The sequence below is a fragment of the Astatotilapia calliptera genome, chromosome 19, assembly GCF_964374335.1.
Source record: "Astatotilapia calliptera chromosome 19, fAstCal68.1, whole genome shotgun sequence".
Lineage (NCBI taxonomy): Eukaryota > Metazoa > Chordata > Actinopteri > Cichliformes > Cichlidae > Astatotilapia > Astatotilapia calliptera.
This window is the reverse complement of record NC_137440.1, coordinates 27,325,049-27,396,921: the sequence shown is the minus strand read 5'-3', so window position 1 is coordinate 27,396,921 and position 71,873 is coordinate 27,325,049. Positions and strand designations below refer to the sequence as shown.

The 71,873-nt window shown below is 40.1% G+C and overlaps 4 protein-coding genes across 8 annotated transcripts; 1 reads left to right on the top strand and 3 right to left on the bottom strand.

The window, feature by feature from the left end:
- Window positions 1-16,986: 16,986 nt before the first annotated feature.
- htr1b (5-hydroxytryptamine (serotonin) receptor 1B) lies at window positions 16,987-19,806 on the bottom strand. Its single transcript, XM_026152241.2, has one exon. It carries the CDS (start codon window positions 19,309-19,311, stop codon window positions 18,178-18,180), a length of 1,134 nt encoding a protein of 377 aa, XP_026008026.1. The 5' UTR covers window positions 19,312-19,806; the 3' UTR covers window positions 16,987-18,177.
- Window positions 19,807-30,225: 10,419 nt separating this feature from the next.
- On the top strand, window positions 30,226-38,606 carry LOC113012743 (snake venom 5'-nucleotidase-like). The gene is made up of 9 exons (XM_026153059.2): window positions 30,226-30,639; window positions 30,823-31,042; window positions 31,324-31,512; window positions 31,682-31,879; window positions 33,511-33,665; window positions 33,857-33,965; window positions 34,067-34,216; window positions 34,905-35,105; window positions 37,146-38,606. The coding sequence occupies exons 1-9, from the start codon at window positions 30,262-30,264 to the stop codon at window positions 37,301-37,303; spliced, it is 1,758 nt and encodes a 585-aa protein (XP_026008844.2). The 5' UTR covers window positions 30,226-30,261; the 3' UTR covers window positions 37,304-38,606.
- A 120-nt stretch (window positions 38,607-38,726) lies between these two features.
- Window positions 38,727-56,995, bottom strand: LOC113012742 (sorting nexin-14). 5 transcript variants are annotated; one of them, XM_026153053.2, is made up of 31 exons: window positions 56,668-56,995; window positions 56,305-56,475; window positions 56,079-56,199; window positions 55,806-55,879; window positions 55,358-55,436; window positions 55,216-55,259; window positions 55,043-55,130; window positions 54,876-54,960; window positions 54,641-54,797; window positions 54,426-54,501; window positions 54,163-54,207; window positions 53,230-53,310; window positions 52,890-53,004; window positions 52,544-52,699; window positions 52,300-52,424; window positions 51,631-51,689; window positions 51,178-51,204; window positions 50,265-50,411; window positions 49,465-49,597; window positions 48,336-48,522; window positions 48,119-48,202; window positions 47,739-47,839; window positions 46,009-46,120; window positions 45,755-45,795; window positions 45,484-45,603; window positions 43,332-43,455; window positions 41,535-41,699; window positions 40,723-40,818; window positions 40,503-40,594; window positions 40,121-40,177; window positions 38,727-38,987 (listed from the first exon to the last, which is right to left on the bottom strand). In XM_026153053.2, exons 2-31 carry the CDS (start codon window positions 56,439-56,441, stop codon window positions 38,946-38,948), a joined length of 2,970 nt encoding a protein of 989 aa, XP_026008838.1. In that variant the 5' UTR covers window positions 56,442-56,475; window positions 56,668-56,995; the 3' UTR covers window positions 38,727-38,945. The 5 variants fall into 5 exon arrangements, with proteins under 5 accessions (XP_026008838.1, XP_026008839.1, XP_026008842.1 ...); XM_026153054.2 differs by having other exon boundaries at window positions 38,727-38,984; XM_026153057.2 differs by lacking the exon at window positions 50,265-50,411.
- A 2,606-nt stretch (window positions 56,996-59,601) lies between these two features.
- On the bottom strand, window positions 59,602-66,823 carry LOC113012744 (heterogeneous nuclear ribonucleoprotein Q). Its single transcript, XM_026153060.2, is given in 13 exon segments — window positions 59,602-60,173; window positions 60,635-60,919; window positions 60,921-60,957; window positions 61,066-61,187; window positions 61,290-61,439; window positions 61,579-61,784; window positions 62,167-62,302; window positions 62,554-62,730; window positions 63,012-63,125; window positions 63,285-63,392; window positions 63,659-63,777; window positions 64,730-64,886; window positions 66,663-66,823. Coding segments are annotated over 12 exon segments (1,653 nt in total). The 5' UTR covers window positions 64,875-64,886; window positions 66,663-66,823; the 3' UTR covers window positions 59,602-60,119.
- Between the last annotated feature and the right edge of the window lie 5,050 nt (window positions 66,824-71,873).

The following is a 71,873-nucleotide window of genomic DNA, read 5'->3' as shown; positions in this document are numbered from 1 at the left end:
CACTCTAGTAGACCGGCAGCGGTGAACGTGCCATCGTAGCTAGTGCCATCATCAGCTCTGTGAATCGCTACTGGAGTTCATAAGCGAGGACGTTCTTTAATAATCTTTTATGAAGATAGGTTTGTAAGTGTAGTTTCTACTGAACTTGTGAATTTCTTTCGAGGCTGTTAACACATGTAGACACATATTAAGAACTGTGAATGGTAAAGGTCAGGTTGTGTTCATGGATAACCACCACAGTATTCAGTAGCTGCACAGGTTGTTACATATTTGAGACACTTTTTACTATATTGCATTTTACAGTAGAATTATGGGAATTAAAGTAATGTTTGTCTACAAAGTTGTACTCTGCTCTCTAAGGTCGAGATTAAGCAGAGGAAACTTTAATGGACACTTTAATATGAAAGTGTTTTTTGACACATTAATCGTGTACTTAATTCCTCATGTGGAGGCAATCCTGCCTTCTCTGAGAATTGTGGGGGCTTTGCCAGCCTTGAGGGAACTTATTAATTACACAAACTAAATTATACACCAATTAGTTAAATAAGTAAGACAAATTAATACTCAGACAACTGATCTAGCAGTCAAATTTACTATAGAGTGCATGTTTTATTTATTTAATTATAGATAGATAGATAGATAGATAGATAGATAGATAGATAGATAGATAGATAGATAGATAGATAGATAGATAGATAGATAGATAGATAGATAGATAGATAGATAGATAGATAGATAGATAGATAATTATGTCAAGTATAAAAATGAGAATAGAAAAAGACGAATATAAATAAACTTGTATCTATTAATATAATAAATATTTTGTGGTTTTGGGGCTTTGATACATGTCTGCAGTAATATCTACTAAAAGAAGCAATCTGTACCCTACAGTTTTCTTCCCTTCCTGTTATTGTGCACCATCGTGGCCAAAATTGCTGAACCGCCAACAGAGGGCGTTATGCTAAGCAATCCAGTCAGGATTCAAAACCTGAACTATTTAAAGCCAATGAAAAGAAAAAGTGTTCAGGCTCTGCAGATACAAAAATAATTCATTCAGAAATAAACCTCTTATTGTCCAAGCTACTTTTACCAAAAAATGCATGACCCACTTTATAAGCACTTAAAGTAGGAAATATTTTAGAAAACAATGTGGAAAAATCACAGACATATACTCCCAAAGAAAGAAAGAAAGAAAGAAAGAAAGAAAGAAAGAAAGAAAGAAAGAAAGAAAGAAAGAAAGAAAGAAAGAAAGAAAGAAAGAAAGAAAGAAAGAAAGAAAGAAGTATTATTTGAAGATTGGACAAACATGCTGAAAGAAGATACTAAAATGATTAGGAACCTGCAGCAATGCATTTAAGCATTTCTTTCTACAGTATACAGGTATACAGACAGTTTGCAAGATACCCCTTTGCATGCATGCACGTATGCAATATATGCAATTGCAAGATAACAGAATATGAGGCGAGAGGTTGTAAACATGTGGCTGGGACATGGAAAGTCCCTTAACCCTGTAAAGCCTAAATTATTAATGAAATAATTGCTAAAACATTAACATTTCTAGCAACCTTCTGACCTCCTGACAAAATACAGATAAAATCAGAGATTAATTTGCATACAGGATTTTTAATTTGTATAATATTTACTACATTTTTTTAAATAAATGTATTGTGCAATTTATTTGGGTTTTTGAAGGGAAAGGTATCACAATGATGATGTAGAAGTCACAAAGACTCAAAAAACCCCTCATGTATCAAATATGGCACACTTAGTGTTACAGGGTTAAAGCTGCAAGGTTGCCAGGACTACCAAATATGCTTCTGTTCTGACGGCCTCATGGGCTCAAAGGAATTTACTTATTCAGTCTGATCATGTTAGCAACAGTTCCTAGGAGGGCCAAAATGCATTGCACCATTAGGCAGTCAAAACTCCAAATACTTAATCCAGACAGACACAGGTCACACACAGAGAGGCAAAAGGGGAAAGGAAAAGAAATCCAGCACGATTCAGGTAAAAAAAAAAGAAAAAAGAATTGGACAAGAAAAAAATAATACACAGTGAATAACTGGAAAAACAAAGAATACATGAGGAGAATACTGGAGAGTGATCCTGGGAAACCTTCCTCCTGCTTTATTTAAGATTTAAGATAGTAGCAGTATAGTAAAATTCCCTCCATCCATCACTTATGCCAGCTGCTCTGAAATAAGAAGGAATTCATGATCCTAAATGATATTTATGGTTCACATTTAAAACATCAAAACAGCTAATGCCATGAAATGGAAAACACACATTTAGTTTATGTTCTTCTTAGCATCATGACGTGCTGCGCTGTATGCTTACTGCTCAATAACACTAAAAACAAAATCGAAATGGGGGCCATTCGATTCCTATACAACCGTTGCAAGAGCTTGGTTCGCATTGCCGGCAATATGTCGGACTCGTTCCCGGTGGGTGATGGGCTCCGCCAGGGCTGCCCTTTGTCACTGATTCTGTTCATAATTTTTATGGACAAGATTTCTAGGCACAGCCAAGTGGCGGAGGGCTTTCACTTTGGTGGCCTCAGAATCTCATCTCTGCTTTTCGCGGATGATGTGGTTCTGTTGGCTTCATCAGGTGAGGGCCTCCAGCTCGCACTGGAACAGTTCGCAGCCGAGTGTGAAGCAGCGGGAATGAGGATCAGCACCTCCAAATCTGAGGCCATGGTTCTCAGCCGGAAAAGGGTGAAGTGCCCACTCCGGGTCGGGGATGAGTTCCTGCCCCAAGTGGAGGAGTTCAAGTATCTCGGGGTCTTGTTTGCGAGTGATGGGAGAAGGGAGCCAGAGATCGACAGACGGATTGGTGCGGCAGCTGCAGTGATGCGGACGCTGCACCGGTCCGTCGTGGTGAAGAGGGAGCTGAGTGTAAAAGCGAAGCTCTCAATTTACCGGTCGATCTACGTCCCTACCCTCACCTATGGCCACGAGCTGTGGGTAGTGACCGAAAGAACGAGATCGCGGATACAAGCAGCAGAAATGAGCTTCCTCCGAAGGGTGGCTGGCCTCTCCCTTAGAGATAGGCGTGAGAAATCCGGCCATCCGGGAGGGGCTCAGAGTAGAGCTGCTGCTCCTCCACATCGAAAGGAGCCAGCTGAGGTGGTTCGGGCATCTGACAAGGATGCCTCCTGGGCACCTCCTGGGTGAGGTGTTCCGGGCATGTCCCACCGGGAGGAGGCCCCGGGGCAGACCCAGGACACGCTGGAGAGATTATATCTCTCGGCTGGCCTGGGAACGCCTTGGTATTCCCCCGGATAAGCTGGAGGAGGTGGCTGGGGAGAGGGAGGTCTGGGCTTCTCTGCTGCTGCTGCCCCCGCGACCCGGCCCCGGATAAAGCGGATGAAGATGGATGGATGGATGGATGGATGGATGGATGGATGGATGGATGGATGGATGGATGGATGGATGGATGGATGGACAAAATTGAAATGATGGAGAATAAAAAGTTTGGATGAGGAAAACTAATGAATAAATCAAATGAGTTTCATTGTACGAGCTGGGTCAGATGCAGTTTTTATTGAATAGATTTTACATTGGGTTGGGTTTGTCTCACCTAATGCTAATCCAATCACAATGCAACTCAAATCCAATCAATCAGAATATGATAATGATGCAGAAGGATAATTTATTCGAGAAGACAATGATTTCAAACACTGATTACTTCCATCACTGGAGACAATGACAAAATCAGCTCATACACCAGGGAGCACTCTCTCAAATTAGCAATCATTAAGTTATCTGTGATATGTGACAAAATGAACATCATCAATGACCCTTTCAATATCCCGTGTAATTGGAGCTTTAAAAGGCTTGTGGCTTCTTGGGGGAGTTTGTTGACAGGTGGAAGTCTAGAAATTAATTCTTCATGTCTTTTTTCTCATAAGAGGTGCCAGTTTAGATTCCCGTGAGCTTTTCCTCATGCTCTCTTAGTTGGAGAGAAGTGGAAAGCCTACACCCCCGTGTTCTGAGAAGCAGGATGGAACTGTGGCTCCTGGTATCCGGTCTACTGTGTTCCCAGTGAGCAGAAAATATTGAGAAGGGGAAAAAAGATTTACATGGAAGAGTTCAAAAGAACAATAAAGGCCAAAGAGAAAATAAAAAAGGAGGAGGTCAGGTCAAGTAACAGCCCATCAGGGTAAATCTCTGTCCCACAGCAGGATGACACGGGCATCAGAATATAAACGTGCAATATAAAGCTGCATCAGCCACAGGCCAAAACATATATCTGTAGCGCTGTTATGACAGGATTGATTACAGCAGAGTTAAGCATGAAAAGTGACGAAAACATGAATCAAATACAGCGACCGATGCGACTGATGAATTTCACGGCCATCGAAGCAGACATGTGCAGAAGTACGCAGCAAACCCGAGACTGCCGCACAGGTGATGCGCACTCTTGTTCCCGTGCGCATCTGCTCATTTATGTATGTTTTCGCGTCTCCTCCGAGATTAAGTGGATCAGACATTTTTAATCTTGTCAGGGGAGCTTTACTAGAGAGCTCTTGCTTTGTCTGGAGATCCTCTGCATCTTTCTCAGTGCCTTTGAAATCTTAGTAGCGAAACACGATCTCTTTAACATAAGTAAGAATACACACTTAAAATAGGGCTGACCAAAATGTTAACTGCTAACTGAGCATGAACAGTTTATCATAGCATGTGAGGGGTTTTTATTTCAACGTGCTGTAACAAAAAAAGACCTTTTTAAAATAACCCTTTGATGACATTGATCTTTAGATCACAGCCATGTGTCTTTTTGGTTGTCAAAGCTGTGACTTTACTGGTTAATCTATGTAACAACCTGAGATTTGAATAATAACCTGAATTATTCAGTAAGGAAGCGAAGAGGGAGTACTAGATATAACCTCAGGCTCTTCAAAGAAATACAGCATTACTTTCATTTGATTTGATTTTTCCATTGGCCCACATCGTTCTCCTCTTTGAGACATTTCAAATCGATTATCTACTCACCCATCACAGTCATGAGATGTGTTAAGCAGAAGCAGCGGGGTTCCAATCAGAATTTCTAATGGCAATGTTGCCACTTCCTGCCCCTCTGGACACAAACCACTTGAAATTAGGGTGAAATCTTTTTTTCCCTCCACGGTGGAAGGCCATCGTCAAATCAGGAAGGACCTGCAGCTTCAAAATGTGTAGTTAAGATGAATTTGTGGACCTCAGAGGTTTTTTGTGGACCTCTGAGATAAGGCTGACCTGGAAAAAAGCAACTATGAATGGAAACACACTGCACCCACATCCTACACTGGAGCATGATTTACAGCTATAACATTTCAAGGTGTAGTACTTTATGTTACACATGTTTCAAGTGGGTGTGGGTCAGTCTCCACAGTTTTGACTTCATTTAAACCTGATAGACAAAATTCATCAGTTAGCAGAAATAAAAAAAACTGGAACCTACTAAAACTCTACAAAAAATGTAGCTCCTGAATAAAAACAAGATCATTCCTTCTATTTTATCTTTTTGCTTCGAATATCTCAAATTGGAGAACATGATTAATTTGTTGAGATAATATGATAACCACAACACTTTAGAAGTAATCGGTAAAATAATTGAGAAGTGATGCATTTCTAAGTCTACCACTCCAACGATGATTAAAAAGTACTTTTGACTGCCACCTTATACATAAGAAGTCACAACACTGGTATGTTAGATTTTCTCACACAATCCTCAAGGGATTTGTGTCTTCCTCCTCGAAATGAGCTGTTGGCTCATTTCGAGGAGGAAATGAATTAATGCTTATGATAGGACACACCATAGATCTGGTCATTTTACATCAGAGGCCTTGGGATGATGGAGTAGAACACCACGTTGACCCGTGCTGCTGTGAGCTTGGACATGCGGATGCTTCGGCTGAATACTCTTATTTGGTCTGAAGCTGGTGGAAAGCTGGGTCAGGCAGAAGCATCGGTTGTACATATAAGGTTGATTAATAAATGTGAACATGCCAGTGAGCAGAATGGAGTTTCAAGGAAGAAACACAGCTGGAAGTCATCCAGAGGTGCACAAGCAGATGATTCAGAGAAGAAATCTGCCAAGTTGAGATTAAGCGTGTTTTTTGCTTTTTATGGGCAGAGCTGAGAAACCCGATTTGGCTCAGTAAGTATATTTTAATCCTTAGGATGATCGCAAAAGATTGGTTTGAAATGGTCAGCTTCTTTTTATCTCCTGAGTATTAAAAAGAAAAATAAAGTCCTAGTTCTTCTTATATACAAGGATGTGTGTCATAGCTACGCAACAGAACTGCTGTCCCGTTCTGCCCTGTCAGTGAAATGAAGAAAGAAACCAAAAGGTCAGTGTGGTCAGACGTTTGCATACACTCATCATGGGCATCGAGGCCATGGTATTTTTGAGATTTTAAGGATTTATTTGAACTGTCCACAACAGTGGAACGATTGTGCAGCATCCATAATGTTTCGTCTTTATTGGATAGTTTGATGCTGAAGATCTGGTATTTGGTCCTTTGCTCACCCACTGAGCTAAAGTGGTGCAAATTCAAATTTATTTCAGATTTTGTCTAATACACACAGGGTCAAAATAATAGAGAGGCTAAAATATATGCATGTAATCACTTAAATATTTTATGGTGCTGAAGGTTCCATAATGTTGTTTAACCAACTAATATTAACTTTATGATTATGACTGACTATAACTGGTAGTTTACAGATTTTTTTTTTTTTTTTTTTGGTAAATGATAAGTGGACATGTTTTTTTTACTTTTCTATCTGAGCACTCAAAGCGATTTACACAACTTGCTGTATTCACCCAAGGACTTTTTCTATGCTCTTTCTATGTAATTGCTTCCTATCTAGCATTAACACACATTCACGCTCCAATGGATACATCGGAGAACAATTTCAGGTTGGTATCTAGCCCAAGGATATTTTTGGCATGCAGACTGGAGGGATCGAACCTTGAACCTGGAGATATAAGCAGAAAAATTGTAGATTTTAAGTTGAGAAAATATCTTGGAGCCTTTCTAAACAACTGAAGATTCCAAGATCACCAGTTCAAAAAATTGTATGTAAGTTATTCAGATGTGTCACACTTAGCCGAGGTCTAGAAGAAGACCCAACCTGTGACCCTCAGATGAGAGGTAATTGTTTAGGATGTTCAAAATCAACCCAGGAACCACCAAGACTCAATCCTACCAGAAAATGGAAACTGCTGGAATGCCATAGTGGAGCCAATTTGAAATCGCCATGGACAGGGACACAAAAAAAAAAAAAAAAAAAGAAATTGCCATGGACTGTATGTTTGGAGCTGTAAAGATGAGCTTTTCAGAGCTAAGAATGCTATAGCAACCGCATGCATGGTGTTAGCAGCATCATGCTCTTTGGCCGGTTTGCTGCCAGTGGATCAGGTACCCTGCAGAAAGTGGATGGAATAATGGAGAAGCAGAACTACCTCAAAATCCTTCAACTAAACTGCAAGACAGTTGAAACTTGGATACGAGTGTTCCAAGAGGACACGGATCGAACATTAAAACTGGTTTTGTTAAAGAAGGCTGACATCGAACTTCCAAAACAGCCTTCCCAACACCCCAACCTCAACCTTATTGAAAATTTATGGATTATGATTCAAAGCCAGGCCTATGCCGGGAAAGTAACCATTTTAAATGAACGCAGCGTGGCGCAGCGTGTTTTGGGGTTTAAAAGCCACTGAGACCTGGTGTTTAGAAAAAAAGTGGAAGCAGAGCAACTACGGACGAAAGTTTTGGCCTGTCTCAGCAATGCAAAGCCCCCAGCATCCAACATCACCATGGAGGAGAGGAAGGCACTCACATCACTTAGTGATGACAACAACATTATCATCCTTCCGGCAGACAAGGGTAGGTGCACAGTATTGCTAAACCAGAAAGACTATCATGAGAAAATTTTGTCACTACTCAGTGATGAAAATACTTGTGAGCCCCTGAAACGAGACCCAGGAAGTGGCTACAGGAAGAGGGTGATAGACTGTCTGAAGCAGTTAGAACAAGACGAGGCTATTGACCGGACCTCATACCACAGGCTATACCCAGGGGAGTCTACACCAAGTCTGTATGGTTTACCAGAAATACATAAACAGGATGCACCTTTAAGACCGATTGTCTGCATGATCAACTCTGTCTCCTATAACATCTCCAAGTTTCTGGCTTTGATCCTCAACCCGCTGGTGGGCAGCTCTGAACACCACATCCAGAACACCCTGGATTTTGTTGAGAAGGTGAGAGATGTTACATCTCTCTTCACTTGCATCCCAGTCACAGAAGCGTTGGAGGTAGTCCGTAAGAGATACAGGATGACACTAACCTCAGCATCAGGACCACTCTCAGCATTGACCAAGTGTGTTTGCTTTTGGAACTGTGTCTTCATTCCACCTGCTTCACACACAAGGGTCAGTTCTACAGGCAGAAACACGGGTGTGCCGTGGGCTCCCCAGTTTCACCCATCGTGGCCAATTTGTACATGGAAGAAGTGGAAAAGAGGGCTTTGCTATCCTACCCTGGGACACCACCAAGCCATTGGTTCAGATATGTGGATGACACCTGGGTGAAAATCAAATCTCAGGACGTACCACAGTTCACGGATCACATTAACTCGGTGGACCGACACATCAAATTCACCAGGGAGGATATGAAAAGTGGCAGGTTAGCCTTCTTAGACTGTGAGATTTCCATCAGGAATGGGGGACATCTAAAAGCTGACGTGTACCGTAAACCTACACATACGGATCAGTATCTAAGGTTTGACTCTCATCATCCACTGGAGCACAAACTGGGTGTCATCAGGACGCTACAACACAGAGCGAACACCATCCCCACAGACACAGCGGCCAGGGAAGCAGAAGAACAGCACATCAAGAAGGCCCTGAGTAAATGTGGTTATCCCAGCTGGACTTTTGTCAAAGTGGGAAAAACACCTAAAGAAAGCTCCAGCCGATCCAGGAGAGAAGGACAACCGCTGCCCGAGCGAAAACCTGCAGTGATCCCGTACGTGTCAGGAGTATCGGAGCAGTTGAGACACATTTTTTCTAAACACCGGGTCTCTGTGGCTTTTAAACCCCAAAACACGCTGCGCCAAAAACTGGTCCACCCCAAGGATCGGGTCCCCCGACACAAACAGAGTAACATAGTGTACGCTGTTAAGTGCCAGGCGGATTGCCAGGATTTATACATCGGGGAAACCAAACAACCTCTGGCGAAGCGAATAGCACAACACAGAAGAGCTACCTCGTCAGGCCAGGACTCTGCAGTCTATTTACACCTACAGGCCAGTGGACACTCTTTCAATGATGAGGATGTACACATCCTGGACAGGGAGGCCATTTACGTGAAAAGGGAAAGACCATCTCTGAATCGAGGAGGGGGCCTAAGGGTACATCTTTCACCATCTTACAATGCTGTGATTGCAGCCATTCCCCAACTCTCTGTGTGTTAGAGATCAGTGGGTTTTGGTCAGTGGTTGTTGATCAGTGGTCATGAGAATTTGCATAATTATGATTAAGGAACTGACATTGTGCAAATGTACTGTTTATAAGACTGGGGAAACCTGCAGTCAGCTAAGACTGAAGAAGTCACTTGGATGAGTGACGAAACGTTTCTCCCACAAAACGCTACGTCCAGATGAACAGAATCAGCTTTTTGGCCATTTTAAATGAATTCTACCAATTTTGCTATGAAGAGTGATCAGATATCCAGCCAAAATAAGGCTAGTTCATGGCTACCAAAAGCATCTGGTCAAGGTGCAACTTGCTAAGGGACATTGAACCAAATATTAATTGGGGTGTATGTATATATTTGAACTGGTATACATTAAAGAAACTAGTTTCATACTTGTGCATTCAATTCTTGTTTTTTAAAATTAAAAATGTGTGCTGTTCAGTCATTCAACCCCAGAAAGAGAAAAGTTCAAATAAATCATTAAAAGCCCCAAATTACCATGACATATACGCACATGATGAGTGTATGCAAACTAAAGATTAATATAGCTACTTTAAAATAAATGGTCCTTAATTCAGTCTTTTAAATACCAAACCATAGTTTAACACAGGCAGGAGGCTTAACTTAAATGTTTTTGTAAAGAGGATGCTCTTATTCAAGTGTCACAACCTTGGGGGTGTTTGCAGACGAGCAGAAAAAGAGCTGAATTAGGTTATGTCAGGCAAATTTCATGCTAATAGCTCCGGTGACATTTTGCGTTATTATTGCTTATGAAAATGGAAAATTACAAATATGCTACTCAAGTTTCCATCTCAGTGCACCTTCTCATGCTTAATATCAAAAGGTTAATAGACAATATGTAAATGACTCCAGAAGAAAAGGGGAACCCCTCATTTATATTCTTCAAAGTTCTCAGTGAAACTGAAATCCATATGTGGGTGATGGGTGTATTCATCACGGTGTTGGAGAATATGTGACTTGTGTAGCCAAACAAGTATAAGACAAAAACTTACTTGCGTTGTTAATAGTCTTATACAAGCCTCTCCTTGCAAACGAATGCAAATAAAATGGGGATTTTGCACTATGTGATAAAAGAGAGATAAAAAATGACCTTTTTAAGTTGAACTGCCATCTTTGTTGTTGTGGCAGTCTCTGCTCTCTGCCTCTTAACGAGGACTGAATAGAGTGTGGTGAGCTTGACCTCTGAGCAGGGCCATTTCAAGTTCAGCACAAATATCAGCTGAGAACAAGACATCTAACTCCCGCTAGTTCTTTAGGTCTTACACGACAGTTTACTTTCCCCTCTTACTTTTAACTTTGTGTGCCCTGAAAGCCTCGGTAAACAAAGAACACAGTCTGGAGTAATGTCAGTGAACCAAGCCCATCCTGAAAGGAAAATATTCAGATTTACAAATCAAAACTAAGAATGATCAAAAGGCACTTAATACGTAAAGTTAAACTCCTTATAGCATCATAAATAGAACGTCAACAATTCAAGCAGTTGAGATCTACATCTGTGAATGAATAGAATTCATCATTACCCCCACCACAGCCACAAGAGATGCTGGGTGTAGCTACTTGCTACCTAAATTCCTGTCTTTTGTGCCTTATATACACTATATGGACAAAGGTATTGGGCCACACCTCTTAATCTTTGAATCGAGGTGTTTGCAGTCCTATTGCACCGGTGTACAGAACCAAGCACCCAGACATCCAGTCTGCCTTTACAAACATTAGTGAAAGAATGGGTCATTCTGCAGAGCCACAGCTCTGTTTGTGAAATTTCTTCCCTCCTAGATATCAGCTGTATGGTGGTATTATTACCACAGCCAAAGAGGTTATGTTCTTGGTAGTGCTTGCGTGCTTACATATGTGTCCTTCTGTCTGTAAGCACGACAGTTCAGAACAGAAATTCTGATAAATCTTTTTAGGGATGTAGACTTGACGTCCACTGACGTCGCCAACGTCAACTTAATTATTTATTGGTGAAAAAACTGTGATTTTTACAAGTGTGATGTGTATTACCAACATATAGAACGTACCATATAAATATTTTAAAGTATTATGTCACATTTGACCTCTCCTTTAAAGTCAATACTTTGCTATAAAGGTAAAAGTGATAATAATAAAGAGCTGTTTAAAACTATGTTGTTTTTTTGTTTTTGCTATTGTTTGGGCTGAGAATACAGGCATATAGGGAATGGTATATGAGGTTTCTAAATATCACATTACTTTTGACCTCTGATTTATTCTTCAAGGTCAGATAAGTTTTAAATTTTTTAATCTTTAAAATGTCTCTAAATTCTACTGCCTTTGTCTGCATAAGCAAAATTTGGGAAATGACACTGTGGGTTCTAAATATCAAGTAATAGTTTGCATCCAAATGTGTCACATTTTACCTCTGATCTCACTTTTATATTTCACATCTGTGTTTCTTTCAAAGTGAGCTCAAAATGCTGTATTGCCTTAAAGAATTAGAAAGAGAAAGATGAGCTGCCTTAGTGGAAATTTGTGTTCTCGATTCATGTTGTTCAAGTGGAAGTGTTTAGGAAAACCCAGTATTACGCAAAATGTTTAATACGCACACCGGTCCACTGTGTCCATTTCACGCTTTGCCGCTCCAAAACATGAAATGGGCATGCATGCAGAAGCTGCATTACCAGCAGGGGGAGATAATTTATATAAAGCCAAGAAGTTGGTAGTGAGCAAAAAACATACAAAGTGCATTCCAGGGTCCTTAATTGTCTAAATAATTAAGCGAGGTGGCTAACACGAGTTAATGATGTCTGTTTAAACGCTTTCCAATGATTGTTTTCATGTTGGCTTCAAATAAAATATCTCCCTCTGCTGTTACTGCAGCGTACTGCACCTTTTCCATCCTCTTTTCACACTTGGGAGAGGCAAAGAGTACAATGGACACTGTGGACCGTAATGTCTATTACACAGTATCGGGTTTTTAAAGAACCATACCAAGTTGCATACTGCATAAAAGTCTGACTCAGTAATTGCAGAGCACAAAACTTCCTCTGCCGTTAACATCAGTACAGAAACTGTGACCCAGGAGCTTCATGGGTTTCCATGGCCAAGCATCTCCTGTAGCTCTAATGTGTAGGTGGCCCAGTGCTTTTGTCCACTGGGCCACCAATACATTACAGAAAATACAAAGGGTGTCAGCTCACCTGTTATCTTTACAGCTTCTCCCTGTTTTCCTCCAACAGAAGCAATGGTGGGTCATCAGAGACGTGCCTGAACCTGAGAGGTGGAAGGTATAAAGCCTGGTTCTTCAATTCCTTCTCTCTGGGATGCTTTGTCATGCTGCTTTGTTAGGTTATTTTGTCTCTTGTACCCTTGTTCAGCATCATCCATTCACAGCATATACCGCTGACACCCAACACTGTCATGTGAAACCACATGTTTAGTTATATAAACTGGTTGGCAAATTGGACTGTGCGGATTTGTTATTTGCCAGCCTGAGCCAAGCTGGTAACAATAAACAGAATATTTTCCACTGCAGAAAAATATGTTAATGCTGAAAATTTATACAGCTGATTTGTGTTTGAACATTTACGATGCTGCATGATACAAATAACCAAGAATCATCTCTGCAGAGTCAGAGCTCTGTAGCTTTTTTTATCAGCTTTTTTAGGAAATTGTAAAAGTTTAGAAGAGTTTAATGAAGTTTAAATTGTGCAGAAAGTTACCAGAACTTCTTTATTAAGGATTTAAACACACCCAATATTTTGAATTATGAGATTTTTCAAATGAGAATGAGAAAGTAAATATAGATCACGCTGTTACTAGGTGATAATGGAGCAGCCATTACCAGTGATGCACACACAGTGTAGATGGATGGTTCATAAAGCAACCAATCTTCAGCAGTATGTGAACTTGTTATGTCACTATCTGGCTAATTTGATGATGTATTGCTTGTCAGGTAAAAGCTTATATTAAGTGTGACAGATATGCTAAGCTCTGATAGTAGTCCTACAAGTGTAAACACAGTCACACCACCAGAATGATGACATTATTACAAATACACTACGCCCCAATCTCCTTAATGCAAAATACTGCAGGACCTTTAAATTAAGCCACTATGCTGTAACACAGATAAACTGCTTGTAGCCACAGATATGCTACGAAGCACGGAGCAAACATGCATCAATGAAGACTGTGATTTGACACACACGTGATAACCATAGGCAATAACATGGGGTGCATCAGCGACACCTTTATGCACGCATGAACTGAGATCTGTTTAATGTTTGTGGGCATTTAACTCGATATTTCGCTGTTATCTCCAGAAACTGATGTTGGAGTGCAGATTTATGGCCCTGTCAGGTGGTTTCATTCACAACTAATCTGACATGATGGATTTTAAACTACTGTGGCTGTGAAATTAGCATGAGTACAGCAGGTTAACCATACATGAATATTCCAGAAAGCATAAAACCAGAAAACATAATATGCAAAACGGCAGTGGACACGTTTCAAAAAGTACACATTCACAGGTAAACCACACTGATTTCCTGCAAACCTTTACGAGTACATGTTAACGACAAAGTGTCACATTTGTAACATCTCTGAGTGATTCAGAATCAGGATTGCTAAACATTAATATAAGAGCCCACGTCTAATTGTTATTCACCATCAATCTCCTTTCTTTTTCATGTCACCGCATAGATGGCTTGCACAGGTGACTCGTTTTCCTTCCTGCCAAGGTCAATCATTACCACCTTGGAGAGATAATTTATTAATAGCAGATTGCCCTTTGTGCCTCCATTTTTTCAGGTGATGAATGCTTCAAACCTCGTTCAACCTTTGTCAGAAAGAGTGAAACGATAAAGCTGCTAACCAAAACTAGATTCAGTCGAGGAATATTTTACAGGTTCATCATCCATGTGTTCGGCCTCACTAGCTGTTACATCACCGGTGTCCTTCTCTCTACAGGCATATATGTGGCAGATTAGTAATGGAAATAGAAAAAAAGGGTGTGTGTAATTAATGTATTTGCTTCCACAATGCAGTCGTAGCATGTTAATCACAGATGCGTGCTGCTCTGCAACTGGTTTAGCAACTGTACCTACGGTACATGTATCATGCAAAAAAGCTTTTTAAACATCAACAACCAATTGCAAGATAGATTTATGCGATGCATTATGAATCCACTCTACTCTGCATCATTCTGTCCCTCCATTCAGCACTACAGTATGTGGCTTTGTGCTACACTGCACAATGACACAGCAAAAATGTTTAAGGTAATGTGTATGTGAAAAATGCTGCAGGAATCCTGACTTTAGGGGGGAACCACTCATACACGCACATACATGATGGCATTGTAGGTACCAGACTTCTGTAACCTGCTGTTTATCTCTACTTGAGGCTAGCTGCATGGCAGTACATTTGAGCGTCCAATCTGCACTCAGAGGGCACCCAGAGGGCTTTGGGTTGTTAGTTCATCAGGTACATGAGGGCTTCTCACAAACATTATGAGCCCCTTATTCACATACACACACACAGATCAACTTTGTCTGAGGGAAACAGCCACAGGTCACAAAGTTATGGAGTCAAATACAGAGTTAGCAGAGCAAAGCAAAAATCATAAAAAATGGTAATTAAATAAGAATTAAATAGAATTAATTACCATAGTCTAATAGAGTTTAAATAGAAAAAGTAAACCAACTCCAACATTAGCCCATTACTGTATGTCTTCTCCATTCTGAATGGCAGGTGGTCATTAAGTTCCTTGGCCAGTAAGAAAGTGTAAAAGTCTCAAACCTAAAATAGAACGAAAATGTTTTGGAATTGTCCTTTTGAAGTTACGCGACACGTCCCACAGCGCTGTGCCATTCCCACGAATCGCATTTTGAGCCTTTGCAGTCTCTTGCACTCAGCCGCTTTTCAGGTGAAGTCAGTTAAGTCTTTGGGGGTTTAGAGCTTAGGCCTTTGGAGACTGGAATTGGGCCTAGTATAACACACTGAAATCTCCAACTTATCTGTCTGCTGTCAGTTCTCATTACGCTCGGTGCCAGTGCCAAGTTTTTGAAATCTTTGCTAGATATTTCTGGCTCCGCTGCATCAATTTTTATACTTTGCATGTATGCTTTGTTAAATTTTTTCACTGGTCTGACAATTGGAAGAATTGTTTCATGCAGACAAGAAAACCAAAAGCTCAACTTGTACTTTGTACTTGATTGCATAACCCCCATTGTGTGCAATTAAATTCCTCTGCACAGTACAAATATACTGTATGCCACAAAGAAAAGCTCATATATGATATATAGCATGCATAGTCGAGCATATCTTACCTTTTCTGCAAAGATCTTTTTCATTAAATGCAGATTGTCTATAATATAATACCTGTGTAAGGCATATATTTGTGTTTTGTCATGCATAATATCCACACTGCACTCAGTTTTGTTTAGAATGTTGCATAATTTGTGTTCAGATGGATGTTTGTCTGATGAAGATCTTGTAGGTTGAAACATTAAAAAACTCCCTTTGGGGACAACATTTTCCTCTGTCCTGCACCCGAACAAGCACGAAAATGTTTCTTATTTTTGTGGCAAAGCTCAACCCAAAGCTCAGCCCTGGTAAAGAGTGTTTCTCAGTTCATTTTATTCAATTTGTTCGTCGTCTTATCCTTAGCTGACCAAAATTTTGAGACTTTTTGTATTTATTATGTGTTTTATAGTCAAATAGTTTCAATAAAAGCATTTATTGTAGAACTGAATAAAGAATATTTATTATTACAACATTAGTTCGTGTTCCTGAAATCTCTGCATGGAGTTAAGACCTCTGATTCCCTTTAGGAAACATAAATAATGTGAAAGTCACAACCACAAGCAAAGTCTTTAAATATATAGATTACAGATACTACATTGTGTCAGTCTTGAACGCACCTGCGTCTGCCTTAGAAAATTGTATAAAATTCTCTGAATGACTTCCTGTTCAAGTGCAATCCTCTGTCAAGTGTTATGGGTCATGTTAAAATTCATATATGGAAAGCCAAAAGATGTCAGCGCGTGTGCTTCCATGTGTCCTGACAACATGAGTGCCCCTTTCTGCATACGTGAAGTACACTAGAATAGCATCACTTGCGCTCGCTGTCATGACTTATTGAACTATGAAAGCAAAGACTTGTTCTCCTGCAGGAAGGCGGCAGAGGAAGGGCAGGGAGATGGTGAGGAGATCAAACAGCAGCGAGCTGCAGCGCAACCTTAAAACATGAGGAGGAAGTGATGCGAAACGACACCCTCTTGTCCACATTGATCCGCGCTGTTTAATGCTTTCCCACATCTCCGAGTGCCTCGAGAGGTTGTTGGATTTCAATTTTGATGTCATCATAATGTTTTCTGGCCGTGACTCTAATCTCTCATTAGATTTCAAGGTAACACCTCACAACAGGGAGAAAACTGCAAGTCATCTGCCACAATATAAACATGGCAAAACACAAATGAAAGGACCAGCATGGCTCATCTTTACTAAGAACTGCATTAAAGCTCTTACTCAAAGACAAATATTTGAAAGCCTTTATTACACAGCGCCTCTGAATGAGAACAAATACTAGAGCAACAAACTTTGTTTTCATTTTATGCTGGCAGATCTTCAGCATTTTTTATGTAGCTCTGCAAGCCAGATTCTACAATTCAGATCACTCTATGCGGCCATAAGATGGGGAAACCATGTGACACACGAACAGGACATACTGAAGAAACAGACTGAATGTGGCAGAAAACAGGCCCACCCATGCACAGTTAAACAAGATTAAGTTTGTTCAGCAGAATTGAATTTATTATGAGTGATCATCAGCTTTGCTGCATTAATATCAGCTGCAGATGAAGCTTTTCTTAAAGCCCCAGAAGGAAAGCAGACTTCTCACTCTTCCTTTCAACTGCATGGGTGTGCCTTTCTAAACAAAGATAACCACAGCATCGAGCGGCCCAAGACTATGATCAAAATATAAACCTATGTTTATTTTCAGCATACATAGACATATAACTGAACCGGCAACCTTGCTTTCAGGTATTCACATAATCCCAAAAAAAATTATCCAGGGTCATTTATCCAAAAGGTATTTATGAATTCAAAATCATGTCTGTTGCTCCTGATTTCTGCTGCTTATTCACATTAATGGGTCAGGCATCATGGGAGTAAGTGCTATGCACTGCATTAACATACTTTACCAACCAAATAGGAATCCACACAGAATAATCCATCACTTAACTGATATGTGAAAGGTTAAAGTGAAGCAGTGTCAAAAAAATTAGAAGTTTCCCACCACCACCCTCAATGTGCAAAATGCCTATCTTCACAAATGATTTCTCTTTGTATTAAATACTAAATCAGGTCTTTTGTAAATAAAAACAAGCTTCTTTTTTTTTTTTTTACTTTTTTCTAAATTGGCATTTCTCCTCATCATGGCTTCATTGAATTAGAATTTTTTTTAATGTATTTAGATAATGGAAATATTTTTTACAACTATGCCTTTTATGTAGAACAATTTCTCACCACTTTTTCTTTTTTTGTTCAATAAAACTGGCATTTTTTTCATCTCCATCCCGATTCAAATGAAAAAAGTCCCATTTTCACATCCTCATAATGCCTGTGAGTCACAGAGAGCTTATTATTTGAAGGATTCTTGTTTCAGAAGTTCATATAAGAAAATAGACACATAAACAAAAGTTGTCAGTAACCGGAGGTGCTGCAGCTCACAGCCTGCAACATCTGAAGCGCGTGAGTTTGTGAAAAGCTTTTTTGAAGTCCTCGTTTGACATGGTGTATATGATCGGGTTGATGAGGGAATTGAGATATCCCAGCCAGGTGAAAAAGTCAAATAACTCGGGGTTAAAACATGTGTCACATGTTGCCACCAGCAACGTGTAGATGAAAAACGGAAGCCAGCAAATAATATAAGCGCCGAGGATTATCCCCAGAGTCTTCGTCGCTTTTCGTTCTCTTGCTGCTGAAATTCTCTTTTTCTCCAAAACCGCATCGGACAACGTCACTTTCACCTGGTTCTCGCTCGTTGAAGACCCGGTGTCGCTGGACGGAGCGTCGTGTCTCCCGCACTGCAGAGAGCTAGTGGACGCCGCGGACCCAGGGGAGTTGGAGACCAGGTGAGCCGATGTTAGTCTCTTCCCAACCTTCTTCGGGGACTGCTTCAGGATCCTTTTCCGAGCCTCCACGTATATCCGTCCGTAGAGGACAATGAGGAGCAAGGTTGGGATGTAGAAAGCCCCAAAAGTGGAGTAAATGGTGTAGAAAATGTGATCTGTGTTGACGCTACAGCTTGTTAATTCATCCGCTTTCACCTGTCTCCAGAAGAGAGGCGGGAGGGAGATGGAGATGGCGATGACCCAGGCTGTGGCCACCATCCCTGCCGCTCTTCCCGTTGTGCGCTTTTTAGAGTACTCCACTGCGTCAGTGATGGCCCAGTACCTATCCAAAGCGATTACGCACAGATGGAGGATGGACGCAGTGCAACACGTTATGTCCGAGGAGAGCCAGATGTCGCAAACTATTTGTCCGAGCGTCCAAGTGTGGATCACGGTGTACAGGACGCAGATGGGCATCACTAGGATAGACACCAGCAGGTCAGTGACGGCCAGAGAAGCGATCAGAAAGTTTGCGGGAGTTTGCAGCTTCTTCGACTGGGAAATCGTTGCGATGACAAAGGCATTGGATAAAGTGGTGGCGAGTGTGATAATCGAGAGAATCACAGCCAAGCTGATCTGATAGGCGAGACTCTCTGCGCTCTCATCCACAATGGATGAATTTGTAGTAAAACTGTCGTTTGTGGTGTTGACCGGCTGAGTTGGCTCGACTTGACCCGAGAGCTCCATAACTTTTAGTCACTTTTATCATATTTTATTTGCACCCTCTGATGTCTGGCATTGAATGAGCTTTCTCTCGTCGTTAGCGTTGCCTCATCCGTGCCATGCGTTCAGAGTAGTGGCACAGTGGAAACAGAAAAACTCACTCTTTTCTTCTTCATTTTTTCATCTTACATCAGATTTTAATGCGCAGATGTCGAAATATGGAGGCAAGTATCCATTCATCGCAGAAATGAAAACTTCTCCGGGTTTTAGCCATGAAAAGAAAACTTCCTAACTGTGGAAGCACGCAACAAATAAAAAGTATTGTGCATAAATGTTGAGCAGTGCGCCCTGATAACCCAACATCTGGGAGGATGTCACAAATAATCCACATGTAGGGCAGAGGTTCTCGAGAGCTATGCCTTTGCAGGCCCCTTGTGGTTGAATGCTGAGCCAACCCCGAGTCTCGATTTTATACAGACTCTGACATCAAACAAGCGCCACCGATCACAGCTCTCTCTCTCTCTCTCTCTGAAGAGTAGACTGCCTTCTGGGTCATAGTGCCCAGTGTTTCCCATTTGCCACATACCCTTCCAGATATATATATATACATATATATATATATATATATATATATATATATATATATATATATATATATATACATATATATATATATATATATATATATATATATATATATATATATATATATATATATATATATATATATATATATATATATATATATATATATAAAGAAACATCTTGGATTACAAAAGACAAAATGTGCTGTTGTCACCACACCAACTTTTAACATCCAACTTTGTAAAGCATACAACTATAGGTAATTAATGAACCATTAGAAGTATGAATAAATCTTAAGTCATTAGTATTGAATGTTAATAATTCAATGCGCCAAGTCAGTTAGTGTGCAAAATGCTCTCATTTAACCAACCATATTGGAGTTTTATGCACTGGTTACATTTGAAGTTGTCCATCTTTGTTTAGGGACACAACTTCTAAAACAACTTTGATCAAACATGATATTGATGTAGATGATCCAAAATCCAATTCAACAAAGATTTAAAGTAAGTCCGATTCTTACCCATGGCCTCGCCTTGGAGACCATATTGACCAAGCTGGTGCACCGCAGTATAAGAGGAAGTCTGATCTATTAAAGGAGCACTGCCAAGTCCCATTAAGTCCTTATAGACTGTAAGCATACCATCATTGGATTTGGTGCCAAATGCACTGGCTACATTTCAGTGACTTTTAAATATGGTTATTAATGAGCTGCAACGTTGTGCTGATTTTTTGGATGACGTGCTGGTATATAGTAGTGCCTAGAAAGATCATCTTTACCACATTTGTGTTTTGTGTTTTTACGAATAGCTAAATCTTGCAAAATAACATAACATGTCATCTCTTGGTAAGGTTGTGAGCCAAAGTCATGCGAGACCTGTTGATGCCAAGGTATTAGCCATCAAGTAGTTCCCTGTTTCTACCACTATAAAGGAGCTTGTAGTTTGTTATTAGCATTATTTTTCCAACAAGGTTTTGACCATGGCATCATCTTTTGACTGATTTGCTAAAAGCCATCAAAAAGAGCAAAATTGACTTTGTCTACTTTACAGCCAGCTTCTGTTAGCATCAAATCACTGTTGTGCTGTGCTTCTGTTTTGTTTGCACCCCACTTGGATGGACCATTTAAACTGCATGTGGATGAGGCACTCATCCAAGCTGACAAACAAGACCTTGAATGTCCGGTTACAGCTTTCCCCCCCAAGAAGTTCCATTTTTACCAGCTGAATTATTCAACCACAGAACATTTTTTTAATTATTATTTTATTCAGCCTCTGAGCATCCTGATTTTGCTTCTCAATCAAATAGCTTCAAAAACCATGTTTTTAAAGTGCTGTATAAATAAAGGTATCTGCACACTGTTTTCTAGTATTGACGAGGACTTGTGACATCAAGTATTTACGCTGATTTTTCACATTGTGGCGATGCTAATTTTCAATTCATGGATGCAAGATGAAGGGTGAAGAGTTCACACACATTAAGCACTTCCTCTTTTGACACTTCTGATGTGTGAAAGTAGCTGTCATTGATATTGGCACAGAGTCACTGCTGCATGTGAGGCTGTGAACTTCATGCTCTCATTTAGAGCATCATATCAGAGCTTTTCAGTCAGGTCTGGAAATACATAAACTGTACTTTAACACACACACACACACACACACACACACACACACACACACACACACACACACACACACACACACACACACACAAGAGCACTGTTAAGTTTCCAAACTGAGAAACTACAATAACTCAAAGCAATGACTCTGCTGTTATATATTCCTTTCTCATCTCAAACTGATGTCACATTCACCCTTCTACACTATTATACATTTTCCTCATCAGAAACTTTTAATTGAAATTGACTTAAGTTCTGCTGGCTGGGTTTCCGATTCACATTAGACCACCTTTGTCTGCAGTTCTCAGGTGGTTTTGTTAGGAGAAGTTCTGGGCCAATATTGTAGTGCAAATAAAGCTTGTGGCATTTTCTTTTTACTACTTTTCCCTAAAACTCATAGACGACGTAACAAAACTGATCATGTCTCAGATATTAAAGTGGCATTTTTATGTGAATTAAGTTTAGCAATTAAACCTCTAAACAATATTTAAGTACTTATTTATTTAATATAATAAGGAGGTATTTCATGTGCTAAAATTTCCATTTCTGCTTACTAAGATTGTATGATTGCCTAGAAAGTGACTCATCAGTCACTTTATAAAATAAAAAGTTCAGCTGCAAGATAACACAAATATCTAACCAATCACGTGGCAGCATCTCAGTGCATTTAGGCATGGAGAAATGAGACGACCTGCTGAAGTTCAAGCTGAGCAATAGAATAGGAAAGGGCAGTGAGTTAACTGATTAAGCGACTAAATGATTAGGTGCGGCATGATTATTTGTGCCAGTCTAGCTGATCTACTGGGATTTTCCCACACAGTCTGCCCTAAGGTTTACAGAGAATGGTCCAAAAAAGAAAAAATGTCTAGTGGGCAGCAGTTCTCTGGAGGAAATGGTTTGTTAATGCCTGAGGTCAGAGGAGACTGGTCAGACTGCTTCAAGCTGATAGGAAGTTACAGTTTTTGCCCGTTGCCTGAACACATTTTGCAAAACTTTGCTCATTGTGCCAAAACCCTAAACACAAGTAAACATGACACAACACTGGGAAATATACCATTCACATCTGCACCAAATTGAAACTCTACTCTCAAAACCTAAACTCTGCTATCAAAACCTAACATTCCTTTGTCAAAATGTAACTCTGTTGACAAAATGACACATACTTGCATCATATGCAAACACTTACAGAGCAGGGGGAACACACTAGTCTACTTTATATAAAGCACTGCAGTCTTTGATTTCCATTGTTCATTGGAAGGCATATTGGTACATATTCAGCTCGAAGTCCTTTGACCCTGTCACTGTTCCTCTCAAATGGGACTCTGTAGAGCTGCTTCATGGTGATGCTGTGTTTTCCCAAGATGCGTCTGATGGTGGTGATGCTCACATGGTTTATGTTGTTGAACACTTGCCTGTCTGCAAGTATTTGCTTTCGTAGCTGGTGGAGACGGATGGCATTGTCTGCCCTCACTAGGTCCACAACGGCAAGTTCCTGCCGTTGTGTGAACAGGCGTTGGCGTCCTCCCCCAGAAGGTCTTCGAGTCATTCTAGAGAAATACAACCACATATTGTCATCGGTTTGCTTATTTTTCTTACAGTACTTTACTGTATATACTGTATCATCCACTGTACAACACTGTACTTCAATATAAGTAATCATGGTATGTTTCACAGAAACTACCACTTTGGCTGCAAAAGGAGCATTAGCACCCTGCAGTACGCTGTACACTTGATATGGTGATATACTGTAGAACAGTACTATAAAACCATCTGAGTGGAGTAGAAGGCAGTGAGATGAAGACAGACCTGTTTTCTAGTCGGAATTTTCTTATTACAGATGCCACTGTGAAGCGGCTTAGATGTGGGTGGACTCTCTGCCCAGCTTCCCTCATAGTCAGGCCGTGGTTGATGACATGGTCCACCAAAGTTGCTCTTATATCATCAGAAATATGGGTCCGTGCATGGCCTCTTTGACCTCCTCCTCCTCTTCCTCTTGCTCTCCCTCCATCCATGCTTGCAAAGTTCTTGAAATGGCTAAACTGAGGGCTTTTTGTGGTTGGCTAATTGGTGTTCAGTTTTGCAAGTAAGTGCCTTCAGGTGTATATTTGAGTGGTTGCAATTACCCGATGTGTTTTGTATTTTGGATACATGTGTTTTCCAAATGGCACCCTGAAATTTCATTTTTGAACGAAGTGTCTTATGTATGAAATAGAGTGTAGCATGCAGGACCATGTGTGTTGCATAAAGGAGTAAGTGTGTTGCATAATTGCAACCAGAGTGCAAAGCAGCACTTTTGTTTAAGGTATGGGTACATGTGTTTGAGGTATGGTAACAAAAGCTTCAAGTTGTGTTACTTTAGTCTAAGCATGGGTTTATAGTGTTCAAGCAACGAGCAAAAACTGTAACAGTGACTTAAATACCCACTCCATACAATAAGGTATGCTTAATGGCATCTCTGAACACTCGTCATGTCAGTCTCTGAAGTGGGAGGATTACAACAGCAGAAAACCAAAAGAGCAAAATCTCTTAGGAATGTTTCCAACACCTTGAAGAATGTATCTGATGAAGAATTAAAGCAGTTAGGAAGGAAAGAGCTGACCGTTTAAGACATGAGCAAAAACAAGTCTAAAGTCTTTGGCCAACGTCATAACATGCATGTAGTGCAAGCCTGGCTCTGCCTGGGGCTTGAATCAAAGATGTTCTTGCTGAGACACAACAGATCATGTATATGAGATGACTGTATAACATTCTAGTTTTGCCGTTGTGTGTGTATTTAAACTCACAAAATGTATTTTTGCACCAGCGCTCATAGGTCAGTAGGTTGTTCCACTGCACCACACGTGTAGCAAGCTGAGAGAACAAAACAAAAAGCATCTCCACTTAGTGGCTGCGTTACCTAGTTACAGCATTAAGCAGTAAATGCAAATGCTAATGCGGCGCAAGCAATAAATCACTAGCCATTAACCTTGTTAAATATGCAGATTTACCTCCCATCAGAATAAACTATTTCTACAGGGGTAAACACAAATTTTTTTAAGCTTGAGTAATCAATGCAAATACATCGAGTGTCCTGAAAAATACCAAAACAAGAAGTTTTCCACCATCCTTGAAGGTGTGCAAAAATGTAAATAAAAAATAATCTTTTCAATGTCATAAAAAAGGGTCAAGAACGAGCAAAAGCATTTGTGTCAGACACCTGAGCTACATTTAGAGTTTCATATACCGTGACGGTGTCATGAGGTGGAGATAAAGTGTGTATTTGTCTGAATTTACAGGAATTTTAACAACTGATGTATGACGGGGAAAAAAAATAATTATTTATTTTTTGTTGTTGTAATAAAATCTTAATGAGCTTGTAGCAATGTGAGTTTAGTTCTGGGGAGACTGAACATTACCTATCGCTGGTTTTTTTTACTCCTAAGGCATGCAAACACACCTCTGACACCTTTTCAAACCAAATTCGCAATTTGCATTATTGTGATCCTGATAATTGCTTTTAGTGTTCATTTTTTTTTATTCAGGGAGAGCTGACTGCATCTGTTAGAGAAAGCCTTTATTTAATTTGCAACAGCGTTGTGATTTCTGGTGTCTAACACTTGAATTCCCCTACAGTACAAGCACTGACAAGCAGCAGGCATTCCTCTGTGTTTGAGCTCTGTAAAGAGTAATCTCAGGCAGCACTCAGTCCAAAACAGACCCTCCTGTGAGTTCATGATTGTACCCCTTCACTGACCATGACTGACTGGCACTGCTAATGCACAGGAACTGGACACAACCCAGCCAGTGTTGTCACTGTTTACACAAAACATGCAGTCTCGTTTTTGCTTTTTTGTGTTTTTCACATACTCACTTTTACCCAAAAATGTGGAGAACTATGTTACCACCAGCTGAGGTGAGGTTGGATCAACCCTCTGGTGAGACTGCAAGCTCTGACTGTGAGATTTATGTAAGGACACTTGGAAATGCTCTATTAAATAAGCAGAAAACACACAGGTGCACTCAAACCTTGTATTTGAACAATGTTACCAGAATCATAAAGCGGTGTATTGTTTGTTTCCTGGTTGATTTTTCTGTGTTAAAAGCCTCCCTGTGGCCCACTTTGACTGCAGCAGCAGTAGCAGCATGGGGGGATTTCTATGACTCTGTTTGTGTTATCTCCTCTCATCTCTAAACGCATGGTAGCACAGCACATCAGAAAGTGTGTTATATTGTGAGGTAAACATCATACAATAATGCAGAAAAACCCTAACAATCAAATTATCACCTAAAAGTAGGCACTTGGCAAGAGCAGGAAGGAAAAACTCCCTTTTAACAGGAAGAAACCTCCAGCTGAACCAGACTCAGGAAGGGGCGGGGCCATCTGCCACAACCAATTGCAGGTGAGGGGAGGGAGACACAACAAAAGACTGAAATTGTCTTTTAAATGAGAAACATTTTCTTCCACTTATCCAATCCAGAGGGCTAGAGCTTATCCCAGCTGTTGTTGGGCAAAAGGTGAAGTACTCCCTGGACAGATAGCCAAATATTTACTTAATTGTTATTTCCTGGAGTGGGCCAGGATACTGACTACATCCTTTAGGTCATGGTGGTGAAGCCCACTGAGGCTGTGATGCCAGGAGCCCTGCTGGAGCGGGGCTGCAGAATTGTTTCCATGGCTGTTTATCTTTAAGATGGAGAAACCTAGTTATTTATTTAGTTATTTTTCTCCAGTTTAACTCTTTACCTTAGCTTGAGTTTGCCTTTAGTTTGACCAACTAATATTCACTGTAACTATGCTGAACAAAACTCCAGCTGTTAAGAAAAAGGGGAATAAAAGAGAGTTTGACTGTTGAACTGTTTAAAAGCTTTTTATTCCTCAGCCATCCTTAACAGACAAAAACCCAAATGAAATTAGCTGGTGGTTAAATGTGTGACACAAAATGTCTATACCAACAGAGATTTAAAAGAAAATCTAGTTGAGTTATTGCAGCAGGAGTGTAGTCTGTGTGATGTCCTTCATGACTGTGTCAAGGAGATGCAACATGGATACAAATAATGAAAGAATTAAAGCTGTGCAGGGACTCGGTAGATTGTATCATCGTCTACATTCATCAAACCTGGTGTCATACCCAAGTTTATTATGTTCATTCAGTAAAGTGCTGCTTGCAATGAACTTGCAGTCACACAAACACCTTTACAGCTGAACGTTTCTCTTAGAAAGATGACCTTGCACAGAGAGAGACAGAGAAAGCCAGCAACACAGTTTTTGACTTTCGGCTGGTGACTGTGGCTCCATCCACACATACATGGGTATTTTTTAAGCCAGATTTTCTGCTTTAGCATTGCGTAAGTATTCTAAAGGCCTCACATAATCAATTGTTTGAAACAATATATGAGAGAAGTTTTTTTTTCATGGGTTTACCTCAGTTTAACTGATTGAACGGTGATACATCCTGACTAGCCAGTTTAAAAATCAACCTCCTGCTGACTAGTACATTTAAGAGAGAATAGCCTTTTTATTGTCATTGTACATGTACAATGAAATTATGGGAGTATGGAATCAGCTATTTTAAAAAAAAAAGTCATCTCAAGTCACCAACTTTATCAAACTAACATTTTCTAGTTGGTAGGTACTTTTTGGGTTTGTTTTGTTCTCACTGAAAACAGCTTCCTTCCTCATTTCCTTTCAGAAATGAGTGATCCAACACATACACCCAGAAATGCAAAACAATGGTGTGAAAGACTAAACTGCTCTGAATGGTTGGGGAGGAAAACACAGATTAGTGCAGCTTTAATTGAAATGCTGCAAAAGTAATTGAGAGCAGGCTGTTCTGTCGACCTGCTAAAGACACTTAATTTCACTCTTACATAGTTGCACTTTCTCCATCAAGTCCATCAAGAGCACTTTTTGAGGCAACCGTTTAGTTATTGTGGTCAATTCTTTTTATTCGTGATTAATGACAGCTGTAGCAGCCGAGGCCAAATGGGGCAAACCCGAACCAGGGCAGATCCCTTGTTGTCGTGAGTGTCAACCCTCCCTCTCCACCTACCCAAAATTACTGCTGCGGGGAACTGCTCCTTCTTATCCAAGTGTTTATGACATGAGACACAAGAGAAGTGACCAAGCTGAGCAGCTAGGTCAGCCACGTTTGGAAACTGGAGCCTTAAATAATCCCCAACTGCTGAAGTAAATATACATAGCTCATACAAAGAAGAGCTATTGTATTAAGACCTGATATGCACCGAAGTGCTACATGAATAATACTGAAGTAACCTGAAATCTATTTCCATAAGATAGTTCATCATAAAATGCATATTTTTATACATTTGTACAAACAAAAAATACTTATTTTTCTTATTCTTAGAGATTATGTAACAGATTTATTTGTTATATTGGAATCACATTAGAGTTTCTACTACTCCAAAGAGCATGGCAAAGGAAAAAGAAAGCATCTATATATACAGCACAATATGATCTTATGGATTGAGTCTGCATCATAAATTAGAGAAAAAACAATTAAATATTGCAGAAATAATAATATAATAAAATGATGTGTGCAAGAGTGAAATCTGATGACTTCTTTCACTGCTTTGTATGATCTGAAGGCTGGACTGGAGTACAATGAGAAACTCAAATATAGGACACATGTTGAGCGGCAGAGTGCGTCCCACTGCAGCGTGCTCCAGTCGGGTCTGATGGGATATGGTGCCTTCTGCTCTGCCAATCGGCTCTCGAAGGTCTCCATCTAAAAATGTATTGGGAGAGGTACTATTTACAACTGGAGGTTCGCTAAGCTCAAACTTTCCAAATCCGATGATCATATGAAGGCGTGATCGCCACCATGTAGGGGATTGTGCCACTTTTTAGAGGGATGTGTCCCATTTTTTAGGAGACCCTCGCTGTGCAGATTCTGTAGGTCGCTGAAGTGAAGCATTTCAGCATGCGACTGAGGCAAAAGAGGAAAGAACGTCAGCTCTAAATACACTGTGTAAATCACTTTTTTTATTCCCTTGGAGGAAAATATGACAGGAAAAGAGCTAAGTGGTGATGATAACTGTTGACTGCTAAGGCTGGTGTTACTGTGGTCAGACTCATTTTAGCTGAAGTGGAAGCAGACAAATCCATTTAAAAACTGAATGTCTAGATAGGGAATTCACTTTGACCAGTAACTGGTTTTATCAGCCCTTTTAAAAGCTGGAACCAGTCCATACTTTTAGCAGGAAAGGTAAGATGCATTTAGAAGTGGTAAAGATTCTGCAGTAAGATGCAGAATAGTATGCACAATGCACATCGTTCTCTTTCATGCCACTACAGTGTCACAGATGGCCTCATTTTAAAATGAAAGGAGGGCTAGCTTGGGAGACAGACTGCAAACATTTTTAAGGGCATGCCGCTCAGAGATATGTGGAGAAGAATAAGACCTTATAATGTAAGTATGTGAGGTGAGATTTACTGGATTTACTGCCTCCTGGAGGTATAGGCTGTCTGATTTTGAGTGTGTATGTTTGCTTACACGCTCTATGTGTGAGGCTTGTGTGGTGAAAGAGACGTGGGGTGACAGCATGAAGAGGTGAGCAGCCTAATCCTCTGTGGGCAGACAAGTGCTAATAGCACACATCAGTGCTGGTGCGGGTGAAGCCTCGGGGAGTGTTAAAACGAGAGGTTATTGAGCAGGACAGACACAGGGTTCATGTTTGGAACAAGCATGGCTAAAATTGCATCAGCTTATCAGCAGTATCTAAAAATCAAGGCTTGGAGAAACGTGCTAGAAATGCAGGATATGTGAACTGGAGCTACACATTTCAGGAACAATGTGCATGAGACTGCATGAACAAAACACTTCTCTGCTCATTTCCAGTGAAGACTCACTTTCATCAAAGAGTATTTGCCCACTCTGAGCTCCAGATCCTGAAAGTTTGCTCGTCATTAAAAAATAAATGATAATTACAAAAAAATGTTATCAGCGATCGATAGATAGATAGATAGATAGATAGATAGATAGATAGATAGATAGATAGATAGATAGATAGATAGATAGATAGATAGATAGATAGATAGATAGATAGATAGATAGATAGAGAGAGAGAGAGTCACGGTGCTCGTTCGTTCTAACTCATCACTTTTAAATGTTTTTGTCCTTATTTGTCCACTAAGGGGAGCTGGTGGGTGAAGGGCATGTAAGAAATCTGATTTCTTTCACTGCTTTGAATGATCTGAAGGCTGGACTGGAGTACAATGAGAAACTTAAATATAGGACACATGTTGAGCGACATTCAATGGTCAGAATATACAGTTTGCAGTTTGCATAATGTAAGAAGTCATTCACTGCTGGAAAACACTTTAAACAATAGAGTGTGGTTAGTTATGTCATGTTGTGTTATGTGATGTACAAAAGTACAGGATAAAAAACATACTGAAGTCAGTACTACAGAACACAAGAGTAATGTTGTACATGTACAACATTACTCTTGTGTGTACTGGAATGACAGCATGCAGCTTGTGTCTTTGCATAGATGCTGTATGTGACAGCCTGACCCAGTCAAGGATAATGTTAAAAAAACAAGATAATATAGATTTAAAAGTTGATAACTTGACATTGTTTCACCTGGACAGACACACACACCTCAAACTTTCTAAGCTGTTGTGTTCTGCTAATCAGTACTCAAGTCTAATAAAACGACAAAAGACAAAACGACAGTTTATAAAACTTACAGAACGCTTTCTCTCACTAATTTTCTATGTCGGAATTTCCTGGACTTTTTCCTCCCTCTGTACTAAGCCGACGCCTCCTTCAATGTGCTATACATTCTTGGTCACAAATGCGGTTTTTACGCACGGAGACATCATGGGTTTGCGCGCTCTCTTGACCTCGCTCTGCCTCGTTTTAAACTGCTGGAGCGGAGCGTCGACCTTCGAGCTGACAATACTCCACACCAATGACAACCATGCACGAATCGAGGAGACCGGCAAGGACTCGGGAAAGTGTCGAGCAGAGCGTCCCTGCTTCGCTGGTGTGGCCAGGAGGTTCACGAAAGTGACCGAGATCAGAAAAAAAGAGACGAACGTGGTGTTTCTGGATGCTGGAGACCAATTCCAAGGGACTGTCTGGTTCAACTACTATAATGGCGCTGAAGCCGCACACTTTATGAACAAACTTGGTTATGATGTTATGGCAAGTATTCTTTTAATTTCTATGTTGTTTGGAAACTTTTTGTGTGTTAAAGTGGTTCAAGTTTGTATTTTTCGAAGATAAGTTTCTTTAAAAAGTCAATTATGTGTTCATTTTTAAATTTTAGTAAATCATTATATTTAATGAGTTAATAAAGTAGTTGAAGTTCTTTTTTTTGTCACATAGGCTTTTGGAAATCACGAGTTTGACAATGGAGTGGAGGGTCTCATTCAACCCTTTCTCCAGAATATAAATTTCTCTGTGGTCAGTGCAAATATTAAACCCGACCAAACCCTGGCAGAGCTTCATAAATACTACAGTCCCTACAAAGTTATCAGTGTGGGCTCAGAGAAAGTAGCTGTGGTTGGCTATACCTCAGCAGAGACGCCATTCTTATCCAGGCCAGGTAAATCTGTTCCAATGATGTCCCGCCCAATGCCCATGCTTTGTTTTTCCAGTTCGTGGATGAAGCTGGATCACAATCAGGATAATATCACTCAAATAAAACTCTCTTTCTTTATAAAGCGTCGCTGATTGTTGGTGTTTTCAGCTACATTACCAGATGTCTTGCCTTGTAATAACAACTTTCAAATTGTTATCCAGTATTTAGACGTTTTATTCACCAGTGTTTTGAAATGTGCACTGCTTGCTTGCACCCATCCGTCCCCTATTTCCTGTGCGTGTTAGGCAAACATCTCAAGTTCAAAGATGAGGTGGAGTCACTTCAAGCTCAAGTAAATAAGCTGGAAAGTCTGGGCTATAATAAAATCATTGCCCTGGGACACTCTGGTTTTGTTGTGGATCAAGACATAGCGAGACGCGTGAGAGGGGTGGATGTTGTTGTTGGAGGGCATACCAACACGTTCCTCTACACAGGTATCTCTATCCTGTTCTATTGTTATTTATTATAGTGTTTATCCAGAGCGGGTTGGGTTTATCCAGCTGTCTCCAGACACAAAAACTGCATTTCACACATGCAACAAACCAATTTAAAGGAATGGCATGCTTCTAAGGCTACAAACCACAACATTTTCTTTCTCTGCAGGAACGCCCCCATCTTCCGAAGTGCCAGCTGGCCCATATCCTTTTATAGTAAAATCCAACCATGGAAGAGACGTGCCAGTGGTCCAGGCTTACGCCTTTGGGAAATATCTTGGACACTTAAAAGTGACTTTTGATGATGCTGGCAATGTCATCAAAGCCGTTGGAAATCCCATCCTAATGGACAGCAGCATACCTCAAGGTAGACTAAAATATCAGATTACACTGTACACATGTTACTGTTTGAAAAGTCGAAACCATTCACTGAACCAAATAAGATTTTATCATGTTAAAATTTCTCAGTGTTCCTGGAAGTGTATTAAGGATTTGGGAAATGAGGCAAAAGTTTTATCTCTGTGAACACAAAAGAAATTGGATATAATCAGAAGCGGCAATGAGACTAAATTACTCTGAAAGAGAGAGAAAACTTTTTTAAAAGCTGGGTAAGCTCTTTAGTAAGCATTCCTGCTCCTGACGCAGAACATGAACTTTAGTGATCATTTCTTATCTCATATTTGTTTACATTACCAGGTAACTTGTTATTACTGGATTTTGATGCACACACCCATCCTTGAGTGGTGGAAAATGTTTGCACATACTTACAGCAAAGTGGGGCAAAATTGCATTGTCCAAGACTCATCACAATATCAACAAATCTTCAGTGTTAAATTCCTTTGCTGACAGTTGAACATCCAGTGGTACATAGAGGTAAAAACTGCTTTAGCTCATTTGTCTCAGTATGAAAAGAATAACAAAAACACAACACAGGACTCAGGCTCTCCCATCACATCCATTTTCTAGTAAAAGTTTACATGTGCTCACACAAATAAGAACTTTAACATTACTTACCTTTTTGAAAGATACTTCTTGTTGTTTAATGAAGTGTATTATACTCATTAAATTAAACTAGTTAGCACCTTATATCTTATATAATCTATGAATATATGTTGCAGCCACTTTCTTGGGTACAACTGCTCACTAACACAAATATCTAATCATCCAATGACTTGTTTTGCTTTTGTTTTGTTTTTTTGTCTGTCCTGTTTGGTTCTTCAGCCGTCAGAATTGATGTCTGAAGGCCAACAAAGATACCCAATGGATTTACTTTACCAAGTGGATCATGACTTGCCGTATTGGTCCATTTGATCGACTTTTGTTGTTATTATTTATTTTATTTTATTTTATTTTATTTTCAGCTGTTACAAACAGGACAGACATACCTAGGGGATAGGAAAGGGAGAAAGAAAGATGAAGGAGAAGAAAAACAGGGGAAGAGAGACAGTGAGAAAGGTCACTTAAAAAGAAATGCAAATCTGTGCATTTTGACATGTAGACATGGTTAAGATGACCTGCTGAAGTTCTAAGTGAGCACCAGAGTGAAAAAGAAATGTGATTTAAGTGACGTTGAATGTGGGTTGGTTGGCACATGGACTCGGCTGACTATTATAGAAAATGCTGATGTATTGGGATTTTCCCACCTAAGCTTCCTTTCCCGTACAGCCAGGCTTACAGAGACAGAAACAGTAACAATCACCACTTGTTACAACCAAGATCTGCAGGACATGTTGAACCTTGAAGCAGATGGCTACAGCAGCAATATGTCATTCAATATGACATTGTAACTATGATTTGCAATCTCATATTGAAAAAGTGGAGTTGTTCCTTGCTTTACAAATGCAATGTTACCATATTTGTGTAAATTCTTCATTAGAGCTCCAGGATTATCTATTTGCTCTCAGGGATTTACTCAAAATCCAATAATCTAGATTTTTTTTCTCCAACAGTCACGATCTGTGTTTTTTTTTTCTTCTTCTTTGTTTTGTTTTGTTTCAGATGCGGAGATCCTTGCTGATGTTAATAAGTGGAAAACAGACTTGGCTCAATACTCGACTAAGTATGTGGGCCAAACCTTAGTCTACCTCAACGGGTCATTTGAAGAGTGCCGATTTCGGGAGTGTAACCTGGGAAACCTAATCTGTGATGCCATGGTAAAAGTTACAGGCATTTTTCACTTAGTTAACATGAGTTAAGTGTGAATTAGTGGTTATAAAAGGACTGCGTGATTTTTAAGGAAGGTGATTGATCATAACAGATATTTATGATGATAAAAGGTGACGACAAACAGCCAGAAGCAAAGAGAATTTCTCTGTCATATAATACGTCTCTTTTGCATTTACAGGTGTATCACAATATGAGGCATTCAACTGGGGAGCAGTGGAATCATGTAAGCTTGTGTATGCTGAATAGTGGGGGCATACGGACAGCGATAGACGAACGCTACAGAAATGGTAGATTTTTTTTTTCCTTTGTGCAGAATTGCCGAGTTCTTAATTCACCTTGAAGTGTTTTGTAATCTGCTGTTATTTACCTTTATATGTTGTCCTTTTAGGCTCCATAACAATGGAGGAGATCCTCACCGTGTTACCATTTGGAGGAACCTGTGACTTGGTCCAAATAAAAGGCTCAACAATAAAAAAGGCATTTGAACACTCTGTTCACAGATATGGAAGAAAGACTGGAGAATTTCTTCAGGTCTCAGGTCTGTGCTCCTCTGCTAACACAGAATAGTTTAATAATCTTTATCTTTATAACAAAGGGTTAGAAATACATATCTAACATGTGCTTACAAAAGTTGCACTGAAAGCATTGCTCAGCTGCAGGTGTGCCTAGTTTTGTAACAGGACATTAAATAGCATGTTATATGAATCAGTTCCTAAAGTAACCGTAATGCACATGTGTATTTAGTGCAGTGTGAAAACAATAATCAGTGGCTTTATGAGGTAGTTGAGGTAGTGTTGGTTGTCTCATCTTAGTAGACAACCCACTGTCTCCAGCCTTACACTAAACATAAAATGCTGTTGATGTTCTCCCAAAAGTATTTTAATTTGTGTTTTACTAATTCTAAGTAAACAGGACTGTGGTGGGGCGTGGTTCGTGGTGCGGCTGCGGGGTGAGGCTGAGCTCAGTCAGCTCATCACGCCTCCCCTGCATGAAAGAAGAATGAACTGGGTCCTGACGTTGTTGTTGTTGTTGTTGTTGTTGTTGTTGTTTTGTACGTGTGGCTGGAAAGCTGCAGCCGAGAGTTGTAGAGAACAACAAGTGGTAAAAAAGAGAGTGAAACGTGTGAAGAATGTGGTCGAGTTTGTCATTGCATCGCATGCCACAAGGACACACTAGTCTCTTTATATAAATGTAAACACTATGCCATTTTTCCCTTAAATTTCCAGGCATTCATGTGAAGTACGACCTCTCCAAGCCAGTGAACCAGCGTGTAGCATCGCTGTCATTGCTCTGCACAGAGTGCCGCGTGCCCAAGTATGAACCATTAGACCCACAGAAGACATACACCGTGGTCATGCCTTCATACATGGTGGGTGGAGGCGATAACTTTACAATGATTAAGAGGGAGTTACTGAAACATAATTCAGGTGGGTGGCAGACTCTTGTTCTAAATTTATAAGCAGTTTACCTCAGGCACTTAAAAGGACCTTTACTGCATCCAGCACCAGCATCCTCTTAGTCAAAAATCACACTGACCTCATTAAAAAATGACATTTTCAATTCAAAAGGTCAAAGGTCAACCTCACACTAACATCCCTAACATCATAATCAACTCGTAGCAAAGTACCTGGCAGCTGTGAGATCCCTCTACAGTTCCCCTTTCCTTGTTTTGCATAAAGCACAAGTTTTTCTATTTTGGAAAATGAATTACATCTTTTTGTCACGAAACCTTCGTTACTCATCTTGGTTACCGGATACACGTCTTTGGCAAATCGAATGCAAACGTGTTAAGTTTCAGTGCACCTTTGTGAGCTGGATGGATACGCTTACACGCCCTATGGGCTCGCTTTAATGTTCGATGTTGGAAAAGTCACGTTAGCAACTGTTCTGTTGTTTTTCCCTCGCCTTTGTGCATCCATCAAACTGCAGATAATGGTATTTCCACGCAATTGACATAACCGCACTCTTTGCATACATTTTGTTCTTATCGTGAAGCCAAAGTATTTTGGAAAAAAAACACAATCAAAGGATATCTGCATATCTTTATTTTAACATAGTTGTTGTTTCTTTGCATTGCATTGGAGGAGCGTGCATTTTAAATATCACTTTTGTGTAACTGTGGGAAGCAAAGATTGCAATTGAGTTTAAAACTGATGCACGAATAATGATTATTTGTGCATATTTGTGCATCACATTTGTTTTGAGACTATCACTTGTGATACTAAATTTGGGTACTGATTTTTTATATCGTCTTCGCTGCCAGACTGAATACTTGTGTGTTTGAAGCATCCAAGTTTAGACTTCTTCTTTGAAGGTGTTTCTGCTGCTGTGGTCCACTCCATACTCACACTCCCTTTAGAAATACATATAATCTAAATATATAAATAGAAAAGAGCTCATTTAGCAATCACTCCAAGACTTGGCAGACTGTTATAAAGGTTTGCAAACTTTAATGTTTCATAGTCATTTGTCCCTTGCTTTTTTTCTCCCTGGTGGAATGCAACCTGAGTCATGACCATTAATGTTTTTTTAAATAAAACATCACAGGAAGGAGCTAGACAGTGCTTTTCATGAATTAACTGGATTGTCTAAAGTGAAATTCTAACATCCTGTCCATGTTAAAATGGATGAATTCATCTGATAATGCCTAAAGTGAGAAACATTTTACGAGCGGACACTGAGAATTAACTGTGGCGCACTTGTCTGTGAAACGCATGGAAATGGGGAAAAACAACATATGGACCACACATGGAAACGCAGCCATATAACATCTGCTCTCAAGAGTTTATTCTGTGACTCAAAGTCCTGCAGTTGTTTTTAAACTTGACAACACACGTTGCAGTAAAATATCTCTGTAGTGGTATAGTGGAAAAGTTTTTGTTATCCTCAAGGCCGCACTAAAGAAGAAAAGAATAGCAGGATGTGGCTTGTGACATTTTCATTTCCAGCATTGCTTTAAGGGTTTTTGGCACTCTGGCACAGTTTATCGAAATGCTGAAACAACCATTGGACAGTTTTGCCGTAGCGCTTTGTATTAACACTTATGATTCTAAGCCTGAAAAGCTGATGATCTGCTGAGGGACATAGAAATCCATTGTTTTTGAGGATGGTTGAAGAACTCATATTAACTGTGGCAAACTTTCACACAGAGGTTGGATTTTTTTTGTTTTGTTTTTTAACTTTTTTTCCCACCCATTATTCAGAGACAGAAATGAACAACAAATCAAAGCCTGCTGTACCTGTAAACTCTTTAGTTCTCGATCTTTACTCTTGGGATTCTCTCCAGCAGGGATGTTTAAATCGTTGAAATATGTTTCTGCAGTTTTCTTTAAATTTTACAAAAATCACTCTTGAAATCGAGAATCGAGCATCATGAAGATGTTATTTATGTATTTTAATGATGTAATATTGATTCATTTAATGCCACTTTGAGATTTTTTAAAAAAAAAATTTGCCTTTTCTTGCAGGTGACTTGGACATTACCGTTTTTTCCAAGTACATCTCTGACATGAAGCGCGTGTTCCCTGCAGTAGAAGGCCGCATCACTTTCAGGAACTCTGCTGTCATTGCTTCATACAGTATTGGCTTGTTGCTGCTGAGTCTGTGTCTGTCTGTGACACTTTGATTGGCTTTTTACACTCTGGTAAACTGTGATAAATTGAAAAGCTCCAGGACTTGGTTAACTGTCTTTTCAGCTCGCTGCCCTCAAAGCTAACTAGAAGACAACAGGATTACAGGTTCAGCCTCGGGGTAGCCAGCATCCAGGTTGAAACTTATTATAACCCACAACGATTCAGCAACCCCCCAAAAAAGCATGAGCGACAGTCTTGTTTACTCAAACCGACACACAAATGTACCAAAAGAAACAACCTAAATATAAAAAGCAAAGTTATATTGAATGATAGAGCTTACTGATTGAAAGACGAGGGAGTGTATGAAGCTTGGTCAATTTTCTGAATGAGATTATTTTACAAAATAACAGTGGATAGTAAAAAGCACACAAAGCAACAACTATTCCAAATGATTTTCTTTAATTACCATTATTCAAATGCCTGAAAAACTGTGGTCAGGCAGAATGCACGTCATCTTTAAAAAGAATGATGTTTTCATCGGGTTACAAACATGAATGCATTACTGTGTAGAAACTGTGAGGACTTGTAAACAAGCCAGTGATTTGTTGTCATGAGGACCTGTTTGATCTGCATATATGCAAAGCTGAAAGATTCATCTGCACTGAGTTCATGAATTTGTCAGTACATCTAAAATTCATATTTACAAAAGTGCTTTTAAAATTCTAAGGATTTTTTTCCTACTTTTATTTTTACACATTGAAAATACCAAAAGAAAATCTATTATTCATTGTGCATTCTGTTCATCTTGTAGTCATTCCAACATAAACTTAACTTTAGTGGGCAAATGATTGTGCTCTTTAATGAAATATTAGTATAGTGATATGTATTTGCTTGCTATGATAACTCCTTTATTAGCAGTCAGCTATTAAGCTTGTAATATTTTACATTTCTCTCAATCAAATGCCATCTTCAAACTGACTGATTAGACATAAACCCAGCCTCAGGTTAGTGCATTCCTAGTGTTCTTCTTAAGCCCAGATAAATAAGTTGGGTTACATCAGGATGGGTATCCCATCTAAAAACTGTGCCAATTTAAATCCACTGTTTGGACCACTTGGAAAATGCAGCTGACAGTGCCTTTGCCTTCCCTCCTTATATTCCTTTCCACAAGTCTTGTCTCCCTATTCCTCCTGTCTGTCCTTTGTGATTATCTACCCACCCTGGTGCCTGCTTATCCCCTATCTGTTGGTCTGCTGCTCATTATTCATACTTCTGGTTTCCCTCAAGTGTAGGTTTTGGATTTTGTGTACTATGGATTTTTCCTTAGCCCAATAAAGGCTTTCCTTTTGCTGTTTATTTCCCTGCCTTGGTCATTTGTGTCCTCTCCACCTCCACCACACCTGACAAAACTGTTAAATCACTGTCTTTTACTGTTAGCTTCTACTGCTAATAATAATACAAAGAAGAAATTGTCAGTTAAATTCTGACTTTTTATTTAGTATATACTTCATGTATGTATTTATTTTACAAATTAATGACAGATGCACCAGGGGAAACCATCTGCCTTTCCTCCTGTTGTGGGAGCAGGTATCCAGATACAGTTACTGTACATGTCAGTTATGAAGGTCTATGCGTTGGATTTAGTCTAGTGTCAGATGAGCTCGGGCATGCCAAGCATGTTGGCTCATGTTTATTTTACATCCATGGAGCCATCACAGACGTCTCCTTCTGCACCTGCTGAGAACACAAGAATGCAGGGTTAACTCAGAAGCAGATGTGTGTTGCTGTGGTTTGGTGTTTGATTTAAAGAAAATGTGAAAAAGCTTTGATTGTGTACAATCACATTTCCATAAAGTTGGGACACTGGGAAGAATAAAAATGGAATGCAGTCACATAAAGCACACCTAATTAAATATAGAAGAACAATTTAAAAAACATAAAGTGTTTATTATGGCTTCTTCTTTGCCTGATAACATGTGATTTCTGGAAGTGTTCCTGAGCACATGCTGTGATTTGCATGACAGATTCTTTCCTGTTTTTAAAGCATTGCCACCTGAGGGTCCAAAGATGCTATATTGATTTTCAGCATTGTCCCTTGCACACAGAGATTTTTCCCAATTCCCTGATCTGTTGATGATATTATGTACTGTAGATGATGAGATATTTAAACCCTTCAAAGTTTTATATTGAGGAACATGATTCTGATATTATTCAACAATTTGTAGGGGCAATGTTTTGCAGACTGGTGAAATTCCGTCTTCTAAATGCTCTTTTTATGCCCAATGGTCTTGCCAAATAACCTCATTAGTTGCTAAATTTTCCTCCAGCTGTTCCTTTCTAGTACCTCTTACGTTTCAAGCCTTTTGTTGCCCTCTAACCTCTGCTCTAACCTAAATGCATCCAATTAAACCATTTTATATATATATATATATTCAAAAGCAGAAGAACAGAAATAAATCCAGATATGGGGATAGGGGTAAAACAAATTCAACATCAGAATTATGCTCATAACTTTTGAGATTTTGGTGCGAATCTTCACTCCAATTGCAGAAGCATTACTGTACGACTATCCAGGTAAAGGACTTTGGCATACTTATTAACGAGTGATATGTGTGTATTTCTCCACTAAAAATGCAGTTATTTAATCTTGTATTCATTTAACATTGAACATCATCATGCAGTCTCATTCATTCACTTATGCAACGATTAACAATGATATTGCTGATAGTTATTGACTGCATGTTTTTTCATTTTTCTGTTCATTTTTTGGTATTTGGGGTTTTTTGGGTGTCAGGATATATTCACTCTCCATTCTGCGGAGGATAAGAGCCTATAGATGGGTGGGTGAACAAAAATTAATATGTGTTTACCTTGTTTAGCTCTGGAAAAAGTTCCTGAATGACGATGTCCAGCAGCACATATGTCAGCTGAGGAAGGCAAAGCAAAAAAGGTAGGAACAAGATGAGAAGCATTAAGGTCAGTCGTGTTTAAATAAAGATGGAAACACAACCAATATGCAGAACGGCAGAGGAAACTGTGTTTCAGCAAACTGCATGTTACATTGCGTACCTATTATAAGGTGCGAATGTTACATTCAGAGGTACCCCAAGTCAATTTCATTCATATACCCATCTGTCATATACTAGCACAGCTTTTTTTTCATGTCCTATCACGTTTCCTATCAGCGAAGTGCAAACATTCTGAGAAAGCAGCGAGTGTGTCCTCGCTGTTTGCGCGTGTCTGTCCTTGTACCTGTTTGTTGAGCACTGGCTGCTGTAGTCCATCAAAGAGGAGACGCACTCCTTCATACTTGGCCTCTTCTCCGATACATTTCCCCAGAAAGTCTGAAGATAAATCAAGGACAAGCCCCCAGGCGGCAATTTAAAACTCACCACTTGTCTTGTAGGTTTAGATGCCGACTACAAGTGGTCCATAAATTACAAAAGGCGACTTGGAAGAACTAAATAAATACCTGGAATATAGCTCATCATCTCCTCGAACGTCTTCTTTGCTCTCCTCTGCTTGTCTTGGGCGGGGCGAGGCGGGCTGCTTTCACAGAAAACTGAGTCTATGAGGGCAAAGATTCACTGCATGATTTCACCTCTGTTAGATTGTATTGTTTATTGTCATTTATGCTTAGAAATATTTAACCATATATGCTTAGAGGTGTATAATCGATTGTGTAGTGATAGGATGTGTGATCCTTAATAGTCTGCAAAGGCTTTGTGTGCATTCCAGAGTGTTCTGGCATTCACACCCACATTCTGGGAGCATGGGAGAGGGCATACCTTCTCTTATTGTTTTATGGCAGGATAAACGTATCTATATCTCTTTTAGTCTACGTGCCTTTTGTTTAGATGAACTGCTGGACTTCCAGACCAGCCGGTTTAGGGAAGTCATTTATGGGGTCACACTCTGACCCCCCCCCCACACACACACACACACACACAACGCACAGGCAAGGTACTCTTTGTATGTAGACGTCATATGTTAATGAACCTATGTATATTCATGTAACCTCAATAAAAGAGCAGTGTTACGGGAGAGCGGACGAGAGCAACTGGGGTCAAGCGAAGGAACGGCGTTTGTCCGGTTCTCTCCCGTGCACGAGAAACATGAAGAACTTTGCCTACTCGTGTCTTGCTTTGCTGTGTAATTACATTGTCTTCAACGTTCCAGCGAATAGGTTTAAGCTACAAACCTATCAACCTCACTTAGTTTGTTTGTTTAAAGTTCGAGATTCTCACAAACACGCAGACTCTCTTCGGTTCCTTGGCCGTGTACCTCTAAGCAGGGTGATGAGCGAGACTAGCCGGTGCTCCTGGACCACTTGGTTGAGTTTGTACTGAAGATAATAATCTGTGTAGGCCTCCAGTGTGTTCTTGAACAGGATCCTGCCACCCATTAGCAGGTGGTGCAACCAATCAGGGACACGAAAGACGACTCTGCCTAAAAATCAAGAAGAAGAGAGAGAGCACTGATCACCTACATGACCTATCTTTTTAATATACACCAGTCAGGTACAGCATTATGACCATCTGTCTGATATTGTGTTGCTCGCAGCACTTAAACAATCAAAGCATAGACGCTCGTACCAACAAGTCCTATAAGCTGCGAGGTGAAGCCTCCATGGACTGGAGCACATCCCACAGATGCTCAACTGGACTTACATCTGGGGAATTTAGAGGCCAATTCATCACCTCAAACTTCTATACTATACATTTTTCACAGCCGTCAGGGAATACAGTTTCCACACATGTCAAAGTAATATCCACAGCAATGGCAGGACCCAAGGTCTCTCAGCAGAACACTGCCCAAAGCACCACACTGCTTCTGCGAGTTTATACTTGCCTTCTTGCCATAGTGCATCCTGGTGTCCGGTGTTCCCCAGAGAAGCTTCACACATGCACGTGATGTGACAGAAAATGTAATTCGTCAGACCACGCCGTCTTCTTCTTACTCCATGGTCCAGTTCTGATCCTCACATGCCCATTGTTGGCACTTTCAGCACTGTACAGGGGTCAGCATGGGCTCCCTGACTGGTCTGCAGCTATGCAGATGCATACACAACAAACTGCAATACTCTGCGTGTTCTTACACATTTCTATCACAACCAGCAGTAACTGTTTCTGCAATTCCAGCTACAGTAGTTCATCTTTGCTCCCCATCAATGGGCCAATGAGCCATGACCCTGTTGCTGACTCACTACTGTTCCTTCTTTCACTGCTTTTGATGAGTATTGAGCGATTCAGACCAGGAACACACCACGAGCTGCAGTTTTGGAGATGCTCCGACCCAGCTGTCTAGCCATCACATTCTGGCCCTTGTCAAACTTTCTCAAATCCTTACGCTTGCCCATTTTTCCTGCTTCTAACACATCGACTTCCAGGACAAAATGTTCACTCACTGTAATTGACGTCACCTGTCAGTGGTCATCGTTATGCCCTATCAGTGTAAACTGTGTGTTTTACAATCTCTCTTTCCTCATCCCCTATTTGCCGACCTTATGGTTTCTCATTTGGTGTAAACTTAACACTGTGGACATTTTTCAATTATTTGACCTAATATTTCTTTTTTAGCAGCATGCACTTTCAGCCATATGTTTCATGGTTCTAGCGTCTGTCAGCTACACAGACCAAGACGGATGAAAGAATAAGACAAGCGGTGGAAATGGGCTTCCTCTGAAGGAAGCGAGGAGAGATAAGAAGAGGAGCTCAGTCATTCAAGAGGGAGTCAGAGTAGAGACGCTGCTTCTCTGCATCAAATGGAAGTAGTTGAGGTGGATATTGTGTCTCTCAGCTGGTTTGGAAATGTCCCTGTGCCTTCAGGGAGACGCCGAGAGAGGGTATCTCTGCTGTGGCACAACCCAGAAGTGGTTTCACAGCAGATCCACAAATGGCACATGTGGAGTATTTCACTTTAGTATTTTACCTCGCAAAACAAGTCCTTTCTGAAACACTTTCCAATAACATTTCAACCCGGTACAAATCTATCCACATCCTATGTTTAAGCATGGAAAGGAAACATCATAAATTGTGTCTGCAGAACAGACTGCAAAAAAACCCCCAAACCTCTACTTACCAACATACATCAAGTAGTCATAGACCCCTTCAATGGTGATCATTTCCATGAAGTAGTTCTGATTGTGTCTCTTCTCTGTCATCTCTGATCGGTTGGCATTGTTTTTGAAGAGGTCATTGAAGAGCTGGGGGTGAGACACTTGCGTCAGATTTTAAGACTGAAGCTCTTTCAAACACCCACTGTCTCTATCTGAGAGCATTTCCAGTTATGAGTGACTCACAAAACTCTGGCAAAGTAAATATGTAACGTCCCTATTCTTTTAGGAATATATTCAGATTTTATGTTAAGTTAAGTGGACGTGTTTGTTTAAGCACCACTTGCAAAAAGCTGTTATGATCTCATCAGTTCAGCCACTGGCAAGTTCTCAGATTAAATGCCCGAGGCCTTTCTTGGCAATGTCAGACCTCATTTAAATTTTGTGAAGTGCTACTTCACAAAATTTGTTGCAAAAATAGCGCATGTGCTGATGTTTTATTCTATTGTGTCTGTAATACTAGAATCACCATTGGCTGATTTTAATCCCATTAAACTTCCTTTTAATTCAAGACAGAGGAATCTAATAAACACTAGAGGAAACAAAATATCAGCATAAACAGTTCCATCAATAGTCAATAAAAATCACTGTCTTTGCTTTAAAAACTTTATTTAGGGGATTATTTAATCCCCTGCTCAATTTGTAAGTTTGCTACAGGGGTAAGAAGTTGCTTGTAGTTGGCACCAGGTTTGCACACATCTCAGGAGGGACTTTGGCCCACTCATCTTTACAGAAATTCTAAATCCTTCACTTTTATTGGCTGCTGCTTGGCAACTCAAAGCTTCAGCTCCCTCTATGGATTTTCTATAAGACTAAAGTCTACAGACCAGCTAAGCCACTCCATGACCCTAATGTGCTTCTTCTTTAGCTGCTCTTTTGGCGCCTTGCTGGTATGTCTTGGGTCACTGTGTTGCTAGAAGATGACGACGACCCATCTTCAGTGTTCAGGTTGCGGGAAGCAGGTTCTTGTCCAAGCGTGGCCACGTTCATTGGACCCTCAGTGCGGTGAAGACATCCTGTACCCTTAGCAGGAAAACAGCCCCAAAGTATAATGTTTACACTCCATGCTTGACTGTGGGAAATATGGTGGAGGCTTTAGGTCATACTCAGCATTTCTCTTCCTCCAAACACAGTTGATGCCAAAGAGCTTGATTTTGGTTTTATCTTCCAACAGCACTTTCTCCCAACACTCTTCTGAATCATTTTAATGTTCACTGGAAACTTAAGACAGGCTTGTAACTTCTTGAGTGGGGGGACCTTGCAAGAACTACAAGATTTCAATCCATTACGGCGTAGTGTGCTACCAATGTTGTTTTTGTTGACTGTGGTCCCTACTGCCTTCATTAACAAGCTCCTCCCATGTAGGTTGGGACTGATCTACCACCACTCTCATGATCCTCACATCATGAGGCAAGATCTTTCATGGAGCTCCAGACCGAGGGTGATTGATGGTCTTTTTATTTTTATTCTGAACAATCGCACCGGCAGTTGCCACTTCCTTCCACCAAGCTTCCTGCTGATGGTCTTGTAGCTCATTTCAGCCTTATGCAAGTTGACAATCTTGTCCTTGACATCCTTTGACAGCCTTTTTATGTCTTGCCCATTGTGATGGAAATCCATTCGGTTGGCATTTGTGCTTTATATACATAAGTTGAGATCAGAAGTCTCGACAATTGATTTTAATCTGTGTGCCACAAGAGCAGGCAGCCAATCTCTGGGAGGCAAAATTCTGTTTAGGTTGTAGGGGATCAAATACTTTCTCCACTCAACGACATGCAAATCAGTTCATAACTGTTATGCACTATGTTTTTTTCTGGATTTTTGATCAATTTTCTGTCTCGCTCCATTAAAAAGAAATTACCATAATAATTAGAGACTGATTTGTTTCTTTGTAAGTGAGCAAACTCACCAATTCAGCAGAGGCTCTAATAATCTAATTATTTCCCCACTGTATATCTGTAAAGCTCAGCTTGTGGACTTTTGATCAGACAGTTGTAACAGGAACAATTAATTGCAACTGAGCCTTAGGGAGGACTCTACCAGTACTCAGGATTCTCCTCAGGCTACTCTTTTAAACAATGCAGACAGTCAAAAAGCTATAAAGCCTCACTTGCCAACCTTTTTGTCATTCTCTGAGGTGGGACTCAGGATAGTGAGCTCAGGTCGGCTGGGTTTGGGTTTGGGAGATTCACAGGAATTGAAGAAGGACTGGATGAAAGGTTCCAGGTGCTGCCCTTTCTGCCATAAAAAAAAGCACACGTGCAAAATGTATATTGGGTAGTTATGGTTTCAAAAACACAAAGCTGACATTTAAAAACATCTGTATTGTGAAAGATGAGACACAAAGCACATCCTACATATTGTGTCCCAGAATAAATGCATTTCTCACCTCTTTTATCAGTTTGCTGGGGACCGACTTAATGATTTTACCTGTGAAAAATAAAAAACCTTATCTCAGTGATGTATGCTTCTGTCACGTTGTGCCTCTTTTCCAGACACATCTCTTCTCATCCAACCCAAGGTCAGCCTGATCAAACATTTCCACAGGCTGTTTAAACATCATCTATTTTGCACATTTGTTTAAACAAAGCGTCTGTCACATTCTCTGCAGCCAGGTCAGAGAGAATGTGCCTCATACTGTACCGAGGTTCACGTCAGGTAACATCCTGTCCAGGAACTGAGACTCCATGCTATGAGGAGACAGGAAGTCGGCCAGTAGCTGGCTGTTGCTCAGCTCTGGGTGCTGCAGGAGTTTCTGCAAAGTAAACAGATAATGAAAACACAGATTTGTTCTGTAGCTGAAAATCAATCACAGGACTGCAGATTTATTGTGTATGATCAAATGTAAGCAGATACAAGTGCTTTACTCGTTTTTAGAACAAAGCAGACTGTGGATTTTCAAGGGCTTTATGTGGGTTTTTCTTCTTATAAAGCCTCCCAACCAAGTTTGGATTAGTGCTTACTACTTTCCACAGAACATTGCAACTTTTTAAATTAATTCCCAAGCTTTCAAAGCAGCCTCTTGGTGTGCCTTGAAAAAACTTATTTCAAGGTAAGTAATCCATCACAGTGAACACTTTTACTGCTTTTTGTGTTGTCTCTTGTGATTCTGTACTGATGGTCCTCCAGGTGGGGACCATTTAAAAATCTTTCCTTGCCGAGTTTTGTCATTTTTCTCTATAAATGTTCAACAGTTAAGACTCAAATTTTATTCCTTGAAGTGTTTAAGGACCTTGGCAGCAACTGCAGAGACTGAATTGTGTTTTATTCAGTTTTTTCCTCTGTGTTTTTGAAAAGCTGCTCTTAGAATCACCAAATGAAGCAACGACAAAGATATTTTTCTCTCTTTACAAGAAGTGACTCAACCACTGACTAAGACTGATTAAGATGACTTTAAATGTTTCTTTTTTTCTGAAACCTAATTTGAAGTATTCTTGATAAACGCATACGCACAGAAAACTACACCCAAAAACCTTTCAACAATGTGTGTGTGTGTGCGTACGTATTTCAAGCTAATTTGTTCGTAACCTTCTCACCAACCGCCTCCCCTCAAAGTCATTTTCTTAGTTTTTATTATTTAGTTATTTGAAGACGTTTTCACAGTACAAACCATGATTCAGCAACTTTTAGAATCACCTCTAGCAGCAATAAGTTGAAGTAAACATTTTCTGTATTTTTTTTTTATTTATTTGAGGTTCGTTTTAAAATTACACTTGATGCCCCCAGGTTATATTCATCAATTTTACTATATTTACTCCAAACATCTTATATTAGGAGAATATTCTTTTAATTAATACTAGAAAGTCATCAGGTTCCAATATATATTTTGCAGAAAATGCATAAACTAAATGCATAGTGCTAAATGTCAGGTTTTGCTATTAAAATTAACAATAGGATGCACATTTTTGTATATTATGTTTATGATTATTAGGGTTGGGTACATGTAGACATAAATATATACATACACTACAATCATCATAGTACGATTATATAAAGAAATTATATAGCAAAATGTTAAAAGTGTAGCTACACAGTAATTACTTAAAGCATGAAACTTTTAAAAGTGATTATTGTAGCTGATCAAAACCTGTTATATTGCCTAGGTACAGTATATATTACACCTATCTAAATGCTACCTCATTAAAAAAGCATTTGCATTTCAACATCAGAGATGGTCACACTTGCATGATCCTTTCATCAAGTGCATTTGATTGGACTATTATTAGCATCATAATTTCTATGGAAGCAGTAAGGCTGTACTCAATGTTTCACAGCACTTCATGGAGTCCTTTGAAAACTTTCTTTTTCACATGACTGAGTATCGTGCCTAGTGCAATTCAGAAGAAAAGGCCAAGAGAAGCGCAGATATCTACCTGAAGATATTCCTGAAATTCCTCCCTCTTCGATGTCAGAAATTCGTAATTCTTGGGACCAATTATTCTCTTTGAGGGCAGCTGCGCATCTGGAAATGAGCCTGCAAATGGTGTAAGATTTCACAAAGACAAGTGTTAAAAATGTGTCTCTCTTTAACTGGAACATAACAGCCGTGTAGTTTCCAAGTCCCCAAATAAGGCAACAGGCCCATTCAATGTTCTTCGCTTCTAAAATGTAAGTTTACTTGGAAGTAATAATCTGGGATTTTTCTGTGGAGTCGACGACGTCATTTTCATGGGAAAATTCCTTCCTGATGGCCTTGAATGAAAAACAGAGCAGTGCACAGCTGCTCTAAATTAGCATTATGTAGAAAACCTACCATGAAACTCGGTGAGCTTTGACTCTAGGACATAGAACTCCAAATATCTCCTGTACACAGACCAGTGCTCAGTCTCATGTCCGACTGCAGAGAGTAAAACAACAAGGTTTAATTAATGACCCCAAACCAAAACAGCTCGTCACACTAGTTAATGGTTACCTAATAGTATTACAGATTATTTACAAGTACGCTTTAATGAAGGTCCGCACAGCCTCACCTGCCTTCCGGTCATTGCGCTCTACATCAATACAAAACACTGGAATGCGCTCCCTCTTTACGTCGTCATCGTAGAAATCAATGTACGGGATTGTGATGTTCCAGGCTGAGAGGTTTCGCGGGGTGCTCGGGGTGGAGGCCGCCTCCATAGGGGGGTCATCTTCCAGCACCATCATGGCTTCCTCCACCTTGAATAGAAGGAAGTGAGAGTGGTTGAGGTCAAGGCTTTGCAGAGTACACGATAGATGAACAACACGACCACTTTTATGCTGCAAAACACACAAAGGTAGAGGCCTGACTTTGTGTATGTTTTTTTTTTTACCTTAACCATATAATCTACTCCTATCAAAATTACTATTAAATTGAACAGCAAATGCGAAGATCAGGGACAACTAAACAAAAAAAAGGTGACTGAGACCTGACCACAAGTAAGGGAAGTGCAACGTATACACAGGATATCCCTTTACAATAAATGCCGAACAAGGAATTAACAGAGTGAAGACAGTAAAGTGCTGTAACAGACTGTGTTTGAAGTCACATCAATTTAAATTTACAAAAGCTCTTAAACTAGCGGATTTTCATTCATCTGACACTCTTTTTTTTAAATTTCTTTCATTTAAGGTAGATATTTAGTCATTTTCGCAGGTCATCTTTGTGGTTTCACAGGGAAACTCTTGCTCTTTAAAATCAACACTATCTACTGTAAAACAGGCAAATTCATGGACTCCACCTCAGAAAACGCCAGAACCCAAACGTTGGATTTAAATATTGGAAAAATAGACAGATATTTTATTATGCCTGAAGAGATCAGCAAAAAACAAGCTTTGTCAAACTCGGCAGAGTCTGCAAATTGCACTGAAAACCTTGAAGATTTGCCCATAAGGTAGAATTAATAGACTCTGTGGCTTTGTTTTCTTTACTCACCAGCGCCCCCATGTGGGAATCACTTCAGGAGACCCTCAATATGACTTGAAGACTCTGTTTGCAGTTACTTCTAATAAATTTGACACGCTGCTTTAAATTTGACATGCAGTTTAACCCTAAAAAGCAACTATCACCACGTGAGCATTATTTTATACATTATCATCATCTTATAATGAATGTTTAGGACACTTTTAGATGTGCCTTACCATATCATCCTCCCCCTCTACCAGCCCATAGGATGGCAGCATGGCTCCTTCCATCGTTGTGCTCTTGAACACTCCTTTGATCTTACTGCCAATGCGGCTAATCCCAAAGGACTCGCCCCTCTTAGACGTACTCCTGCAGTTCAAACAAGGAGGCTATTAAACACGGAGCAAAGGAGGAGATGCGCTTGGCTTCAGCAAAGCGCATGCAGCTTCAGAGAGGTGACAGAGCAGGGACTGTAGGGAAGAAGAAGCAGCTTACTGTATCTGTATCATGGGAGGTAAAAGCTAATCTAGCCAAACCAATGAGAACGTTTAACTTCACAGTCAACAATAATCAACACAATAAAATGCCTGCGTTATTGGTAAAGCGCTGCAGAGCCACAAAACACACACACACACACACACACAACAAAGCACTGAGCAGTGATGAACAGATGTGAAGCTTGGAGGGGATATTTTCAGGGTGTAAAAAATGCTGATGATGATCAGTTACCTGACAACCGATAAAAAGCACACAACATCACAGTTGCTCTGTGTGAGTGCCGGTTTGCTCACGTAAAATAAAAATCACCACATGACGCACAGAGATACGCCTACTACACAAGAAGCCGAGCACAGAAAAAGTGGCTGCGGTGTCAAAAACAAGACTGGAGGAAACAAAACGACAAATTAAAACAGGATCCCGTGCATAGACCCCACCATGCAGGCGTCCGGCTGGGACTGGGGTCACATGGGTGTGAAACTGGATAGCATGACATCACACTGAGCGACCTGTGACAGACAGATGGACCCTGACTTACTTGGGTGATGAGTGGCGGTGGGATAGCGAGCCATATGGGAAGTTTGTGAACGTGGACTGGGCATGGAGGGAGTTACAAGATGCAGGTGAAGAGCTGCCAGAGGCGGTGAACAGTGAGGACGGGGACTCGGGGCTCCAGTCCCAGGAGCTATAAGCAGAACAGGGTCACATCCCCACGGGCAAGAGGAGGGAGCGGATCGTGGATCATACCAGGGCAGGCAGTATGGTGGTCACAGAATCAGAGTGGACATACGGTCACAGACACAGGCACGATGGTGGAAATACACAGATGGGCGTAATGGGCAGACAAACGGGCAGAGGTGGAGAAGGTTTCTTAATCGCAGGTATGGAGGAAGGTTAGCCTCGAAACTGGTCACATGTGATTGTGGGCTGCGAAAGCAATTATATGCTATCCCAGCTATCATTTTGAGTGGCGTAATTTATGCTGCTTTGGAAACTGCCTTTATAACAAGTTTGCTTTCAGGTGTTGGAAATGAAACAGAAAATGAGTTTTCCTTCATTTTAATTCTCTCATTTTGGATATAATGCTTTTATTAGCTTTATCTGCTCATAGGCTTACTGGTGACACATGCTATGATTAGCTCATAAAGGTCAGTTTACTCAGTGTTCTCTCTTTTTGCAGCTACAGCACACTCACCAAATAAAACATGTATTTAGGGGTGAAATGAGATGAGTGCTAAAAGATTATATATCATTATCGCAGTATCAGCTAGTGCTTATGAAACTGAAGCCCTCCTTGACGGCTCGGGCCCAGGCAGGGCACAGTGATTCTGTTAAAAAAAAAAAAGGCAGCACATCTTTAATCTTAAGTATGAAGTGTCTTTTGGAACCTTGCGTGCAGCACTACTCAGCCAGCCACTGTTCTGATCAGCACACTGACGACTTGTACTCACCGAATGTCATCCAAACTGACGCTATTTCTGGAACAATATGCACAAGGAGTTAGTGGCTGGGCCGCGTGGCCACGTACACACCACACCCCGCGATAGAAAACATGACAGTCGATCCATGGCTTCAGCTCAGTTACAGCTATACTGCAGTGGTCTAATATAACTTGCATTACAAGAAAATGGGTTGCTTCTATACAGCTTGGTTACAGTTATGTTTATGTGTGACGCAGCTGGCTCATAGCATATCCAGGGACAGGGATTTATGTACGTTTAATAGGGAAACCAGGAAAACTGGACGTGGAAGAAAACACAGAAATTTACTGTGTGTCTAAAATCTTAGTTAACAGTGAATTTGTGTTTGCGCTGTTTTCTGTTTCTATATTTTCTGAAAGTCCACCTGTGCATCATTATGCTAAACTTTTATGCTGTTACACACAAACATAAAGTGAAACCTACCTGCTCATTTTGGAATTTCTGGCAGGGGACTCGGCCCCTCTGAGAAGCTGCCGAAAGTACTGTGGAAAAAAGGTCACGGGAATCAAACAACACATATGGAAAATCTGGTACAGTATGCAAGCTAAACTCAAGGAACATGCCATATCTATTGACCTCTTAATGCCTAAACAATAATAACCACTGATGCCCAGTTTATTTGGGAGCAAGAACAGGGGTGGCAACTAAGTAGAAAATAACCTCGCATTGTTATCCAGACACTATTCACACAGGGCTATGGCCTGCTCTGAACAATGGCTGAGCTCTGGTCCACCCAGCTGAATTCAATGAAATTGCTTCTGAGGGGTGAAATTCAGCTTGGCAGTTTGGCATAATGCCAGCGCCGGCTCATTGGCCGGTTGCGCGTCTGATATTGATGACAGGGCCGATAGCGGTTGGTAGCTGGGGGGATGGAAAAATGGGTCTGAGTCAACAAATTCCAGTTGAGTTTGAGTTTAAGCATTTTACAGATATAGTTTTGGTACATCTGAGACAATAAAAATACTAAATTTAAGGAATGATCATTCAGTCTCAACTTAAAGACCCATAATTTAGACAGGAAAATGCTTAAATCTGGAAATCAAGCTGGGTGACAATAGGCTTAGTGGTTTCTATTGAGGTGTGGGCGCTAACCTCATCGCTGTGGCAGAACATGGGGGTGAAAACATTCTCCAGAAGAGAGAGGACGTGCTCGTAGGCTTCAAACAAGCACCTCATGGTCTGCAGTTTCACCACCTCCCCATAAGGACCCTCAGCAACTAGGACGTTCAACAAAAACACACAAGCGAGTTAGAATACTACACAGCATGCATACTCATTAAGGCACACCTAGGATGTTTAAGACACTTTAACTTCGATAATGACTCCTGTCACATACTGTTGCGTATTTCTTCCACTATAAAGGGGTCAAAGCGGATTTTGTCAACACTCTCGTCCAAGCAATAGGTCTCGTAGATCTTCTTCACTTCCTTATGGAGCATCATCTTCTCTGAATCCAACAGCTCAGGGCACAGAATCCTGTCGTTGAACTCCTCTGAGAAGTTAAGAGAGTCAGACATCAATACGTCACAGTGATAGGTTAACTCTGCCACCCATGAGTGGTAATTTTTCCTGATAATTTCAGATGGGGTGATGAAAAGCTGTTGACTGACAGAACTGAGTAATTAAGGTAACAACAACGATTAACAACTACTAACAATTTAGAGAAAAAACTGAATACTTGCCAACTGCGAGACAGAATTGGAGGACATGGACAGCGCCTTCTTGCTTTAGGAAGTTCATAAAGCGAAAGAGAAGGTCTTGCTGTTCTCGAATTTCCTTCAACTCCAGCTTTAGCACCTGATACAAAGGCAGGAAAAAATGGATTAATATACTCTATAAAGCATTGCCTGCTATATTCCTCCTGCTTCTATTAGGCTTACGCTGTCCCATATACCAGCTACACATTGTCACTAGGTTTTTGCTTAATGCCAGATGGCTTTTGTTTCAAAGACGGCTTGCAGTTGAATTTTTGTAGGTTTTTAATGAATTACTTCACTCTCCTAGATGAAAGCAAACACTTACTGAGGGCTTTTTGCTGCGAGTATCAGAGTACTTTTGTAGGAAAGGAACCAGTGTTGAAGTGGGCTCTGTGGCTTCTTCAGGCTGGAGTGAACAAGTCGGGAAAAATTAAATACACGTTTAAAATTCACAGAAGATACACTCACCCTTCATTCTGTTAGGTATGCCTATGCCAGTTCGGAAGAAGAATCAGAACGGAGAAGAAAGGAGATTTAAGTGGATTTCTATGTGGCATGGTTGCTAGTGCTAATACAGGCTGGGCTGAGTATTTCAGAAACTGCTGATCTACTGGGATTTACTCCACACATCCATCTCAAGAAAATGGTCTGAAAAAGAGAAAATATCCCATGAGCAGCAGTTCTCTACATGAAAATGCCTTGTGGACGTCACAGGTCAGAAGACAGTGGCCAGACTTCTGGCTGCTTTGAGCAGACAGGATAGGAGGGCGACAGTAACTCAAATAACCACTCATTATAACCAGGGTATCCAAAACAGCATCTCTGAATGCACAACATGTTGAACACTGAATCAGATGGGCTACAGCAACAGAGGACCACACAAAGATTCACCAAAATTGGACAACAGGAGATTCAAAAGACATTATCTGGTCTGAGTCTGAATTTCTGCTGTGACACTTAAAGGGAAGGGTCAGAATTTAATGTAAAGAGCATGAAAGCATGGATGCATCCTGCCTTATACCAATAACTCAGACAGGTGGTGCTGGTGTAATGGTGTGGGGATATTGTCTTGACACACACTGAGTACTGCTGCTGACCATGTCCATCTTTAATAACCCAGCCAACAAACCTGCTTTATGCCACAAAAATTTGAGTTCAGAAAGCAAAAGATCGACCTGACTTGTTACTAGAAAGGTGAACCAAACAGAGTGACTGGTGAGTGTAAATGACAGCCAGTTACAGTCCAGTATATACTTACAGGTGAGTTGTCAATGAATATCAAAATTAAATGATTCGCTGTGTCCTGAATTTTAAAAAAAACCACACAAAAAAGCAGTCAGTAAGTTTCAAACTCAAGTGTAGCGCTGTAAGTAATGTTTTGATTTGTCTTTTATTTGCATTCTCATAATACTGCACATTAGCACTGGTTAAAGGACTATAAAAGAAATATCCTGTTAGACTGGCAAAGACAAAGACACGTTCAAGGGAAAAAACAGCTTTGGATTTCTATTCTACACTCACAGGATCAGCCAAGTAGTCCATCGAAGGAAGGAAGACAGAACCAGCCAAAACCTCTCTTATCAGGAGTGTAAGAGATCTGAGAGAATGACGAGATATAGAAGCAGGAAGTAAGAGAATGAAGCAATAAAGAATCATGCTGTGCATTCCTGTTGTGACTTAATTGGGTAAATTTATGGTTGCAGTGCATGGGCTTTACTTCCAGAGCAGTCAGTTACCTGCAGTCTGTGGCCTTGGGTGGCAGGATGTAAGGGAACAGTATCTCAGTCAGCTTCCTGAGGTAGAGAAGTTCATCTCTGCGACTGCGAAGAGCCACGTGGAGATCAGGACCATATTCCTCCAGGGCAGCTTGTTGAAGATACTCTATGTTTTTTACTGAAAAGAAACCAAAAAACGTTTTTATGATAAAAGAAATAAAAAACAAACTGCTCTGTGTGATTATATCTGCCATACCCTTCTGCCTTGCTTTGCTAATAATTTCAATGTGCTTCATGGAAACTTTAAGGAGCTTTTTTGTGATGAGAGATGCCACATCCACCTAAGAGAGAGAGACAAGTTTATTTAAAAATGATGAAGACCAGTTTAAAAAGTTTTTTGTCTTTATAGAGTCTAAGTTTCACCTTCTGAGTCCGACGAACCAGCACGGCTGCAAAGAAACGCAAGGTCACTCTCAGCTCGTCGACAAACGCCTCATCGTCTGTGATGTCTCTGAAAGGAAAAAGAAATCTGTCCCCTCACTTCACAGGACACAACACAGTTTGAACTTCGGAGGAAGGATACAAGAAACTCTTACCTATACCAAGGATATACAAAATTTTCCAGAACAAGCTCTAGAATCTAAAATAAAAACAATAGATTTTATTGTGCCATAATTTGATAGATTAATTTAATGTTTATTTAAGAATAATGACGTGTGTAACAAATATGTCTATTACCTCTGAGAGTGAGGCATCCACTTTAGAAGGAATTTTCAGGTCAAGCCATGGCTGATAGTTTTCCAGTAACAGAGTCGGTCTATAAATATGAACGAAATTTTTTTTTAAAAAGGAATGAAATGGAAAAAATTCAGTATCATCAGCAGAGGAAGACAGAAGAATCCAGTCTGGCCACTAGATGGCACTGCTAAATCTCCCATGACCTAATAAGTAGGTAACTTATTGTTGTCAACCCAGTAATGAGGTTATATATATATATGTATAGCATACGTAGTAACACAGTGATATGGACTTGGTCACAGATAATCTGTAAACAACATCAGGCATTAAGCATTTATTATGCTAAATATATAACTGCTGCTGAAATAGTTATAAGGTTTCAATAAAACACAAGTCAGCTTCTGTCCAGTCTACGACCGTTGCACAACAGCATAACCACGTCACTCACCTGTGCCTTTTGCACTTGATTTTTCCACAAACAGCACAGCTGTGGCCCAGCGGAAACAGCTCCTGCTGGTACGACTACAAGATAAAGTCAACAGCAAAGATTATGAACTGCTGCTGCTTGCTTTTGTGCCTTTTTATTCATCATCATCAATGTATAAGTAAGCAATGGCATGCTTCCAACAAGTGATAGACATTACATATATTTCTATCAGTTGTGGCACTCAGAGTGTGGAGGCTGTATCCTCCTAATTTGTTCAGTTAAATTCTAACAGACCTTGATTCTTGGTTTAATGGAGACTAAGATGTTAGGCAGCAGAGACTCAGGCCCCAGGGAGCAGTAGAAAGTGACGACTCCAGCCAGGAACGACCAAAACACCATTATAATGTGAATATATCTGTAGTAAAAAGGAGGTGTGAGGTATAAATGAATAAAAACATGGTAAGCTATGAAGTGAAATTGAGTGGGCTGCAGGTTTGCCTATGTAGAGTGAACTAGTTACCTGTTCAAAAGCACAGTGGAGAGAAGCAGGACCAGCAGAAGGAAGCAGAACACTGGATATTGTCGACCAAGCTCTCTGAGCCGGTCCACCTTTACCCTGCGTCTTAATTTCTGCAGATAAGCCCGGATGCATCCCATCTTTGTCTGTCAGCATCCAGCCTACTGCATATTACTGTAAATAAATAAAGGTCGCATTACGAAGTGGCTGCAGGCTACAAATAAATAAGGGCGTGTAGCAGGAAGCAAGAGCTCCTTACTCAAAGTCACAGTATTTTATTTTTTTTTATTTTTTTTAAATCTATCTATTCCGCTTAACATACGTATCAGGTTGCACTGATTTTAACATATCGACTCAAGCACTTACTGTAAGTGTACGGCGGACGATATGGGCCATTTTTCACTGTAGTTCAGGCGCGACACCATAATGAATTTGCAAAAACAAAATAAATACATAAGCAGGTTGCCTGTGTGCAGGATGAGCGCAGAGAGCAGAGCCGCGCACAGCTGTGAGCCACAGCAGGATTAGTGGCAGTTACACAGCATCATTCGTGCGTGGACCGTCCTAAAACTCTGATAGGTTGCCGTTTTGGTTAATGGCCGCGGTCCTGTCACGGGCATAGCTGTCCATTGAGCAGCAGCAGCAGCAGCAGCGGTGGTTGGTGCCTCGGTTGTCAGCGCTGGAGACGTGTGATGTCACCTCCGCTGCGCTCCCAGCAGCAGTAGCTGCTACTGGCTCCTGTAGTTTAGCTCTGAGGTAACGGACGTGTCCCCCACATATTCCCCTTGAAATGAAACCCACGCCAAGGTGCCCGGATCAAGGAGACGAGTCCCGGAGCGGAGTAGTGCTCACTGGAGCGGCCATTATTTATATTATTGTCACATTTAACGGACTCGAAGCGAAGCACCATTGATTTGTGTGTGTGGTAAACAGCTTACAGTCGTACTTTGATCGAAGAAACTGCACAAGGGAACATGGGAAATTGCGTTTTTTAACGTGGACTTAAATTGGGTTAACCGGCAAATAGCCCTCCTACAGTAGCTCCATCACTCGCGATGACCTACTTTAAGTTAACTGACACAAAGGCGTTTAGAGCTTTTAACATCAGGCTGTAGATTACTGTAATAGTAACTATACTAACGCAGTATTGTTACATTTGACGACTCAATGCAATAAATACTGTTTAATTTATTCAAAGGCACCAATACTGTGCATGTATGCCTGTCCTATGAATCTAATAATATAAGCCTTATAAATCATATACACTATTATACACACACAAAACATGCATATATATATAAAGATGAAAAAAGATACATAAACTGTAGCATATTAGATCTTGTCTACTACACACCCCCACTGCGCTCGTCAACCCGTTTAGGAAAATATTTATTCGAAATCTTGCATTTTAACATGAAACTTTAATGCAAATCTTTTTACATGAAATTTAAAATACCAAAATCCAAAATGATCGACTGCCTCCAGTTAATAAAGTCCTTGCACCTCATGAAGGCTTTTGTTTTAATCAAAAGAGTAAGACACAGATAAAAATCAAAAACTTTATTACAAAAATAAGTTACACTCACCTCCATTTTACAGTATAAAACAATTTATTTGCAGGAATGCAAAAAACGTTGTTGGCCACCAACAATAGTTTAAAACTGCTAACATTTTTTTTTTCTCAAAAGGTGGTTGTTATGATTTTACTGAGGGAGTTAACTGTATAGAAAACTGGGATTGAAGAGCAGTTTCCTTTATGCTATACCTGGAAGTAGAAATCGTTCACTGCAGTATCCCTTCTACCACTGTGAGACCATGATCCCTCACCAAATCATAGCAGCTAATGTTAGGCACACATGCTCACTGGCTGGGCAATATGGCAAGTCAGTCATCCAATAAGATTAACTCCAGAGATCTTCTACATAGTTGCTGTACTGGGGAGGGATCATTCGAGATTAACACGATCTTATAAGAGGAAGGATTGGATTAGGCTCTTACATTATTCCGATGCTGTCTGAAAATGTGTTGTATTGATATAAAAACAAACCCACTGGAAGAATACAGTGGCACAAAAGGGACACTGCAGGGCTTTATTTTTGTTTTTTTTTTATTGTTTTTTTAATCAAAGGCAGTTGGATGCCCGTGATCTTGAAGCCTTTACAAAAGTAACATTTTCCGAAAAACTATACAACCAGTAACTACATACTCTGAATAAGCAAGGCAGCTAATTCAGTTCAAAATAAGATAAAAGCAGGGCTTGTTCAGACTCATCATATGAGATTGTTTTGCATGCCCGGTGTGACTGTTTGCAGTCTGCAGAGCTGCAGCTAAAATGACTATATTACATTAAGTACATCGTTTTTGCGCTGCAGCTCTTGTGCATATTTTCTATGAAAACAAGCCCTGCTTTCATCGATATAGTTTCCCTATTTACAGTACAGGCCGGGTAGTTTAGTCCTCTGTACTGAGGTAGTCAACCAACCCTTTAAAGACAAGTTCTGAAAAGAACCACTTTCCTGGAATGCCTGACTTATCCATGCCAGGTGGGTACACCCTAAAACCCTGCAAATGTTCTCTTTCAAACATCCAGATCAAACAATTAAGATTAACATGGATATTCCGACAATAAAAATTCCGATTAGCACAAAAATATACAATAGCATCAAGCTCCTTTGAGCCACTTCAAACCTAAGAACTTAAAAAGTGCAATTTCGTCATTAATTTAAAAAAAAAATTAAAATGGCATGTTCAGGGACAGGGAAGGGGTAGATTGTAAGGGCAATTCATAGGTCCCCGTCTAGGAACAGGGACTCAGCAAAGAGGCTGTGGCAAGTATTCAGACTCCTCCAGTCATTTTATAAGGTGGCAGCTTCAAAACAAAAACAAAAAATGAGCCCTTTTCAGACATGCACTACTCTCCAATAATCTGAACATGGTGGCTTCATTTGCATGAGCACCCAGGTCACTTTTCCATGAAAGTTGCATTGGTAAGCTTACTAGGTTGGACCTAGTAACAAGTCTTTAAACACAGCATAAGGTTGAACTGTACACAGTAACATTAACGGATGGGCACACCCAAGATAGACAGTTCATGTTGACGCTCTAAACCAGGGCTGCCCAATCCCAGTCCTCGAGAGCTACTATCCTGCAGCTTTTAGATGCATCCCTACTCCAACACAGCTGAATCAAATAGTTTGATTACCTCTTCAGCATGCCATCGTGTTTGGCAAAGTCCTGATAACAAGCCATTCATTTGATTCGGGTGTGTGGGAACAAGGATGCATCTAAAAGCTGCATGACGGTAGCTCTCGAGGACCGGGATTGGGCACTCCTGCTCTAAACTGCTCGGCTCACAAAAGAAAGTGTTCAAGAGCAAAACTTGCCCTATGCCCTCTTATCTGTTTGGTTTCCAAATATTAAGACATTTCTTCACGATCCATAAGAGATGCATCTCCTACTCTGCATGGAAAACCTTAACAGCGCAGAGAGCGCAAGCGTTCAAAAACGTGGTTACATTTTGAGTTGATGCTGACAGAATTTGTTGCCATAAAGTAACAATTCTTTTGCATGCATTATCGTAGGCATATCTGAATGATGCCATGATGAATATTAATGTAAAAGTGACCCATGTCTGATTGGCAGAATGACACCACTAAAGAGATTATAGTTATGCATTAACCCATGTCTGAAAAGGGCTAAAGTGAGTTAAAATATAGAGGAGGGGAGATGCTTCTTCTGTAAGGCTGGAATATCATTGGACCTTTTTCTCATGCTTGTTGTTTCGACATCCATTGCAGCTTACGGTGTAACCCCACATATCAAGTCAGTATCCACTGTGACAGGTCAGGACCGCCCTCGGCCCCGTTTCCCTGCTGGACCAATAAGAAAGAAAGATGAAATTAGCACAGGAAACCAATGTTGCACACATTTGCCATAAATCAGACAATTAGAGCAGACATCCGACATTCACACCAGTGGTCTTGCCACTTATGTGGGCATCAGCTGGCCTTAAAAATGCTATGAATGACCCTCTCTGCTGGCAAACAAGCTGACTCAAAGATCCCACCAGAAAACTGGAGCCTTAGAATATGGCCAAGTTCATTTGAAGATAATCGCCCTTAACTTTTCACAACTATAGCTGCTTTCATTTTCTATCCATCAGTCGTTTCATTCACGCCACTGCTCTTAACTTTGTGCTTTAATTTCTGACCCAATGTCAGAATACTTGCTTACAGCAAACCGAGCTTAAATGTATTTTTAAATTTGAAAATAAAAAGCACAAAGTAAAAATGTGGAGGTGGGGTGGGTGGTCACACAGGAAAAAGTCATTAACCTCTGATTGTTCCAAGGCCTCCTCGTTGGGAGAAGCCCACTCGACCCCTTGGGGTGATAGCACCACGGCCCCTGGTCTGATTGGCACCACCACGGACTCCTCTTGCTCCTCTTCCTCTCCCAGATGCTTGGAAGTCCTCATAGCCATAGTACGGGTCATCGTAGCCGCCCCGGTAGTTGTGGTAATTATATCCATAGTAATCGTAATAGTCTTCATATCCATAATAATCAGGCGGATAAGAATAACCTCCTCTACCGCCTCGTCCTCTGCCTCTTGTTGGTGGTGGCATGTGGGGGGGACCGTAATAATAGTAATCATCATACCTGAGAGGGGATACAGAGTTCTCATCAGGAAGCCATCATGCCATATAACATAATTTTAAATTTGACACACAACACAAACCTAGTTGCAATTACAAAGTTCTTGCTTACATTTGTGTTTTAGCGGCTTGTCTCTGGGCTTTACGCTCTTTCCTCTTCTGGTCAGGTGGCTTGGCAAAGACAATTTCAATGTGCTCTCCTTCGAGGTCTTTGCCATTAAGATCAGTCAAAGCCTATGACGTGAAATCGAGACAATAGTGAAATACCATTCATACACAAAAATCCCAACGGGTTAAGTACAAACAGTCTGATTCTGAGACAGTTTCCCCTCATACCTTCACAGCACTTTCTCGTTCCTCAAAGTGTATGAAGGCGTAGTCTTTCAACTTCTTCACTCGCTCCAGCTTGCCGTGTTGGCTAAAGGTCTTTTCAAGTATCTCCTCTGTAACAGTGCTCGCCAAGTTTCTCACAAACAGCACCTTGACCTGGGTAGAGAAGCATGTTTTGTTTATTCCCCATGCAGAAATGCAGTGCAAATCCAAACAAATGCACAAGTCGAAAGAGGTTGTGCGTGCAAATACACTCAAGGTTACATTGCTGAGGACTTTTCGTCCTGTGCCTTACCTTGGCCATGACCTCTGGGTCTGGGTCCTCAATGGGATCAGCCCACTCCACTGTGACCAAATTTCCCCAAACTTTGACCTTGCCACTCATTAGTCGGCGCCGGGCCTGAGCTGCCGTCTTGTGATCTTCATACTCAAGGAAGCAAAAACCTCGATTCTTTTTCTTGTCATCTGGCTGGTGGTACAATATGACATCATTTAGACCCTCTGTAGAGAGAAGAAACAGGAGAGAGAAGTGTAGACAAAGAAGCAGTTAAGTCAAATGTTCTATGGAAAGCATAAACCTAAAGCCATAAATGCTTGATTCAAAACATGAAATGATCAAAATTAGAGAAATAAAATTTGAAAAACGACGTTTTCTGCAGTTTGTGTCCAGTCAGATCTTAGCGGTAAACCATCAGAGTAATGTGAATCACTCAAGTACAGTCATAAGATCATCATTTGGACCAAAAAAAAAGTTTTAAAAATACCTACTGGACAAGCTACACCTGCAAACGTGCAAGGTGTATCCAATCAAATATACAAGCAAAGCGAAACCCATTCCAAGATGGTTAATGGATGGGAAAGGTTAAAAAACAGTTTGACTCACCTGTTACTTTCGCAAATTCTTCAACAATCTGCTCTTTCGTTTTACTCTTGGGGATGGAGCCAACAAACAGTCTATTATTGGCCACAGAGATGCACACTCCAATGTGTTTTCCTGGTCGAATTTCATTGTTGTTGCACTGCAAAAAGACGCAGGAGTATAAGAGGAAAAAATATATAAATAAAAGGAGACAGTCAAGTCTAGTTAGGAGAGCTTATTGCAACTGGTGGTGATGCTTTAAGATAATTAGTCGCCATTGACAAACATGAGGCACATGCATGCTGCATAAATATATTCCTTTATTCTTCATTTGAAAAGTCCCCTTTGTTAAAACAAAGCCATAGAATAACTCATTTTCTGGTCATAATTAGAGTATTACAGTAGACCTACCAATTTGACAGCCTGCTGTGCAGCTTCTTTAGTGCAGAAAGTGACAAAGGCATAGCCTCTGTTCAGGCCACTTAGGGGATCCATCATCAGGCGCAAGTCCCATATGGGCCCAGCTTTCTCAAACAGTGGAACCAGTTCATCCTCAAAAAGATCTCTGGGGATTTTTCCTACAAAAATCTGCCAGGTTGACAGGAAAAGGAGGTGTAGCGCGTGAGATCAAAGTACTCATTTAAGATGCGTGGTACAAAGGGTACTAACATTGTGGTAAATGGTATCCAGTCAGGTCTTAGCGGTAAACTATCAGTGTAACCAAAGTTACTACAGCAGTGAATAGTTTCATCATTTGGACACCATAAAATAAATTACTGCACCTCATACAATTAATCTCAGAACACACTAATATATAAAGGTGCAGCATATTAAATGGCTAAATAAAGGGATAAGTGATTGTTTCATACCTCGGTACCAATGGTGGGTTGTGCCCCTGAATGGGCAGACTCTGGTGGGGGACCACCGTACTTCCTCTGTCCTGTTGTCACATCAAGTGTGTAGCCAGTCCTCTCCAGCAAAGCCTAACAATTAAAAAAAAATAAGGGAAAAAAGAAAAAGAGGTGGAGCAGAGACAGAATTATTGCATTTTTTGGGCCCAAAAAACATTCATTATTCAATAGTGTCGAACGAAGCATGAAATCAGTTTTAGAGTGATTTTTAAATGAACCATCAGTTCTCACTTTGATTTTGGCTTCATCTGGTCCTTTGTTGGTGTCTGACACTTTGGTCCCTTGTTTCTCTCTCTGTCTGTACGTCTTCATCACGCCACAAAGAAAGGCACTTTTGTTCTGAAAGACAAACAATTTAAATGGGATCAAACAGTAACTAAAAAAATGATCAATTTCACTGTCAAATATTAATATATGAAATTTACCCTTCAATATATATGAGCAGGCAGAAGGAACAGGAAGCTTAATGACAATTAAGACCTATAGTGTAGTTGCACATTTCAACATAATACTGTTATTTCATTACACTAGCACTCTGATTGTGGCTTTGCATTGAGGTATTCAAAATTATGTAAATAGCACCAGCAGCAGCACCGCATGCATACCTGAACATGTGAGAGGTCGCTGTCCTTGAATTGCAAAAGGACTTGGAGAGCACCTTCCTCGTTGAATTCTTTCAGAGCCTCAATCGCTCGATCATCTAAATCACTGTGTGACACCAAACCTGCAGGTTGAATGACACACACACACACACAAATAGTGAGCTACTAATAAGGGGGGAAAAAAATTACAAAAATGATACATAATTGACAAAAGTGCAAGGACCTAAATGAAGTATTTAAACGGGGATTATTTTGTGAAACCAATATAATGAATGAATAATGACTTGTACAATTAGGAGTGAGGAGTGGGACGAGCATAATCTAATAGAGCCGTATTCAGTAGTCGGGCTGTACTTTACTCCTCAACCAGCAAATTTTTGCAGAACTAATCACAACAGATGTGACAGTGCAACTCGATATGCTCATGCCCCTCTATACTGTGGCTGGGAGTTTCTAATGAGCCAGTCTACATTCTCCTTTATGGAGAGGCCGTCACCTGTCCCAGGCAGCCATATACCAGACAGCTGCTGCCATTGTTTCTGCCTCAGTTCCATCTGGCTGAAAAGGCCAGACCAGTACTTTTTCTAGATGTGGCCAACCAAACAAGTCCTAAAATGACCCCCCCCCCCCAAAATTTGTCATTACAGTTCATCCCCATTTGATCTTCTACTAAAAATCAACAGTTATTTAAGCTGTAGCTAGTGTCCCATTTAGTCACTGCTCTGCTATAATTTTATGGGATGCAGAGAAACCTCACAGAAATTAATAGCAATACTGAATAGGCTCATCAAAAGACTCCCAGAGAGAGAGAGGGAGAGAATTCATTCGCCCTGACACCAGTGTTCATGCAACCATGTTGGGAATGCAAATGCTGCAATCATTTACACACTCTGGTAATGTGTAATTTAAAATTCTGTAGCACTGCAGTACCCATTTTGGTAGGAAACCACAAAAAGTTGCTTCGGGATCCCAATTCCCCCATTCAAAAATGTGATAAAATGACAATACATGCAAGAAATTGCTAAACATAAAAATTTGCATACTGAATATGCAAGAGTATTCATGGTGCCTTACCTGCTAGGTAAATTTCATCTAGTTTTTCAGCAACTTTCTGTGGTAAACCAGCTTCTAATAAAGTCTGGAAGTGCTCAGAATGGGTAACTGCAGAGGTGTCCATTGGTTCTTCTGGACCATTTCCATTAATATGTTCTGTGGCCATGTCTCCAGAAATCTGTGTAAATGCAATGAGCCAAATTAATCCTGGGTCAAGGGCAACAATTGTGATGTGCTCAAAAGAGTGTGAAGTCTCAGACTTGTCAGGAAAATCATTTGGGGGAAAAATCACTTCACCAATTGTAATGTTTGCTGGAGTGCAACTTTCATACTAATAAAACCCAATTTTAACAAAGGAGATGCTGACATGTGCCGAACCAATTATCATGGTCATGTGCTCCTTCCCAGTCTGGAGACTTTTCACTATCTTGACTTAGCACTCAGCTTGAACTAGAAGCTCAAAAGCCTGATCTAGGCAGTGTGACACTGTGTGCAATACATTGGGTTCAGGACAAGCACATACCAAAGACTTCACCAAAGAATTCACCTCAGCTGCATATTACATATGTATAATAAAAAAAAGAAGGGGGAAAAGGTTTAACTACGAGGTTCGTGGCCATGTGGCAGTATTTTCATTCTGGTTTGTTCTGAGCTAAAAAAAAAAGTTGAGCAAACGGAGCCAAGTTTACGCGCTAACGCCCGAATCTCAGTCTTCTCCTGCCTGCTATGGTCTCTAAATTACATGTTAGCTTACCTTCTCACTACTGACTTCAGCACAGGACAGATAGCTGATACACGTGTTCCATCAGAGAGAGTGAACCCCGGTTTCCGGTGACTGACCAATGAACAACTATGCATACTTTAGCATTTTGTTTATACCTTCAACTATTGTTACACTGAACACAAACACTCCAATAATCGTGTTAATGACCAACCCAAACACTGCCTCTCATTCCTTTGTGTGGATAGATTTTGGGGTACTAACAGCAGCAATCTACCTGCTCACTGGTCACAATGTCTATCCGGCAACGGCAGACTCAGCGAAAACGTGGACGGCAATCTTATGTTTTGGCCTAACATTAACAGAAGCTCATATTGTCCAGTCGATGTGCTATACTGACTGCTAATCAATCTCGTATCGGTAGGCACGTGCTTTCTCCGTGGCAAAAACCTTTCTACTACGCCAAATGCACGAGTGAAACCCATTTACAAATGGATCTTAAATTTTTAACCTATTCACGTTATCGGTTTTATGGAAATGAATTACCCCCGCAGTCTCCCCTCAAACTTCTACCATAATGTTAGGTTTGGGTTAGGTTTAGCGGGGAGGGACCGACTCGCACACGTTGAAGCTAACTAGCGAGCGGGCTAGTTTGCATGGCTAATGTTTCAGCAATCAAGCTAGGGGCATTAATCGGGACAATAACATGAGGCGCTTGTGTGCATTTACTATGAACACAGCTATAGTTATTCTTTAAGTATGCAATACACACATGTGTTAGTAAAGTACTAAGGGATGATCGCCACTTCTTACCAATATAACCGGCCTTTGCCAGCTAAGTGCTGTTAGCATACAATGACAATGAGCATGTCATTTTCGTGATCTGTCAAAATGGGTTAGCCTATGCTAGCATGCTAATTCGAACGGAATTTCAGTGAGGCCATTGTTACAACGTCATTTGTCGATGAGGACTTAGCCAATTGACAAAGCATAGCTTTTTAAATACAATTAGATCCAACGTGGCCTTGGAAGCTAGAGGATTAGCCTGCTAAATGCGTGGTCTGTCAACGTGCCGCCACATAGGAAGAGTCCATTTTCAAAAAGCCGGTCTGGAGAACTCGTTCCCAACCACCACCAGTTTCCACATTGTTTGAAACAGCACCGCACGATTCACACTTTTTTAGCACTCAATTAAGCAACAATAACGTTATCAATTACAAGCATTCGCCCTACCTGCCGCTGGCACACCAACGTGTATGGTGCTGATTATTTAGGAAGATAAATGTGATACTGAAAAAGAGAGAAAAGTGTAAAACTCCCGGCACTGGTCCGGCTTCAGTCATTCACTCTTGATGATGTAAAATGGCTGCCACGTTCACGCCTCGAGTTTTGTCTCGTCGATGGGGTTTCTTGGACATCCCTGCACGGGCTTGCCTTGTATGCATTTTACAGTAGAGCAGCAGGTCATCTGCAGCATCCGTCATAACTCCAAAAGAGCAGTCGTTTCACCGCGTCGGAATCGTTTATTGATGGTGCAAGTGAACAAAAAAACAAAAGGGTGGCACAAACAGACATCAAATTTAAACACGAAAGTAAATCACGAAACAAGGAATTACACAAATTAAACATATGTGTTGTTTTTAGACTACTTAACTAATAATGTACTGTCAACCCAGTGATAATAGCATTAATAATGAGTGTAAAATGACGGTGAAATCTGGTAAGTATGTCCCACTTTTCACCACACTGTGTCAGTCTTCTCGTAGATATAGCACTTGCCCATTTCGTAAACACAATAAAGAGACTGTGTAGGCTAGTTGAGATCCAACGTATATATACCGAAACAATATGACTATATGTTGCAAAAAAACAAAACAAAACTGTGAGTTATGAGGCTGCACTCTTCTTTATCCATGCAAAGTTGCATCGTAATATTTACTGAGCAGTAATGCGCATAAAAGTGACAAACGACATATGTAAAAAGAGGAAAAGTCACAGATCAAAGTTGATAGCCTATATAAACTCGTACTAAAGCCTTTACTAATAAAGCACTACTCTTGCGTGCATTGGTGTTGCAGAAAAATCAAGTTCGGCACTGTTTTACTTATAAATTTGGGATTCTGCTAACAATTTACCATTATGATCCGAAAGGCATTTATTTCAGTGTTGAGCTTTAATATAACTTAAGTAATTGCTGACGCACAGAGCGTTTATGAGGCTGGAACACTTCAAGGTTGAAGAAATAAAAGTTTGTGGCTGCACAAAAAAAAAGCATTTTCTGTCATGGATGTGAAGTGAAGGACCCAAATACAGAAATTAAGCCCAAAAATGTGTTTATTGGATTGTAAGTCAAGGCAAAGTCCACATTGGAAAAAAGCGCAGAACTCAAAATCCATGAGAACTTACACGGATAATATAACAAAGTCTTGGACTATCTGTTCAGTACACCTTGGGGAAACACCTCAGGGAATCAGACACAGTTGTAGGCAATTAAGACAAAGCAAGACACACAAAAAAAAACATACCGCCGATAATTACTAAGCACATCTCTGTTCAGAAAAGCGCAGTCTCAGGAACGGCAAAGATACTGCGCAAGACCCTCAAGCTCCCAGGCCTCCGGTAGGACCCGAGGTTGAAGGATACAGACCGCCCGCAGGGACGAGAGAGGGGATACAGTCCTAAAAACCTATAGATAGGCTACCTTAGCATTTTTGCAATATGCGCAGTTTTTATTTCGCATACTGCAATCGATGTACCCCAGAGAAGTCAACAGGTTAGGTTTATGTCCACTTTGAATTTGTGGAATAGTAAAAAGCTCACTACTAATGCCCAAAACAGGTCACAAATGTAGTTTAAAGCATAATTCAAAAACTGTTGTTTCAAGAGCTACACACACAAAGAGCTCATTAATAAGTCAGACAAACAAAACTTTTTCTCTTGAATTTCTCCTTGAGCTATAAAATTTTTTTATTTTGGCATTAAAAAATGTGTAGATGTCTAAAGCCAGCACCACAGAGCTGTAACATCCACCCAAAAACCAGTCATGGGAGAACTGGAGACTATTGCCTATGACAAAAGTTTAAAGGTGGAGTACAACCAGAATAGGTCACAGATCCACAGGCCGAACTATAACAGCAACATAACATTTCTCTATAAAGATAAATATCTTAATGACTCCAAGCACTCTGATCAGTAGTAATTAATATGTAATTGATGTAGTGATAGTTTTTATGTTATTGTTGTGGTTTATATTTGTTAATATTTTTTTAGTAATACACATGCTCAGGCATATTCAAATAGACACAGGCACTAGGGATATTTCTCATGCTGCCATGTGTCTCTTTTAATCTCCCTTCTGAGGAACTCAGCAAAATTTCTGTTCCTTGCAGTTTTGTGAATCTCCTGTTCTAACACATCCCTAACCGACTGACTTGAGTAGATGCACAGTAGCATCAAAAGGGATCTTTGTACCTAAAAGTGTAACTGAAAGTCCCCTACGAACATCAATTAACAGCACACAGAAAGAGGAATGTAATTTTTTGGCCCCCCATCATTCTCACTCACAGGGGATCAGAAACACATTTCTGTGTTGGATGCTATTGATGGATGCTCAATCATCCAGGTAAGGAAATCCCAGAAAGTTGATTCTGGAGTCCGAGGAATGAGAAATAATATTTGATCTGATATTTCTTGCATGCTGGAGCTCATTTTCATGTTCTCATATATAAAATAAAGGAAAAACTTGAACTATTGAGTGGATCTAGTGGCTCTGTTATGCTGTGGTGGAAATTTTTGCTGTAATGGTTTGTATCCACTTGTCCCCACAGTGGAAAGGTTCCCTAGAAATGATTCCAAACTTGATTTGAGTGATCACTTCTATCCTGTTACAAAGCATTTCAATTCTAATCAGAGTAATCTTTTCCAGGATGTCAATATCCCCGTTCGAAAAAGCTAAATGATGCAAATAGTCTTAACCCAATGAATTGAAAATGTAAGATTGTGCTACGACCACTGTGTCCAATCAGCTTTACTTCATGTTATACAACACATTTTCCAGTCTGCTTGGTTAGTTCAAGATTTAATAGAAATTTGTTATCACTAAATATTGCAGTTACCTTGGTAACTAAGAATACATCGTATCTCTTCTACATCCTTATCAACAGTTGTTCTTTTGCCTCTCTTCACTACCACAGCAGATTTTAAATCAAACAACAATGTTATAGCAGACTTCTGAACAAGGGGTTTTTGTTTGTTAAATTTAGCATTAAATATATAGAAATGGCAGCCATTTTTATCCAACTTCTTCAATTTTTTTTTTAATTAACTGACAAGTTGTTTCATAGGCAAATCGATTCCCCTATTATTTCATGACAAACAAAGCAGACATAATAACTGTAGTTTATTCAAAGTGTTGAATTTGTACTTTATAGCTTACATGTGAGATTAAAAAAAAGAAGAAGAAAAAATGATTTACATAGAAGAAATGCACTGGCCAGTTTCACAACAACAAAGTCCTGAAAAACCATATGTCCTGAAAAACACAAGTGATGATGACAGTTATTTCAATGGTTGAGAAAAGCCGCTTCTTCTACATCATCAACATCTAACCAACTAAAGAGTATTCTCATGGCACGTAACTATGTATACTACAACTTTTGATCCTTGTCCTCATTTTGACAGTGGAATGAGATGATTGTGGACAAGGTAGTAGTTTGAGGCTTTCAAGTGAATCTGCAGAAATGTAACATAATACTTGAGTATAAAAAGCAGAAGACTGTGAAACAGATTAGTGAGAAAGATGAGTGTTTCTATCACTGACTGTTGTTTTCAGTGAACTTTCAGTTAAATCCCTTTAATATGCAGCACCCCTCCTCTGAACTGTCAGTTACTGTAAACATCTCATAACATCTCCACTTCCTTTGACATACTTATTCAGCTCGGCTTCATTACACGAACTCACTCATCAGTGATGATTTGAAGCAGTTATTTTAGACACTGCTGCAAATAGCCAAATATGGTGTTACGTAAGTAACCCAGAAAAAAGCATGAAAGGGTAAAAAATAAATAAATAAATGAATAAAAGCAGTCAAAGAGATGTAGTATTATTCTTTTTTTATGGTTAAAATTAACAGTTTCAATGAAAGGCCTTCTCAGATAGCAGCGCTAATGTGGCCATTATATTTTGATTTGATTGAAATTGGATTTGCCTTCCAGCTATGCAAAGCAACAGCATACAGTCAAATACTTTTTAGCATAATTACTTTATTATGAATGTTAGATTTATAACGCAGTTACATTTCATGCTACAACGACTGATCTGGCATATGGCAAAAAAAATAATCTCTTAACATTTCGGGCCACTGAACATCTTGTCTTCTACACTTAAGCCAAGGATTTATCACCAGCACAACCAAGGACACGAGGGATGGGTTCTTATGTAAACACACAACCAAAATCCAAAATACATTCATATTCATCCTTGACATTTTAGATGTTAGAGGTGGAGACATGGATCCCCCCTAACAACCATCAAACACCAGCTCATTAATTCATAGCTTCTTTTATCTAAATTAATTCTAATCCTTTCTTTAAAAAAAAATGTTTCTCTACTGAGAAACAGATGAAATCTTTTTAGGTTTATTTCTGTAATGCCTGTTTAAAAGTTCACAATAGGAAGTGAGTGAGTTTTACAGAGGAAGACATGCATTATTTTTAGAAGTGCTGAAAATGTACATGAAAATTGATGTCTGCCCGTGAAATAAGATGTATTGGAGTTAGTTTAACACAGCATAAGGTGAAAAGAGGAAGACAAAAATGCTCGACTGAACTATTTCACATCTTACATCTCAGTTTTTACAGAAAGCCACAGTGTTAAAATGAGTCAAAGTGCTGTGAAAAAAGTATTTCCTGCTTTCTTTTTTTTTCTTTGTATATTTCTCACGCTTACATGTTTCTGAACATCGGATACATTTTTACAAATCTGAATATTAGTCAAAGATAACCTAAATACAAAATGCAGTCTTTAAAACATAATATCGTGTATTAGGGTAAATGAATGGTCTTTGTCTAATGTCAACATTTCTTTGATGATCTTGTGAGTGTGAGGGGACAACGAGTTTTTAACAGCTCTATACATGCTCTAAAAAAATGTATATACAGTATTGATGTAATGTTATAAGCTAACCAGATGCTTTCTTGTCAGTAATACAGAATCCAGTATGAATTTTTCATGTGAGATCATACTTGAAGAGATGGAATAAGTTCTAACTAGTGCCAAAGTATTAAATTAATGGCATAAAATAGGACTGATTTCTGCTAATAACACCCACTGTATGGACTGATAACATCTGACGCGGGTCTTAGTGATGACTGTTTGTGCAACCATTTTTGACTTAGTATTTTGGAGTTACATTTAGTGAGTCAAATGACTTTAAACTCTAGCAG

Coding starts and splice junctions, on each gene's coding strand:
- htr1b (XM_026152241.2), bottom strand. CDS start 19,311: ATGGAGCTCTCGGGTCAAGTCGAGCCAACTCAGCCGGTCAACACCACA.
- LOC113012743 (XM_026153059.2), top strand. CDS start 30,262: ATGTGCTATACATTCTTGGTCACAAATGCGGTTTTTACGCACGGAGAC. Junction 31,043..31,323: donor GCCATTCTTATCCAGGCCAG/GTAAATCTGTTC, acceptor TGTGCGTGTTAG/GCAAACATCTCAAGTTCAAA. Junction 33,966..34,066: donor AGACGAACGCTACAGAAATG/GTAGATTTTTTT, acceptor TTGTCCTTTTAG/GCTCCATAACAATGGAGGAG.
- LOC113012742 (XM_026153053.2), bottom strand. CDS start 56,441: ATGGGATGCATCCGGGCTTATCTGCAGAAATTAAGACGCAGGGTAAAG. Junction 45,604..45,754: donor CCAGCAAACTGATAAAAGAG/GTGAGAAATGCA, acceptor TTTTTATGGCAG/AAAGGGCAGCACCTGGAACC. Junction 40,595..40,722: donor GATGATGAGCTATATTCCAG/GTATTTATTTAG, acceptor ATTTATCTTCAG/ACTTTCTGGGGAAATGTATC.